The sequence below is a fragment of the Tursiops truncatus genome, chromosome 11 (assembly GCF_011762595.2).
Source record: "Tursiops truncatus isolate mTurTru1 chromosome 11, mTurTru1.mat.Y, whole genome shotgun sequence".
NCBI classification, from domain to species: domain Eukaryota; kingdom Metazoa; phylum Chordata; class Mammalia; order Artiodactyla; family Delphinidae; genus Tursiops; species Tursiops truncatus.
Window position 1 is genome coordinate 41935732 of NC_047044.1, and position 71795 is coordinate 42007526.

General features: G+C 39.4%; 2 protein-coding genes across 8 annotated transcripts; both read left to right on the plus strand.

Moving 5' to 3' along the window:
* Positions 1-6797: 6797 nt before the first annotated feature.
* NAP1L1 (nucleosome assembly protein 1 like 1) lies at positions 6798-39749 on the plus strand. 7 transcript variants are annotated; one of them, XM_019918454.3, is made up of 16 exons: positions 6799-6939; positions 17172-17208; positions 21486-21571; positions 23292-23394; positions 30507-30648; positions 30898-30978; positions 31713-31841; positions 33135-33206; positions 34040-34179; positions 34612-34757; positions 34851-34870; positions 36374-36496; positions 37256-37285; positions 37796-37846; positions 38860-38931; positions 39622-39749. In XM_019918454.3, the coding sequence occupies exons 2-15, from the start codon at positions 17192-17194 to the stop codon at positions 38893-38895; spliced, it is 1176 nt and encodes a 391-aa protein (XP_019774013.1). In that variant the 5' UTR covers positions 6799-6939; positions 17172-17191; the 3' UTR covers positions 38896-38931; positions 39622-39749. The 7 variants fall into 7 exon arrangements, 5 of the variants coding, with proteins under 5 accessions (XP_019774019.1, XP_019774013.1, XP_019774016.1 ...); XM_019918457.3 differs by lacking the exon at positions 6799-6939 and having other exon boundaries at positions 38860-38903; XM_019918460.3 differs by lacking the exons at positions 21486-21571; positions 23292-23394 and having other exon boundaries at positions 6798-6939.
* Positions 39750-39897: 148 nt separating this feature from the next.
* PHLDA1 (pleckstrin homology like domain family A member 1) lies at positions 39898-56963 on the plus strand. The gene is made up of 2 exons (XM_004324346.4): positions 39898-55471; positions 55914-56963. Exon 1 carries the CDS (start codon positions 54315-54317, stop codon positions 55443-55445), a length of 1131 nt encoding a protein of 376 aa, XP_004324394.1. The 5' UTR covers positions 39898-54314; the 3' UTR covers positions 55446-55471; positions 55914-56963.
* Positions 56964-71795: the final 14832 nt, after the last annotated feature.

Below are 71795 nucleotides of genomic sequence, written 5' to 3' on the forward strand. Positions count from 1 at the left end.
ACTAATATAGATTTTCTGGTGTACAGGTAAATTAGTTTTGAAATTCCTAATACTTAGCTCTATGAGAAACAGATTTACCAAACAGAGTACAAAGTTTTTGCCTTTAGCCTTATAATATCTAGTGAAAACACTGTTTTCCAAAGTCAGTTCCTTTTCTACCTACCCCTTCAATGAGGTTATAGTATATATTTATAATATAGTTAGATTAATTTGTCACAGCCTTCATTCCATCCCAGGATTTCTCATCATCTTGGTTGATTTGTTTTTAATTTGAATACAGCAAATGGATTTTGACAAATGCATCAAGTCTATAGGTATCCACTACCTGTAGAGTATAGAAGAGTTCCTACCCTAAAACATCCCCTCCCTCTGCAGTGCCTTTGGAGTCAACCCTTCACTCCTCCTGAATCCCTGGCAACCACTGGTATGTTTTCCATACCTATAATTTTGCCTTTTCCGTATGTCATATAAATGGAATTACATAATATATAGCCTTTTGAATCTGGCTCCTTTCACTTTAGCAAAAATGCATTTGAGATTCATACATGTTGTTGAGTAAATTAGTAACTGCTTCCTTTTTATTTCTGAGTAGTATTCGATTGTACCACTATTTATCCACTCACTTGTGGAACAATATCTTTGTTGCTTCTGGTTTTTGGCAATTACAAATAAAGTTGCTATAAATATTCCCCTCTAGGTTTGTGTGTGTTTCAACTCACGTGGGTAAATACCCAGATATGAGAAAGCTGGTTCTTTATGGTAAGTGTATATTTAACTTTATAAGAAACTGCTAAACTGACTTAATGACTGTACCATCCTGCATTCATACCAGCAATGAATGAAGGTTCCTATTGTTCCACATATACACCAGCATTTTGTACCATCAGTTATTTTTTTTTAATTTGAGCAGTTGTAATAGGTGTGTAATGATATCTAATTGTGGTTTTATTTATTTAATCTTATTTTATTTTATTTTTGACCATGATGTGCGGCTTGTGGGATTTTAGTTCCCCAACCAGGGATTGAACCCAGGCCCCTGGCAGTGAGGGCGTGGAGTCCTAACCACTGGACTGCCAGGGAATTCCCTGATTGTGGTTTTATTTTGCAAGCACTAAATTTTACAGATTCATCCCTGTTGCCATATTACATCCCATGTTCTGCTGTATAATTCTCTATGATGTGCATCTACCACATTTCACTATCAATTCTCCCAATAACAGACACTCCCACTGTCTCCAAATAATACCATGAAATTTATTTTCTTTATTCATTATGATCTCAGAGATTTCAGTATTTCTTTAGTTTCTTTTCATCATCAAGTTATTTCATACATGAGAGAAAATAATATCCAAACAGTCAAACAATATCCAAACCATATCTAAAAATCTTCTTGCATAGACTAGATCCTCAAATTTTCTCACGTAGACTCTATGATAAATATAGAATTGATGCAATTATTTTCAAAAAAGGATTATTTAGGGCTTCCCTGGTAGCGCAGTGGTTGAGAGTCCGCCTGCCGATGCAGGGGACGCGGGTTCGTGCCCCGGTCCGGGAGGATCCCACATGCCGCGGAGCGGCTGGGCCCGTGAGCCGTGGCCGCTGGGCCCGCGCGTCCGGAGCCTGTGCTCCGCAACGGGAGAGACCGCAGCAGTGAGAGGCCCGCGTACCGCAAAAAAAAAAAAAAAAAGAAAGAAAAAAAGGATTATTTAATAAAGCATTATGACTTCTGGTTTGTTTTCAATAACATTTCTTTCCTTTCTCCCTCCCTCTCTTGCTTTCCTCCTTGCTTCTTTCATTTCATCACTCAAAAAAATATTATTGAAGGTCTTTGCCTGTAGTAGTCATTGTTCAAGCCAAGGATATAAACAAAGAAGGACCCGACCCTGTAGTAGCTGACAATCTGGTGTAGTGTGTGTTGGGGGAGAAGGAAACATGGGAACATACATACAGACATACAGGAAAGAGTTGTTTAAAAACAGGCAAGGGAGTGCAGCCAGCTGTGCCCTGGTGAGATAGGGAAGGTTCTCCAGAAGAGATAAAGATTTGAACTAGTTGTTGAAGGATTAATAGAAGGGGAGAGGGACTTCCCTGGTGGCGCAGTGGTTAAGAATCTGCCTGCCAATGCAGGAGACACCGGTTCAAGTCCTGGTCCAGGAAGATCCCACATGCCATGGAGCAACTAAGCCCGAGTGCCACAACTACTGAGCCTGCGCTCTAGAGCTCACAAGCCACAACTACTGAAGCCCGCATGCTGCAACTACTGAAGCCTGCATGCCTAGAGCCCGAGCTCCACAATGAAGAGTAGCCCCTGCTTGCCGCAACTAGAGAAAGCCCGCGCGCAGCAACGAAGACCCAACGCAGCCAAGAAAAAGAAAAAGAAAAAAAAAAGGGGAGAACAGAGGGCATAAAAACACTTGTCATGTTGAAGGGCTGGTGAGTAGTTCAAAAATTATAAAATTTGGGGTCCATGAAAGTGGGTAGTGGGAAGTATGGCTAGAAAAATAGGATGGATTCTGATTGGGATGGGTTTTGCAAGTCTTATTTTGTCATGTAGACATCAAAGAGCCATTGAAGGTTTTATAACAAAGTAGAGTTTATTAGACTTGTATTTTAGAACCATAACTTTGGCATATAGGTCAGAGAGGAATGAGATTGGTAATAGGGAGACCAATTGCAAGTCTATTACAAATAGTTCACATAAGAAATATTGAACATAGGAATGGCTTGTTTTCTCCCTAAGTCGTCTATGTGTGAGAAACAAGGAAAAAAAGTAAAATCTGGGAAAGTAGAACTTTATTTGGCATGTAAGTTAGAAAAGAAAAAAAAACAACACAGCCATCAAAGAGCCACATAAGGGATCCTTGCAGTGAAGGAACTGTATCCTGCCTGACATGATGATACAGAAACTGACACGTGATAACATTGTAGAGAACTAAACACACAAACACACAAGAGGATTGAAGTAAGGGGAAATCTGAATAAGATTGTGGATTGTTGTCATCATTGTGGTAAACTGGGTAAAGTTTATGTGGATCTCTGCGTTATTTTATACAATCGTGTGTGAATCTACAATCATTTTAATAAAAATTTCAACTCAAAATGATAGCAAAATTAAGATATTTTCAAACCAAATATATATATTTTTATATATATATATATATATATATATATATATATATATATATAAATCTCCTTTTGGATGTAGAGGAAGAGATTTAAGGCAACTTTTCCACAATTCCTCACTGGAATTTTGATTGATTTTATGTTGCAGTCATATAATAATTTGGAAAAAAAATGGAAAAAAGAAAACCAACCAGATTCAAAACTAAGATAAGGTATTTAAATGTGTAGTTTTTTAGATGATAATTATGATTGGTTCCATATTTTACATATTGATTAATTGTGAGGGGAGAAAATAAACATTTATTTACTTACTTACTTTAAATACTTATTTACTTAAATGCAATCACTGCTCTGGGGGCTTACATATATTTTTCCATTTCATGCTGCTGAAAAGGCAAATTTTATTAGAATTATTAATGCACTTTTCAGACGGGGAAGCCTAAGTGTCAGAATGTGTAAGTACTTTTGCAAGGTCACAGTGTTAGGACTAAGCTAAGCCTGTCTGACTTTCAAGCCTATGTACCATGTAAGGTACATGTAAGGACAGTTTTCTTTCCTACCATGTAAGGACAGTTACAGACACAAGCATATTTAAGACAGCATCTCTGTCCCTGACTTCTCTGGTTGAGCTCTACAGTGTCTGTACCCAATACTAAGAAATGTGGAATATAGTACTTTTGTGGTTATCAGTGTGGATTATTTCAGCTCAGGAAAATATGTTTTCAAATTTGTGACAAGATAGCTTTGATAAAATATTTCGCAAAAAATAGAGTCAGATATAATTAGACTTCAGGGCAGTCCCTTCAACCTTTAAACAAAACAAAAACAAAAACAAAACCTCAGTAAGAGGGTTATAACATTTATTATGGAGTGTTTACTATCTGTCAGGTGCCAGGTTAAGCAACTTACGTGCTGTTTAACATCGCACAATGAAATAGGGATGAAACTTGGGCTATTAGACTTCAAGGCCACACTGCTAAACCACTGGGCTATAATGCTGTAAGCATCTACCAGATGAAATTAATGGGGAATGAAGAAAAACGGAACTCTAACGAAAAGTTTAGCATGATCCACGATCAGTGACCAGAGCCACCATTATTGTAAATTAATTACATGAGTTAACTACATTGTGTGATTTGGGGGCCTAAGGGGGTCTAAGCCATGAGAAAATCTCAATGCTATGCTCAGATTGGTCACCTTCTACCCCTTTATGTGATTTTATTTTCTCCACAGCTCTTTCACTTACTAATACCTAAGATTATTTCATTACTTGTCTATCACTTGCCCCACATCACCAGAACACAAGTTCAATAAAATTAAGAACCATGTCTTTCTTGTTCAATGCTGTATTTCCAGTGTGTCAAGTTGTTCCTGACATATAAATATTTGTTGAATTAATGCATAAATGATTGCCCTTCCTGGGTCTTAAATGGTAGAGGTTTAGATTTACAAACTGTGGTTCAAAAGATCACATTAAAAGGCATGCCTTATTAGCAATTTATTCGTGTTTCATTCCTTAAATTGGCTAGGATAATTGAAAGAAAGGGAGGAGGAAGCCGGAGGAAGGAGCTGGAGTAAAGGAAAGAGAGAATATAAACTGGTAACGATAAAGCCTTTAAATATGGCAGTGGGGGTTGAAGAAATTAGGAGCCTCGGATCAGTGCCTGAAATTGGTGGGGCACCCTGGAGTGGGATGGAAACCATCATGAATGCTAACTTCTCAATTTGGTCTCAGATGTTCAAACCACCAACGTGTATGGAAAGGAGGTGAAAGTTATTTACCTTTGATTAGACTGCGGTGCTCTTGAGGACTCCATTGAAATTAGTGCCAAGTGTACTGACATTTTGGGCACTGGTCTACCTAGTTTGTGTATTGTAGATTCTTCAGGAGGAGCCATTATTTTTTTTTAATTTTTAATTTTTTGCAGTACGCGGGCCTCTTACTGTTGTGGCCTCTCCCGTTGCGGAGCACAGGCTCCGGACGCGCAGGTTCAGCGGCCATGGCTCACGGGCCCAGCCGCTCCGCGGCATGTGGGATCCTCCCAGACCGGGGCATGAACCCGTGTCCCCTGCATCGGCAGGCAGACTCTCAACCACTGCGCCACCAGGGAAGCCCAAGGAGTCATTATTGATGTGATTATAATCCTTATTAGCCTTACATCATTGTCAAGTAGGATGTATATGAAGACAGAAAGTTGAGAAAAACAAAATAATCACATAAGAAAACCCAAAATGAATGGATAAACTCAGTAGCACAGAGTGGAAAAGGCAACTAATTTCAATGAGGTTGGGGAGTGCCGAGGGAAAAAACCATATCCTCTAAAATGGATTAGGGGTTGCTGCTAAACATGAGAATTACAAGAGATGACTCTAAGCAGTTAGAAGTTTCAAGGAATACAAGAGAGAATAGTTCTCAAACTTTTTAATCTCAGGACCCCTTTACATTCTTAAAAATTGAGGACTCCAAGAACTTTTATGTGTATTATAGATACCTATATTATCATATTTGAAATTAAAATTAAGAAATTTTAAGAGTAGTTATTCGTTATTTCATTTTAAACATTCGTTATTTCATTTCATTTTAACAGAAAAGAATCTTTCATATGAAACGTAACTACTTTTCAAAACAAAAAAAATTGAGTAGGTGGCATCGTTTCATGTTTTTGCAAATCTCTTTAACATCTGGTTGAACAGCAGATGACTGGATTCTAATATTTGCTTCTGTTTCCAGTGTTTCCATATCACATGTCATGTAGCCTCTGTAAAACTCCACTCTACACTTATGAGAGAATGAGAGTGCCAAGGCAAATAACATTTTAGTATTATTATGGAAATACTTTTGACTTTCCCTTTTAAAGAGTCTGGGGACCCTCAGACCACACTTCGAGAACCACTGTTTTAAGAGTTAATATTAGTCAATCCAGCTTCAACTGAAAAATAGCCATGAGGTTTCACAGGCCCTGAGGCTTTACATGGGATTTACTTTTTCAAAAAGATCAAACAACACTGTCCTCATTATAAAGCATCCAGACAATACACAAACATGCTATTTTCATCCATCGAAAGTCCTAAAGGATCGCAAGTCTGGTAGAAGGATGGAGAGGTAGTAATGAAGAGCATCCCCGGAAGCCACGGATACCCCTGAGTTAGGAGAAGCAAAACCAGCAGAAGACGCCGCCGAAGTGGTTAGAAGGAAAGAACTGTTGTTCTGAGGGGGAAAAATGGGCGGGGAGAGAAAATGGTTACCGGGGACCGGAGAGTTGCAGGAATTAGGCCGTGACAGCGTCGGGAACTAAGGAGCGCTCGCCGTTAGGATGCGGCAAGCCGGGACCCGGTGGCTGGCCCCCTGCCCTCACCCTTCCCAGTACCACGCAAGGGGGACGAGGTGAGCGGGGGGCGAGGCTGGCGGGTCTGGGCCCTTCCCGGGAACGGAAGGGGTTGCGAGTTCCTTTCCAGCGAAGCGGGAAGAAAAGAGATGGCTGGAGGCGTAGTAAGGGGCGGAGGCGGGAACCCGAGGAACCCAAGCTTGGCGCGGGAGGTTTGGAGGTCGCGGGGGGGAAAGAAGGACGGTTCTGTTGCTAGGCAACCCGTCCTGGACCCGCCTCCCGCTCGCGTTGCTAGGAGACGGCGAGGCCAGGGGGAGGGCGGTGGCGGGGGCCCTACGTGCTGACGCTAATTGTATATGAGCGCGAGCGGCGGGCTCTCGGGTCTTTTTTAGCGCCATCTGCTCGCCGCGCCGCCTTCTGCTCCTCCCGCCGCCGCCCTGAGTCACTGCCTGCGCAGCTCCGGCCGCCTGGCTCCCCGTGCTACCCACCGGTAACGGACGGGAACTCGAAGGGGAAGGGGGGACGTAGAGGCGGCCTGCGCGGAGGGAAGGGGTGAAGGGACGGGGAACCGCGAGCGGGGGCTGCTGGCCGCCCGGGCCTCCGGGGCCGTCCTGTGAGGCCAGAGCCCGAGCCGTTTGCGGAGTCTCGACCCCGCAGTCGGAGAGGGCCCTTGGGATCGGCCGGCGCTTCTCTGGGGAACCGATCAGGACACGCGGGGGGGTCGGTGCGGCCCGCGTGCTAGTCTGCACCGAGCTTTTGAGCTCCACCAGCTTCTCAGCGCGGACGGGAGCGAGGCCGCGGCGACGCCCGGGCGCCCGGAGGAGGCGGCGGCTGCGCCACTAGGGACCGGCAGGCGCCTGGGGTGCGGCCCGGGCCCAGGTCTGTAGCCCACCGCCGCCTCGACGCCCCCGCTCACTCAAAAATAATACTCGGAGGGAGGCCGCTGGGGGATGGAAAGAACCGCGGAGGCTGCGAATTCCGATGGGAGGGAGGGGCTGTGAGGGGACGAGGCCCCTGGGCGGGGAGGGGGCGGGGAGGCAGCGAGGCTCCTGGGCTCCCCGCCCACTGTAGGCGGCGATGGGTCTGGGAGGGGAAACCCCCGGCGGCTTCCCTCCGCACGTGGTCGCCGGCGGGGCCTGATTGGAGACCCCTGTCTGGTTGTCCCTACTTTACTGGAAGTTGTGGAGATGGTGGGACGTGAAAATGAATAGTGAGCCAATAAGTCCAGCCCTTGGGTTTCCAACTCTTCCCTGCTTCTCTTTGGTCTTAGTCTTTTTATTGGTACCGGAGGAAAGTGTGAACGTTAGGTGCTGAATGATGAAGCAGGACCTCCACTGCTAGGATTTTAAAGAATTAACACGTGTAAAGCGCTTACGTTAGCTGTTATTAACAAGAGATTCTTTTGGGTGTCTCAAGTACAAATTAGAATTAGGATGGGTATCTTGACCAGGGTTTTTTATTTGGGGAGAATTGATCCTAATCAGTCTAAGCCTGAACAGTTCTAAGGTGGAAGTAAAGGATTTGGCCTGCAATGTCTTTAATTTTTCTAGGACTTCTGTTGCTTTCTTACAAATTAGTTCCTTTGTTCACGTTCCCAGTCTAAGATAGTTAACCAGTTGTTTTGTTTTTAAGGTGAGTGGGGTTATGGTGGAGGAGGTATTACGGGGTGGAATGCGGCGTCAATGTAAACGTACTGAGCGAAGTGTGTAGTCTGCTGCCTTGTCAGTGCGCCCGCTTTGCCCTCAAAAAAAGAGGCAGGGCAGGGAGACGGGTAATGAGGTCCTTTAGGGGAGGGCTGGGTTTTCCGAGTACAAGAACCGGGCACATGATGTCCTCAAGGAGCCCCAATTTTATTCTCTCACTGTCTGATTATACTGTAAGGACTGCGCTTTAAAAGCTCACAACTTCAAACTGCTTGCCTGATTTCAGGAGAGCTGAGCTGGAAAACGAAATTTGCCAGTTTTGAAAATACGTAGCATCAAAATACCTTTGCAGAATAGTATTTAGTTCCTATTTTCTTGTCGGCTTTAATTAATCCTACTTCTATACGTACTTAGTAATACACCTTTGGCTAAGGGAAAAACCTTATATTTAGAAAAACTTATTTAAAGCTGACCGTTGGTAAATGAGGTTTACAGTGATCTTCTGGGGCTAAATCTCATGCTTCTTTCTAAGTTTTCTGAGTTCAAATTAACGGCACAAATCTAAAATGTGCCATTTACTTTTTAAGAAGACTGGTCCTTTTATATCACTCTGAAAACTTTGATAAAATGTATATGTTGCAAAGTACCTATTTTTGATATAGGACCTATTGACAGGGAAAATTACTAAGCTAATACTAAATGTGACACCCTTGTACTCTAGAGATTAAAAAAAAAAAACACACCCAACACTTGTACCAGAACTAATTTAATCCAGGTGCTATTTCTTTTATTACTTACTCAACTTGCCCATATTGCCTCGAGATGACTGATTCTAAACTCCCCAAAATGTATTCATACAGCATCCTTTTGCAGGAAAAGGGGCTAAAAAAGGTAGAATCTGATTGACTTAAAGGTATGAAGATGTCAACATACTGCTTTGCTTACTTTATTTTCTGCTTGATTGTAAATTTGAAATATTAATGAAAGGGGATGAACCCTGATCAATTTAGAAAACTAATGAACAATCTATTCATATTCTCAAGTCTAATCAAACCTGTAATTACTTGTGTTCTTAGTTGATTCTTTGAGTAAATATTTTAACTCCTGTTTGGACATACACCTTATTTCATGAGCCAAACAGGCAAATTGGTTGTCTAGATATAAAGTGTTGAGTTGTGATGAGTGCCCTGAAGAAAAAGAAAGTGGGGGAAGTGGGAGATAGTGTAGTATCTATAACCTTCTTTACATGAAGGAATTTGTTAAAACGGCAACATTAAGACCCATTTCATACTAATTTCATCTGAGTAAGTTCTCTCCCTGTTGGGCAGAGTAGGGGTTAGAAGGTGAGCACGGTTGCTTTCACTCATCCTTGTAAGTAAGTTGCTTAGTACTCTGACTGCAGCCCACTAGATCACATTACTGGGCTTGCCATGGAAAGTGGCCTCTACACTTCTGGTTACCAACTGTGCCTTTTACTGCTACATAGTTTGATGTATTTTTACTTGCTCAGAAGTTTTGTACATTGTGATTTTTTTTGGGAAAGGAGGCTATAATTTTGAAGAGTTTATTAATTTGAATTATTTTCTCAGGTAAAGAGGGTACATAAGAAGAGCACAACAGGCAGAAAATATTCTTGCATGATTATTCAGGCAATGTTTTACTCTGTGTGTATATTAACACATTTAATGCTCCTGGAGATAGCTGGTATCAACATTTTGATGAGGAAACTGAGGTACAGAGCAGTTAAAGAACTTATCCAAGGTTACATAATTGAACAATGATGATTTATAATAAGGATTTTATATTGGTTTAAAGGGAGTTCCCTTGACTTAAATTTACACTGTATACATCTGCTGGGAATTTAAAAGCACCCTGCTTGGGTTCCAATGGGCTTCAAGGGAAAGTTCAAGCACTTACAATCCTGAAGATTTCTTCCAACATATGTCTGATATGTGAATAAATTGTTTTAGTTTGTTATTGCTGAGTGAATTTTCAAGAAATATCAGTATGTTTCTCTGCTGTTGGGTCAGATGATCCCTTGAACAGAAGACAGTGTTCTCAAATAGGAGTTCATTTGGCTTGGGAGTGTAATACAAAAGTCACTTCTAGGTTGACTTTTGATATCCCTGAAGTGAAAAAAGCATAAAGAATGAGATGTGTTGTGCTGGAATCAAGTAAAGTACTGAGCCCCTGGACCACCGAAATTGTTAATAGAACAGCAATGTCCAAAATACAGATTTGTTTAAAATGCATTTGGAATGAGATATGAGGTCTGAAGTAAAGGGAAATGTTTTCCTTGGGATGTTACTGGCTCCCTTGGACTCTTTTGCTTTAAAACATTTGTAGTTCTTTTTTTTTTTAATTCTTTAAAAATTTTTATTTTTTAATTCTTATTTTCTTACTTTTATATTTTTGGCTGTGCCGCATGGCTTGTGGGATCTTAGTTCCCCAATCAGGGATCGAACCCACACCCCGGGCAGTAAAAGTGCGGAGTCGTAACCAACCACTGGACCGCCAGGGAATTCCTAAAACATTTGTAGTTTTTAATGATTGGCTGTTTCACCATGAAGTAGTCATTTTCTGTAAAGGAATATTACTATAGGTTACTGTATAATCTATGTAGCAGTAGGCTGATAGGGGAGGCCCCTTGGCTTTTGGAATAGTGGAATTGGCATGGGTATTGGAAGTCAGATTTTAATTCCTAGTTTTTTCACTTGTGTGTTGCTGAGCAAGTTGCTTACTAATCTGCAAATAAGAGGAAAGCATGTAATAATTTTCTACAGAGTAAGCTCCATGAATATTAGCTTTCTTTCCTTCTCATTGAAAGTAAGGAGAACAGAATCAGGTACACTGAAATGGTAGGTCATTTGATGTCTGGACATCTAGCTATTATAAGACCACAGAATAATCAAATGATGGTCTGATTGAATCACTTGTTTCCCCCTCTTTCTCCAATGGAAGATTTTCTTCATGTTCAAGTTCTTGGGTTAAGATTTGCCTTCAGTCATGTTATGAGCTGTCTTTCCATTGAGATCTTCTGTAACATATATTGTTTGGGTAGTGGGTTGAACCTTTTGTCGTAAACTTTAACCTCTTTAAACTTTAAAACAGTGATACCACCTTTTGGTTAAGGATTGTATTCTACTTTGAAGCTTTTTGTATTCTTACGTTGTAGATGTGTTTCTTGTAAGTGGGATGCAGTTGGATTTTGTTAAATCTAGTCTGACAGTTTTAAAAGGGAGCCTTTAGTTGATTTATGTAATCACTATGATTAGGTTTAAATCTGATTTTTGTGTGTGTGTACTTTTTATTTGTCCAAAACCTGTTTTTCTTTTAGGTTGATGTAAAAATAGGTATAATTTACTTGGTGTTCCTTGTACTTCGGAAGCTACATGTTCTCTTTCTGAAATTTTGGAGTCACCTTAGAAATTATAACATGCTTACTTAACATTAGAATAATCCATTTCCTCCCCCCCCTTATTCTCACCACTGACAGTGTTATGGTAGTTTAAATTTAACACTACACAGTGGTGATATTATGTCTTTTAAAATATTTGTTTAGGTATACGCTGATAGCCTTATTTCCTCTTATTTCTTCTTGTATCTTTAGATCTCGTGTTTGGGATCACTTGCCTTCTGCCTGAAGAATATACTTAATAGCATTTATTAATGAGAGTGCTGGAGATATTTTTGCCTGATATTTGTTTCACCTGCGTTCTTTTTTTAATTGAAGGAAACTTTTTACTTCTTATTTTTAAATTTATTTATTTTTGGCTGTGTTGGGTCTTCGTTGCTGCGCGCAGGCTTTCTCTAGTTGCGGCAAGCGGGGCTACTCTTCATTGTGGTGTGTGAGCTTCTCATTGCAGTGGCTTCTCTTGTTACGGAGCTTGGGCTCTAGGTGTGTGGGCTTCAGTAGTTGTGGCACATGGGCTCAGTAGTTGTGGCTTGTGGGCTCTAGAGCACAGGTTCAGTAATTTTGGCACACGGTCTTAGTTGCTTCTCAGCATGTGGGATCTTCCCGGATCAGGGCTTGAACCCGTGTCTCCTGAAATGGCAGGCGGATTCTGAACCACTGTGCCACCAGGGAAGTCCCTCACCTTCATTCTTAAAGGATGTTTTGGTTGGGTGTAATATTCTAAGATCCGTAGTTATTTTCAGCACATTGAGCACACAGTACGTTCTGTTGTCTTTTGGTGTCTATTGAAGAGAAAACAGTAGTCAGTCTTTTGTGCCTTTGAAGTTAATCTAAGTCTTTTCTCTGTGTGCTTTTTGAGGTGACTTCTGTCCCTATTGTCTTACATTTTCACTCATATATCTAAGTGTGGGTTTTTTATTTATTCTGATTGGAATTTGTAGGGCTTGTCTTTCATTACTTCTGGAAAATTCTTAGCTATTTATTTCTTCAAATATTCTGCCCATTCTGTCCTCTACTCCTAGAACTTGTATTAAATCTTTTTTAGACATTATTGTGTCCTAAAATGCTTTTTCAGTATTTTTTATCCTCTAGTCTCTGCCATACTTTGGAAGATTTCGTCTAAGCTCACTTCCAGCTCACTTAATTCTCTCTCCATCTGTGTTTGGTTTACTGTTAAACCTGCCCATTTAGTTTGATTTCTGTTATTTTTATTTCTAGAAGTTCTGTTTAGTTCTTTGCCAGATTTGCTCTATCACCTTTATTTAGTAAATGACTGTTTCTTGTAGGTACTGCTACAGACACTGTATTTTCAAACTTAATAAGCATGATTGTTTTTTCTGTGTGGTCTTTTTGACAATATTTAAGTCCATTCATAGGATGGGCTTCTGTTGTATTCTTTTCTGTTGCCCCTATTGTTCTCGAAAATTACTTTATGAATTATTTAAGGTCTAGGATGAAGGCACCTTTCATTTACATTTGGATACGCAGGTGCCTAGGAATGCTGAGATGGCTTTAAGCTCATAGCTTAAGGTTTTGGGTGCAGTGCAGATGAGGTGAATTTGGGCTTTTGAACAGGAGGACTTGTGTATTATCTCTGAGAATATAGCACTTTGAGGTTCCTGCTTAATTTGGGAGGTTTGCTATAAAGATTTCCTACCTTGAATAAGTCCAGGGCTTTTGGTTTCACCAGACAGTAGTTCAAATTTGATTGGCAGTTGCCCTCAGGGCAAAAGCAGCTTCCTTCTACTTATCCTTTTGCTTCCTGTTTTGCCTTCAGTTTTGTGTTAGTAATTTCTTACTATCTTATTAACATTTTCCCATGCTTTTAAGATTTTAACACATATTTTATTCTGTACTTTTAATTAGTTTTCATTGGTAGAGTTGGTCTGAATAATCTAACTTGTCACTACCAGGAGTGGAAATTCTTCAGAACTCTTAGAAAGCAATTTCATGTCTGATAAATAAAATTCTCATTGATTTTACTTAATGTTGTTGACTGCAATAAAAAAAAAATCAATGCAGGTGTTAACCTAAACTTGTGTTTTTCAGTGTGATCTGAATGTCTGAGGGCCACCTGCCTCAGAAGCTGGGTTTCTTATTTCAAATGCAGATTTTTGCGTCCACTCCTTGGTTTTGAATCTGGGTATGGGAATAGCTCCTTTATTTTTAGTTTTTTGATTTATTTGTAATTCTAGATTTACAGAAAAGTTGTAGTTCAGAGTTCCCGTATGCCCGTTACCCAGTTTCCCCTAATGTTAACATCTTATACTGCCATGGTGCATTTACTGGTCAGTCTGCATTTGTCAAAACTGAAAGAAGCTGTTTTTAGGCATCATTCTAGCTAATTATTTTGCAGGAACACTGACCCCATGTAAAGGGTAATTCAAAATGGACAGAATGAAAAACATTGTGTGTGTTTATTGAGTGTTAACTAGGTGTCAAACACGAATCTTTTACATGAATTTGCTTCTTAATAAGAGAAATCCAATGAGGGAAAAATTTTCTCCTGCTTTTTGAAGATGATGAAATAAGGCCAGAAGTTGTTTGCCTGAGCTAGATTGCTACAAAGCTGTTGTCAACCCAAATGATCTGACTGCAAAATTTGGCATACTTTTTTTTAAAACACAAAAGTGTATACAACCAAGAAACCTAATTTAGCCAGAATGCGCAGATTGGAGAAGGCATCTCTGAAGAAGTGAATGCCATCTTGTTGTATCTTGAATCCTCTGTAATAAAGAATCAAAAGAATTTCATTATAAGAGTTTGAATTCTAAATGTAATGCCACAAGGTGGACACTGAGGGTAGAAGTGTAACCATTTTTCTGTGAACATGTTAAAATGATATAAAAATTTGAATTTAGAAGTTTTGGGTGTTTTTTGTTTCATACTTTTGATAATTGCTGGATTTACTACACTGTATATTCAACCCGGCAAATTCTAAAATGTTATTAAATAAGTATCTGTATAGGAAAACCGAATAATGCAGAATGAAACGTAAGTTCTCATTTACTTCCAATCTTTTCTCTCTTATAGGTAGCTCCTGTTAGGTTTCTGGTGTATCTTTCCAGAAATGTCTTATTCACAAGAAAGTATGTACATGTATGAGTATGCACATTCATATATATCCAGATTGGATTTTGCCATACATCCTTTACCCCTGCTTTGGTGCTCTTTCCATATCAACTCAGATCTGCTTCATTTTTTTATTGCACAGCATTCCATTGTATGCACATTAATACTAAGGTTTTTTTTGTATACTGCTTTGTATACTTTCTATACTCCTCTGAAGGATATGATGCAGTGATTGGAAAAAGCAGATATAATACCTGTAATCATGAATTTTATGGCCTGGTCAGTTGTGGGGAGACAGACATTAGTCAAATAATCACAATAATTTATAATTACAAACTTGAGACATTGTATGATGGAAAGAAATGGAGCTTTATAGGAGTGTGTACAACCCAGAAATCTTACTTAGCCAGGATGTACAAGTTGGAGAAGGCATCTCTGAAGAAGTAAATGCCAGCCTGTCCTGTCTTGAAGAAGTAAATCTTTGAGCTGAGAGCCAAAGAATGTGTAGGACTGGGAAGAACCTATTAGGTGAGCATGAAACATTTACAGACCCTGAGACCCTTTAATTTTTTTCAAGGTAGGTTCTCATAAGCGAATAACCAAGGCTGGAGATGGACATATTTAAGGCTTTTGTTATTCCCATGGCCAAAGTGCTCTCCAGAAAGATAATGGTTTAAAGGAACACTAGCCATATTTAAGAATGCATATTCACCATAATTTTCCCTGCATTAAAAGAAAATCCTTACTCTGATTTCGTAGACAAGTTTGAATCCCGCTTGTGTTTCTTTGACTGATTGAATATTTTTCTTATTTTTGAATTAGTATCTTCATAATTTTTTGATAAATGTTTTGTTAATGCTAGCTAATTAACCAGCATCACTAGAGAAATTTATCAATGCTGTTAGAAATTATTTACAGCAAACAGAAAGTGTATAAAATAGAGTAGGATACATTAGGAAGAAATATTTCTAAATTGTCTAAAGGGTGGATGTTGGATCAGCAATACTATTCCAAATGAAAGCACTTCACTGCTAAAATCAGTAACTCTTAATTCTTTAAGTGAAAAGCATATTAAGCATGTTGGTACGAGGAATCACATCTTGTAGCATCTTGTGAGTTAAACTAAGGTTTTAATTTTTAAAAGATTAAAAATTGATTTTAATGTGGGATTCTAACCTTAATTTTTTAAAAAGTAATCTGTGCATTACCTATGGCATTCAGCCATTTTTCTGGCTCAGTGTAACACATTTTGTCTTAGTTTTGGCTTTCCTTTTTTTTTTAATTTTATTTTTTGTACAGCAGGTTTTTATTATCTATTTTATAAGGTTTTGGTTTTCTAAAAGCAGTATTCTCTAAATTAATACTAATCTTATAGTACAAAAGAACTTAGGACATGCTCTGATCAGTCCTAACAGTATTCAGGTCTGACAACCAAGAACATTATGGACAGTGTGCCAGCATATCCGGGGTAGGCTGGGAGTGTGGTGGTATTCAGTGATGTGACATGAGGTACATTCGCGGAGATGAGGAAGGTTTACTTGACATAGATTGGGACCAGAGCTTTTTATAACTGCCATTAAATAGTTTAAAGGGCTGACATTTGATAACAAGAATTATTAAACTAAAAAAAAAAAAAAGATCTCCAGGGGGAGCATAATGAGTACAGTACAGCATGTGGCAGATTTTAACTTTTTAACATGAATTTGATAAAAATTAATACTGTAAAAATCAAGTGGGTTTGAGAGAGGTAAAACAGTTGTCCACACAAAGACTTTTATACACAAATGCTCATAGCAGCTCTATTTATAATAGCCCCCTGCCAAAAGAAAACCCAGATGTCCATCAGCAGCTGAATATTTAAACGTACAATAGAATATATGTTTTCTATGGAATACCATTATACAATAAAAAGTAATGAATATTTGATAAATACTACAACATAGATGAATCTCAGAATAATTTTTCTGAATGAAAGAAGCCGGACTGGGGGGAAAAAAGTACATACTGTATGATGGCATTTCTATAAAATTCTAGAAAGTATGAACTAGAGTGACAGCAGAGCAACAGTTGCCTGGGGTGGGAAGCAGGAAGGGGAGAAGGGAAGTGTTCTAACAGGGCAGGGGAAAAACTTTGAGAGTGATGGATATGTTCATTATTTTGACTTTGATGATGGTTTCACGGGTGTATATATATGTGAAAACTTGTCAAAGTAAAAAAAAAATCAACTGGGTTTGATCTGTGAGGTACTAAGCAGCCCAGAAATTTAAGCAAAAATTGACCATTCATGGTTGTTAAAGGAATTTGAATAAAGACTCTTTGTATTGTTCCTTTCCTGTGATTCTAGCATACATTAGATTTTCACCAACAGTGCTATTGTAAAAACCCTTGCCCAATAGATTCTGAATGCCAAGTAGTAACTTGTAAGCAGCATCCTCTGAAAAATTACTTCAGTGACTAGTGTCTGTGTTCCGTGTTTTTTCTTGAAATAGTTTTAACGTGATATTCATTTAAAGGTTTTGGTTTCAAATGTTTTTATTGGTTATAAATAAGTCGTATGCTCTTTCTTTTTAACATTGATGTTTCTCTCCATAGATATTTGGCGTTCATACAACATGGCAGACATCGACAAGTAAGTGGCAGATAGTTGGTTCCTTTTTCAGATTTGGCATCACTTTGTACCGTGTGATGTAGTTAACAGCAGTACAAATTATGTACTATGAAAATGTATGGTAATGACATGCTTTAGTGCCTGCTATTTTAAAAGTTGGGTACAATGTATTCAAGACAAAATATAGTATACATAATCACTGTCATAAATATAGTAAACCGTTTGTCAGTATTTATTCTTAGGGAAGTGCTGAGCACAATAATGAGTCATAAATATTTGGAGAATTCATTTTTACCATTTCTCAAAGATTTTACTACTTGCGTTGTAAAGTATCGTACATATAAGATAAAAAGTGTGTGAAGCTTATGTGTAGAATTTAAAGAATAACAGTACACTTGTGTACAAGTTTTTAAAAATGGATCATTACTTTTAGAAGCCCTGTGTGCCCCTTCTCAATTGCATCCTCCTTTTCTCTCCAGAGGTGTCAGTACTATCTTGCCTTTTGTCTAATTCGCTTCTTTGTTTTTCTTTAGAGTTTTACAACCTACAAATTCTTAATCAGTGTTTACTTTTGAAAATCTGAATAGCAGTTACAAACTTAGCTGTGTAAAGAAAAAAGCAGTGTTAGTTGAAGGGTCCAAGGTAGGAAAATAAAAAGTAAAGGAGTATCTGGGTCATGGACTGGCTTCAGCTTTCCTGAGTCTTTACAAGGGCTTATTTTGGAGAAGTCATTGGGCAAGGTCATACATCCTGGAAACATAGGTTTATTGAAGTTGGCATCTGTCAGGGTTCTAGTGTGGATGGGTGTCTTGCAGAAGTATGGTGAAGGAGAATGAGGTGACCTGCACTGTTTGTTGCTGTTTGTAATTTCACAATAGTCTGCCAACTCAGGAATAGGTAAAACAGAACATTTCAGGATGAAGGGGTTATGATGTGATTATCCACAGCTGTTGTAGGCAGCAGAACATGGAGGTGGGAGGGCAGGAAACTTATATCATAAGGGCAACACATTCAAGTACTTACACGAATTTGGCCAATCCTCCCATGTATACTGTCTTCAGCATAAAAAGAAGAGTGGCAGCAGACATTTTAGTGATAATGGCTGTCAAAGTGATTGTCTCCTGAATCACACTGCTCCAGTGTGGATTGCTTGACCTTGGTTGCCAATTGTCATTGTGGATTTATTTTATCTTCCTGGGGTTTCCTTTTGTCTCTCCTCTCTTGGGTGCTGTTTGCTATATCCCATGTTTTCTTTTTTTGGTTCTTTGGTTTAGTACCTTGGAAGAGTACAAGGGAAGTAAATTCTTTTGAGATGGCATGACTGAAGATGACTATTTTACCCTTCTGCTTGATATTTGGGGTGTAGAATTGTAATTTAGGAATCACTTTTCTTTAGAATTTTGAAGGCATTGCTCCATTGTCACCTTGCTTCTAGTGTTGCTGTGTTGAAGTTCAAAATCATCATAATTCTTGATCATTTGTATGTAACACTTTTTAAAAAACGTAGACATGTGTGTCTATTTCTGGAAGCTACTCTGGCTTTGGAGTTCAGAAATTTTTACATTGTTAGGTCTTTTTTTTTTTAATCTCTTGTTAGGCATTCAGTGGTGGACTCTCAGTCTGGCAACTTGATAGCTGTCAGTTCTAGGGAATATTCTTGACTTATTTTGTTGATTGTCTTGTTCCCATTTTCTATTTCTGGAGCTTCTGTTATATGTTGGACTGGTTCTTGTGATTACCTTTTGTCCTAGTTTCCATCTTTGTCTCTTTGCTCTTCTTTCTGGGCAAAGCTGAAGAAACTTTATCTTTTAACTCTTGTATTGAGTTTCTAAATTTCTGTTTTAGTTTTCAAGCGTTCCTTTGCTCTCTGTTCCTATTTTTATAGCATCTTGTTCTTACTTCACTGATTGTAATATCTTTTCTCTGGATGTTCTTTCCCCTGTATAGTCTGTTTGGTCTTAAATTTTTCTTTCCTGTTTTGGTCTCCATGTAGGAGGCTTTCCTCAAATAGGAGGTAATACTTGTTTGCTCTTTAAGACTGGGTGGGGGAAATGCATAGTTGAAGGATGTTTTTTAAAACTTAATTGGCGAATTTGACTGTTGGGAGGGGGGGAGTGCTTTCAATTTAGGATTTTAATGTGGGCTCACCAGGGCAGACATTTGTTGTGAGACTCCCCACTGTCAGAATGGCATTTTTTTTGGGGCTGGTCACATACCCCAGTAAAGAGTGTTGGGGTAAAGATACGGCTTCCATACATTTGGGAACTAACTTGGGAGAAGGCAGCTGGGGAGGGGTCTCTGCATTCAGCATTCTATCAGTAGTATGTATATATCTGTGATCCTCTAGTCTGAGCTTCCAGTTCCCTTTCCAGAGAAGAAACTGTTCTGCTAGAGTGATAAAGAGGATCTAAGGATTTAACTGTTTATTAGTTTTTGCTTAGTTCTCCCTATTTTATCCACCTTCACCCCCAAGCCCTAGTTCTAGAAGTGTCCTTTTTAAGATTCTGTGTTTAGGCTCGTTCTCAGCTCTACCACTGCTGACTTAGATTTCAGTTGTCGGTGAATTTGCTGCTTTTTGTCTCCTTGTCCTTCAGTATTTGTTTAAAAACCCCTTTGTCATAATTTTAGTGGAGATTTTGGAAGGATTAAGATCAGATGAGTATGTGCAGTCTGTCATCTAACATTCATTTTGTCTTAAACTTCGATAAAAGAGTAAGTTGGTTGTGGTAGCTTGATTCTGCCCTATGCTTCCCACCCCATTATTTACTATTGGATGCCTGTGAGCTCTTAGGAGGGTAGGAGGAAGAGGAAGATCCTTGTTCTTTAAAGCAGGAGTCCGCAGACTTTTTCTTCAAAGGACCTGATCGTAAGTATTTCAGGCATTTTGGGCCATGAGTTTTCTGTTGCAGCTATTTCAGCTCTGCCGTTGTAGTGTGAAAGAAGCCAGAGACAATACATAAATTAATGTGGCTGTGTTCCAATAAAACTTTATTTACAAAAATAGGCCTGGGCTGGATTTGGCCATGTGACACAGTTTGTGGACTTCTGTTTTAAAGCTTTAAGTTTTAGATGTTCAATAAATGATTGAATGAGATGGCACTGGAGGAAGAGCTGTTCCATGTTGTCTTTATGCTTAACTTTATAGTGAATAAAAGATATGCCCAAAATAATCTGTATTGTTTCTGATGGGAAGGCTGTTTTTTTTTTCCCTTTGTTGACAGAAACAGATTTTTCTAGCAGAATACAGTTGACCTTTTTTATAGTTCCTATATGAAAAATTAATTTTTCAAATGCTATTTCTAGACTAACCAAATACCATACTAAAATGTAAAATAACACAAGGAATTGTATGATGATCTGTATGTTGAGTTAGATATCCTAATTCCCCATTTTAATGCTGATTGTAATCTCATGTTCAAAAACTAGATTTTTAAGATGAAATGGGAAGAATGTTATTACTTTTTACCTTCTCTTTCAATGGTCCATCCTCCTGGCTTTACTCTAAGCATGAAGTAGACTCAGGTCTTCTTAACTTTTACTGTTCTTCCCCATCTCCCCTATGAAGTGAAGAAAAAAGGAAGGTCCAAAGATAGTAAGTACAGGCTGACGTGGTTGTTCCACAGCCACCAGGGATCCAGGATCCTTCTGTTTTTCCAGACTCCTTAATTTATTCTTAGCTGGTGAGTTCTGTTCTCTAGGATGCCTCATGGTCCAACATGGCTGCTGGAGCTCTAGCCATCATATCCCTGTTCTAGGGAGGGAGCAATATCGAAAAGGGTTCCAGCTGTTTACCATTCTATTAAGGAGGCTTTATATATATATATATAAAATTCTACATTCCTCTTTTTTTACCTTACTGCCAAAAGATGGTTATATAGCCACATCTAGCTGAAAGGTAGGCTGGGATATGTAGACTTTTTAGCTTGGTTTATTACCATCTCATATAAAATCAGAGTGCTGTTACTAGGAAGAATGAAACCAATGGATTTGGGTAGAAAGCACATACTTTCTGACATTACATCCTCTGAATCACAACCTGTCAAACCACATTTTTAAAGCTTAGAGTATAAACTTTATATTAGACCATATGCTTTTAAATGAAATTTTAAGTATTTCCAATTTGTCCTTGTTTACATATGAAGTTAGAAAACTGAATCACCCTTTGGATTTCCTACTTCATATTTTTGAAAGAGGAATATTCACCTAGAAAATGAACTGAAGTTTTCTATAATTTTTTTTTTTTTTTTTTTTGGGTAATTGGTATATTTGAACCTTGGTGTGATACTATAATATTATAGCAAAGAACAGTCTGAACTTGATCAAGATTTGGATGATGTTGAAGAAGTAGAAGAAGAAGAAACTGGTGAAGAAACAAAAATCAAAGGTATTATTTTAAATTCCTTCAGGAGCCAGTGATTGCTGGCGCGTGTCTTCTGGAGGGTAGTAGTAAATATCATTCTCTTTTTGGATACTTGTCCACTTTACTGACTAGCCAAACCTGCAGTAACAGTTTTGTGTGTAAATGTATGTTTGGGATGGGGAGGGGGGAGGGAGGGAGGGAGGAAGGGAGGGGCAGAGGGAGCTGGAGATGGAGAGGAGTGGTAGTAAGCGAGGAGGGAATGGATGTAGTGACCTAGCAGAAGTCACTGTGTGTACGCTCTACTGCTGGAGTGATGTCATAGCTTGTCAAACAGTTGCCTGTGAGATATGTCTCAATTTAGGTACGTTATAGGTGGTGGTAGGAGTTGTTTCTAGTGGTGCTTCTAAATAACACTAGCTTAGACTTATTTGAAAATGTTTAGTATTTAATATGTAGAAAATACGTAGTGTGTATGTCTGTTTTTAATCCATTCCAACCGATCAAAAAGAGACATTTATTAAATGTAGACAAAATCATTTCAAAATTTTCTTCAGCAAATTATTTTTAAAGGGGGTAATAATGGTAGTGGGGAATTATACTGCTTTAGGATATGCCCTGTAGCTTAGGAGCCAAGAATATCAACGTACCAGATGACTCAACTTCTCAATTTTTTTTTTTTTTTTTTTGCGGTACTCGGGCCTCTCACCGCTGCAGCCTCTCCCGTTGCGGAGCACAGGCTCCAGACGTGCAGGCTCAGCGGCCTTGGCTCACGGACCGAGCCACTCCGCGGCATGTGGGATCCTCCCGGACTGGGGCACGAACCCGTGTCCCCTGCATCGGCAGGCGGACCCCCAACCACTGCGCCACCAGGGAAGCCCCTCAACTTCTCATTTTTAAGACAGAATGAGGTTTATTCTGAAAAGACTGCTGAACTTCTATCTTCAGCTTTCATTGTGCAGCGTTTTTTTAAAAGATACAGAACTGTATCTTTAGTGGCCAGTATTGGTATTTCTGAAAGCATGTTGGTTATCACAGCTGTACTCATCCAATAATAAAATCAGTATTAGAAGTAAATTGATGTTTAAAAACAAATTGGGAAAATTAATCGTAATTTTTTGGTGAAGTCTGTATTGATGGAGGAAATAAGATAGCAAAATAATTTGTTTTGCATAAATCTAGGTTATTTTTAGATTTAATATAATTTTTAGATGCCATTAATAACCAAATTTTGTTTGGCTTTAGTTACAACTTTTGACTATCTCAGTTGTTAACTTTCTCTGTTCAGATACCCACAAGCACATTATACAAGCATCAACGAAACGTTCAGATTCATTTGACCATCTTTGTCCCAGGCTTGAAACTGTCACTGTATTTGCAGTTTTCTTGTATGTGTTGTTTGACTTCAAAGGGTTATCAAGGATCATAGATAGGCATCTGGATGAATCTTTGAGCTTCCCAAAACACAAGGTGGGTAAAACAAGGTAGTAGGAAAAGAAAGGATAATGTTCATAGTAGTTGTGGCAGTGGCCTTGAGAAATGGTGTACGTTAGACATCATTAGAATCTGAACTTTTCCTGTACACTGGGTTTTCCTAGAGTGAATTTTCTTTAGCTTGCTGCTCGTCTCTACTCATACCAGCGATTTATGAGCTAGTCAGGAAAGTTTCATGATTGGATTGTCCTATTCAAATAGCATGATACATTTTCATAAAATCCTTCTTTCAATGCCCTTTTTTTTTTCAAAGCGCGTCAGCTGACTGTTCAGATGATGCAAAATCCTCAGATTCTTGCAGCCCTTCAAGAAAGACTTGATGGTCTGGTAGAAACACCAACAGGATACATTGAAAGGTACAAGTTCTTCTTTTTCATAGTCCTTATTTATCTTTCTATAATCAACATTGCAGGTGTATATTTTTAAGGCCATCTGGGACTTAATGTATGTCACAATGGAAAGCTAGTGTTCATTAGTATCTAGTATAGGATTATTGGGAGTTTAAAATTTTGCTGAGTACAGGTTTAGAGTTGGTCTTTTAAAGTTTATTTTGGTTCATCTCCGTAGGGAGTATACTGATCTTAAATCATTTCTGAGATTTGTTAGAAATGCACAGAATTAAAAGAAATACAGATTTCTTATTTATTTCATTGGTGATATAAATCACTAATAATAGCCCAAATATCTTATTCTGCTTATAATTTTTTACATAACTTTATAATTCTAAGATCTCTCCACATTGCTGTCTATATGTATCTCTCGTCATTAGTTTCTAGCTTCTAAATGTTTCCTGGTACTCTGTGATGTGTGTCCACCATGCTTTATTATATGCTTTTTCCTTGATGGTCATCCAGTTTGTCTCCAAGCTTCATCAACACGAATTCAGTTGTGATGTTGTTCACGCTTGTGTATGTCCTCTTAAGGAGCTGTGTAGGAATTTCTTGGGATATGTACTTATCAGTGCAATTGTTAATTATGGGATATGTAGACCTTCAGTACTTCCAGGTGCTTTCTGCAATGCCTATATCCAGTATGTGAAGGTCGCTTTACCCTTGTGTCCTTGCCAACAATTGACATCATTCAGCTTTATAGTTTTTCTGTTTTTACCAATCTAAGAGGTGCAGGCTCATTTTGTTTTACTTGTATTTTCTGATTTCTAATGGGTTGAGCTTGCTTTCATAAATGATTGCGAGTGAGCCTTTTAGGTTGCTCATTTTGTACCCTTTTGCCCATTCACATTTTGGGGTTTACTATCTTTTTTTAAAAATTAATTTATTTTTGGCTGCGTTGGGTCTTTGTTGCTGCACGTGGGCTTACTTTAGTTGCGGTGAGCAGGGGCTTCTCTTTGTTGCCATGCACGGGCTTCTCATTGTTGTGGCTTCTCTTGTTGTGGAGCACGGGCTCTAGGCGTGTGGGCTTCAGTAGTTGTGGCACTCGTGCTCAGTACTTGTGACTCACGTGCCCAGTACTTGTGGCTCATGGGCTCTAGAGCACAGGCTCAGTAGTTGTGGCGCATGGGCTTAGTTGCTTCACAGCATGTGGGATCTTCCTGGACCAGGGTTCGAACCTGTGTCCCCTGCATTGGCAGGTGCATTCTTTTTTTTTTTTTTTTTTTTTTTTTGCGGTTTGCGGGCCTCTCAGTGTTGTGACCTCTCCCGTTGCGGAGCACAGGCTCCGGACGCGCAGGCTCAGCGGCCATGGCTCACGTGCCCAGCCGCTCCGCGGCATGTGGGATCTTCCCGGACCGGGGCACGAACCCTTTTCCCCTGCATCGGCAGGCGGACTCTCAACCACTGCGCCACCAGGGAAGCCCGGCAGGTGCATTCTTAACCACTGTGCCACCAGGGAAGCCCTGGTTTACTGTCTTTTTCTTGTTTTGTAGGAGTCCTTGTGTATTCTAGGTTTTAATCCCTTATCAGTTTTAGACTTTGTAAATAATCTATTGTCATTTCTATTAATTTTGTCCACGGTGTCCTCTATTAAATCCTTAATTTTTATGTTTGTTAAATTTTTTGACATACGGCTTGTTCTTCTGAAGATAAGTCTTTCCTTACTCCTTCTACATTTCCTATTGACTAGTTTTACCTTTTACCTTTAGGTCTTTAATCCCTTTAGAGATCACCTTTGTATTTCATATTCAATAGGCATCTTTCTTTCCTTTCTTTTTTGGTGAGCTAGTCTTTATAATGCTTCACTAAACAGTTCATGCTTCCCCCCATTTATTTGTGTTACCACCTTTATTGTATATCAAATTCTTACAAACACCTTTGTCTCTGAGCAGCACTCTTCTTCATTGGTTTTTTGCTTGTTCTTTTGTCATTGTCCCACTTAATTACTCTGGCTTTATAGTATGTCTTAATATCTGGCAGGGTGAGTTGCTTTCTTCTACCACCCCTCATCCACCATGGAACACACTTTTAAGGTTGATCTTACCATCTGTAGCCCTTTATCCCATGTATGGTTGAGAGTAAGTTTATCAGGGTTCTCTTAAAAAAACAAAAACCCTCAAAATAACAAAAAACTAGAATTTTCTTAAGAATTCCAATATCTTTTTAGTATTAGATTGTCTCATCCATATCCTTGTATTTATTCAGATCATATTCTGTATCTTTTATTACAAAGTTTTCTTCTTGGTTAATTCCTCTATATTTGTGTTGCTGTTGTGAATAGTATTTTTTATTATATTTTCTGGTTGGCTGTTCTTGATAAAGGAGTACTACTGATTATTATTTTTTTAAAGTTGATCTTGTGTCCAGAAACCTTGCTACTCTTATTGTATAGTAATTTGTTCTGTTATTTCTCACATAGCCCCAAAGATCTTATCTGCAAGTGGCAGTTTTAACTCTAATCTTCCACATTACACCACACTGCGTGTTTATTTTTCTTTCTTTGTAACATTAGCCAGGACTTTCAATACTGTGTTAAACGTTAGCATTAAAAATGGGCATCCTTGTCTTATTTCTTATCTTAACCAGGAATGAGTATGTAATCTCTTCATTAATGTGTCTGTTTGTGATTTATTATGACCTTTTTTCCTTTATCAATTCAGATGGTCTTTTGACTTTTTCTTTGAATCTACTAATTGTATATTAAATATGGTTTTGGAAACCTCAGTTGGGCAGTTAATATTTTATTTAGGGTCCTTATTTATTAGTGAAAAGAGCTTGTGTGTGCCTGTACACACACACACACACACGCACACACACACTTTATTTAGGGTCCTTATTTATTAGTGAAAAGAGCTTGTGTGTGCCTGTACACACACACACACACTCTCTCTCTCACTTTATTTAGGAAACTTATTTATTAGTGAAAAGAGCTTGTGTGTGCCTGTACACACACACACAAACACACACTCACTCACTCACTCACTCACTCACTCACTCTATCCCTGATTTTAGAGTCAAGATTTCAACTGCCTAGAAATGAACAAGATTGCTTTTACTTTTTTCTTTGTTTTCTGGAACAACTTGTATAAGATAGGAATTCCTTGAACAGTTGGTGGAACTCTTCTAAAAATTGACTTCGGCCTTTGGGATTTGGCAACTAGAGGTCCTGGGGAATTTATCCTTTTTCTTTTTTTTTTTCTTTTTTAATAACATACTAACTGACCTCTTCAATTTCTCTTGTGCCAATTGTGGAGTTTTATGTTCTTCTAAAACTGTATGTGTTTTATCTAGGTTTCAAATTGATTAGTGTATAATTCATATTTTTAAAAATCTGATTTTTCCCTTTCATATTCTGTATTTTGTATCTGCATTAGTTTTGCCAGTTGTCTCAATCTTAATGTTTTGATTTTCCATTTGCATTTTTTTTTGTTATTGCTTTTTTTTTCTGGCTTTAATGTTATTTCCTTATGTGGGTTTGCTCTATTTCCTTCCCAGTTTCTTAATTGCCTGCTTAGTTCATTTAATTTAAAAAAATTAATGTGTCTCTTTTACGGCCATACAACTGTTTTTATAAATGCTGTGTGAATAAGTATGAAAATTTATATGCCGAAATCAATAGCTTAGGCATATTAGTTGTATTGTTCAGATTCTCTTTATTTTTGCGTATTGATTGACTGCTTGATCTAACAGTTTTTGGGATGAAGGTATAAAAAAATCTTCTTAATTTATCTTTCTCATCCTATAATTCTGTCAGTTGTGGATTGTGTCATAGATTTTGTTTTGTCTGATACTAAGATAGCTGCTCCAGCTTTGTTATGGTTTTTATTTATCTGGCGTGTCTTTTTCCATCCTTGTATCTTACTCTAGTATGATCGTGTTCTTCTTTATTAGTAATTTCAAACTTTACATTTCTTAGAAGTGGTATTGTTTTGGAGTTAATTGCTCTTCTCTTTTCTTATTATCTAATTTATGGTACTTTTTTCTCCTTTTCTGTTTTCCATTGAAAAGATCAAGTTGTCTTCTGCTGGTTTCAAAGTTAATGCATTTTGTTTTTTGTTATTATGGTAAAATGGATCATAACCTAATACCTCAGTTTATTTACCCCTATTGATCTGTTAAATTCACCAATAATATACTTCCTCTAGGCCTCTTTTTTTTTCTTTCAAGGCAACAATAAAATTTATCAAGATATTTTTGATTCACCCATATGTTATATAGCATCTGGGTTTTTTTTTTACTTCCTCAAAATTATTTTTCAAAATTATTTTTCGTGAATATAATATCTGTGGCATACTTCCTAAAGCCTCATATACTTTATACAGTTTTTATTTTGCCTTCATATCTGAAAATTTTAAGTTCAAAGTTCTTAAATATCTTAAAAATTCAGTTTTTCTTGTCTACAGTGTTCACTTTGAAACCCAATATCCCTCTGATACCTTTTCCTTTGTAGGTTGTTTGCTTTTTCATTGGATATCTTTAGAATTTTCTTTTTTCTTTGATAGTCATCAATCTCATTAACGTGTCTAGTGGTTCGAATAAGGGCTTTCATGTTTCTGTAACTGAGAAATTCATTACCCTCATTTCCTCAGATATCCACCTCCCTTCTCTTTTTCAGCTATTGTTTCATTTGGCACCAGTGCCTCCATGTCTCATAGCTTTTCTGTCTGTCTTTCCTGCTGCCTTTCTGAAGAGGTTTTAAACCTCATGGATTTTTTCTTCAGTTGAACATACCTTGTTTGTCCAACTTTTGGTTACTTTAGTTAACTGTATTTTTCATACTTAATATTCCCACCTTGTTTTAGCTTTCTTGGTCTTGTTTCAGAGTTAAGATGTATCTTTCTTCAACGCTTTAAATGTATTTACATTCTTGTTTAAATCCTTTGTTTAATAATGCTTCAGATGCTAAATATTTCATTCTTTCATAGTACTCTTCAAGTGTCTAGTTATTTTGGCCTTATACCTCCAGCACACTGGGCGATATCAGTTGCTCTAGTAATAAGTATTAAGGGAGGAATGGAGATTAGACTTCCGTCTGTAACAGTCTCATGGCGAAAGAGAAAGGGGACTGGTTGAGCCTAAGGAGAGCTCCAGTCACCTCAGACTCAGACTTGGCTGACAATTACAGGCAGTTTTCTTGGCTGCTTTGGGAGGAGCCAGTCTCCTTTGGTTGTAATCCATTGTTCCGGGATTGGAGGAGGTGGAAGAGTGAGTGCTTATGGGCTCTGAGCCAGTCCAGCTTTCATCAACTCTTCATGTTATCCTAGGAGCAATGGCACCGGGCTCTGTGAAGGGTGAAGGGGACAGGCAGTGAGTGTTGAAGGCAAGTGTAGAACTTTAAAGCTTTTCTGCAAAAAGCTTTCTTCCACCTTGTCCTCACTGCTGCCCCCTCTGGTCACCACCACCCACCTACCCCCATCCCTGCCTTCCAAGTTGCAGCTCACCCTGTCTGTACCAGTGAAAGACAACCTTCAGTCTTACTCAGAAATTGCTCATGGTGTGATGGTGTGTGTGAGTGTGTGAGAAATAGTTGTTTGCTTCATGGTTCTAAAGTTTCCAGGGTTGATTTTTTTTTTTTTTGAGATGTGGAGTTGCAGGGAGGCTAGCTGACCAAGCTATTTCACCACCTTGACAACATCTTAATTTTAATTGTAAGAAATAAGAGTTTGTATTTTAGGTTTTTGTTTTTGTTTGTTTGTTTTTACTTCTGATTACCTTAACTAAAGTGGTTAAGTAGAGAATTAATTTGCTTTGCACTAATCTGTGTATGGCAGGAAATTCTAACCTGGATTTTGGATCTGTTGTACAGATTCCCTGAACTTACGGAACTTTTGAGTGTGAACATTTTGGGGTGGTAGAGGGATTCATAATTTTAGTCATTTTTTGAGGGGCTCATAAACTAGGTGTGTATGACCTTTAAAAAAAAATCTATGCCCTATAGTGAATTGTGTATGAATTATATCTTAGAAAAGCTGTTATTTTAAAAATCTACATCCCCTCTTCATAAAATTTTACATACTTATTTAATGTAATTTCAAATTCCAAATTAAATACTGAGACTAAAAAGAAAATAACGGTGTAGGATACCATTCTTTTTCCAAAAACACATATGCTCCCCTTCTTTCCCCTAATAATTGACACAGGTGAATATGCAGTTGACCCTTGAATAACACAGGAGTTAATCAGTAGTCATCCCCCTGTGTCTGCGATTCCTCCATCCATGGATTCAGTCAAGCACAGACTGTGTAGTACTCTAGTATTTACTATTGAAAAATACCTGCATATAAGTGGACCCATGCAGTTCAAACTTGTGTTTCAAGTGTCAGCTGTACATATTTTATTAATTTATTTATTTAATTTGGCTGTGCTGTGCTACTTGTGGGATTTTAGTTCTCTGACCAAGGATTGAAGCTGTGCCCCCTGTAATGGGAGCTCGGAGTCCTGACAGCTGGCCCTCCAGGGAATTCCCTCAATTGTACATATTTTAAAAAATTATTCAGGTTATTGTTAGGATGGTTAGTCCATGACTTTTTTTTTTTTTTTTTTTGGCGGTACGCGGGCCTCTCACTGTTGTGGCCTCTCCCGTTGCGGAGCGCAGGCTCCGGATGCGCAGGCTCAGCGGCCATGGCTCACGGGCCCAGCCTCTCCGCAGCATGTGGGTTCTTCCCAGACTGGGGCACGAACCCGTGTCCCCTGCATCGGCAGGCGGACTCTCAACCACTGCGCCACCAGGGAAGCCCAGTCCGTGACTTTTTAACTTTTAGACTGCATTTTACAACTGAGATGCCGGCACTGACGAGCCCAGTGCTGAACTTAATTACGATGAAAGATTTAGGGTTGGTGATACGGTTTACATTTTCTTACCAATTTACTGTACCTGGTTAAATTTCCTCTTTTGAAATGTTTTATGGTCAAGAGGTCTGTGTATTTATATCTCTTGAATTTTAATTACTTCGAATGTACCTTTTGCTTCAAATAGGAAAGCTGTTACTAACTTTTATGCTTCAATTTCAGTATGCTAAAAGAAGTGTTACTTGGGTTTTACTGTGGTGCTACATAACTGGTGCTTTCTAACCTTTCAGCTTGCCTAGGGTAGTTAAAAGACGCGTGAATGCTCTCAAAAACCTTCAAGTTAAATGTGCACAGATAGAAGCCAAGTTCTATGAGGAAGTTCATGATCTTGAAAGAAAGTATGCTGTTCTCTATCAACCTCTATTTGATAAGGTAATGCTTTCTAATACTTTGTTTTTTTAATGTAAAATTCAAGAAGATAATAAAGCTCTGGAAATATAAACAAACTTTTGTTAGAACTGTCAGCAAAATGGTTATTAGAGGAATTTGGGAGAACTATCGATAATAGCAATTCAAGTTGTATGAATTAATTAAATCTTTAAGCATTCTTAATGAGGGACATCTAGTTTTTAGCTTCGATGCCAGTGTTTTTATGCAAGTTTTTGTTTTTAATCATTTTAGCGATTTGAGATCATTAATGCCATTTATGAACCTACAGAAGAAGAATGTGAATGGAAACCAGATGAGGAAGATGAAATTTCGGTTGGTATTAACTTAAATTTAGTGTGTTTTTATACCTTGGAAATAATTATCTTTATTGTGAGATGGATAGTGAGTGCAGATGATCCACTGTTAGCCCAACTCCACCTGTACCCAAATTCACCTTTTCCTTGCATTTTTATAGCATTTAAAGTTTATAGATTCATATAAACTTTTCGTTTGAACTTCATGATGACATACAAAAGGATTGTTCCCATTTTTAAAGTGCAAATGGAGGTCTCTAAATGTCCTGCCCACAACTTACAGATGGCAGAGCTGTGATACAAATCCAGTGCTCTGTTACATGACCTGTTTCTCCAGCATTGATGTTTTAACATTGGTGATTAAGAGAATATATTTTGATTAAGAGCACCAATGGGTGAGGCAATGGACAGGGTTTATATTTCTTTTGCTTTTCCTCTTTACTGTGCTTAAGTCTTATTTTTTTTTCCTCTTCTCTCCCATGAAGCTGAATTTTTTTTCCTACAGCTCATGGTCCTAGTGACTTTCTTTTTGGAAGGGGTATGGTAGTAGAAATATTATGGAAGTAAGGTCTGGTATGGGTAACAGCAGTGTTTACACAATTAGACTAGAACTTCTTTGGCTAAATGTTAAAATTAGTCATTGAGGGTTTGTTGGGTTCTCTGCCACTGCATGCAAGTTAAGGGGATGTGAAAAATTTTATCAAGATGTCTAATCTGGGTATCCAGTAATGATGAATGCTGTCTTTTATTAAGGAGGAGCTAAAAGAAAAGGCCAAGATTGAAGATGAGAAAAAGGATGAAGAAAAAGAAGACCCCAAAGGAATTCCTGAATTTTGGTTGACCGTTTTTAAGAATGTTGACTTGCTCAGTGATATGGTTCAGGTAATTTTATTCATAAAAAACCCAGTTTACCTCAAAGGGTAAACCTTTGAAGTTTAAATGGCTCTGATGACTAGTCTCTTTATTATTGATTTTTATAGAATGATTGCTTTCTTCTTCTTTTTTTTTTTTTTTTTGGAGAGGGCCCATGCCACGCCATGCGGCTTGTGGGATCTTAGTTCCCCAATCAGGGATCGAACCCGGGCCCTTGGTAGTGAAAGCGAGGAGTCCTAACCACTGGATCACAAGGGAATTCCCATGATTGCTTTGTTTTGAAAGAGCTGTTATTGGTAGAAGGAAAATTGCAGCTCTGATTAATGTAATCAAATAAATTATAATTTGTTTTCAAAAATTAGATAATGAAATAGTCCCTTTGGTAATTGCTTATCTCACTGTATGATGCTTTCTCATATATCCCTGTGCCTTCTGTTTTTAGATGTGGAGTGTGGTGGTAGGATGGGGGAGTTTCAGTTGTCCTACCCCAGAGACCTTTTCAGTCTGAAACAACTACTCCAAGGGACATTTGTATTTTAAAAGAATACTGTAAAAATATTTACCTATTTTAACAATTGTCATTTTTCCCTGGGAAACTGACACAGATGTCACCTTCTCTGGGAAACTTTGCCTCTCCTAATCTGAATCATTTCTTGAGCCGCTATCATCTGCATTGTAGTACTTGTTACCTTGTATTGTGATCGTTGGACGTTAATGTCAAGAAAAAGAAACTGTCTCAGAACAATGACTGCTTACTGCATTTCTACTTTTTAGCAAAGTAGAAAAGGAACAAGCAGCTGGAAAAGGCAGCAATTAATGATTGGGGAAACTTTTTTTAAAAAATATTTTTGGCTGCACCACACGACATGTGTGGTATATGCATCTTTAGTTCCCCAACCAGGGATCGAACCCGTGCCCCCTCCAGTGGAAGCGCAGAGTCTTAGCCACTGGACCGCCAGGGAAGTCCAGATCTGGAAACATTTTTAAAGCAAACATGAATTATTTAGACTTGATTTTGAACTTTTCAGCCCATTCAGTCTGTATAATGATGTAGTTCTCTATTTAGTCACCTTTTTTCAGCCAATGGTGATAGAAAGTAGAACTAAGTAAACTAGCTTCAGTATAAGGCATAACCTGGAGAATTAAGTCTTTATGGTTCATAATAGTACATAAAACTGAACAATAAAATGTCTGTCAGTTAAGTGCTTATTGTCTAATAACAGAACACTAGTATGCCATTCAGATACTCATTTTAATTTTTTTTCTTATTTTTATCAAATTAATTTTTTTTTTAATTTGAAGGAACATGATGAACCTATTCTGAAGCACTTGAAAGATATTAAAGTGAAGTTCTCAGATGCTGGTCAGCCTATGGTAAAAATTTTGAAATATTTTCAATTTTGTAGCATTAGCTGTTTACAAGTAGATAAATGGAACTTTCTAAAGAAAGGTGACATTCAAGGGTTAGACATGGGAGTGGGAAGAAATTAAAACTGTTACTTAATTGATGGTAGGAAATAAATGTTTGGATGTTGACAGTTGTGATGCAGTATTTATTCCTTTTCCTCCCTCTGTAAACTATTTTTGAAATATAGTCAATTTTTGATCCTAGATTAAAATGTATATAAAAATAATAGCAAAGGAACATGAATAAGAAAATGCTTATTCTGTATTAAAAGACATGTGTCTGGGAATTAAATAAAACAAAAATGTTAGAGGGCTCCCACTTACCCATTATGAAAGATCAGCCAACGGCTTCTCTCCAAAACCATCAATATTATGTAAAGCATGGGCAAAGGCTCTGTAGGCTATTAGTTCTTATATTACATGTGATACAGTTGGGCTTTTTCTCTGTCAAGCGAGGTTCTAGTCTAAGGTTTAAAGCCCTCTCTGTGGAGATGGGGGGGTGGGGGGTTGGTCAGTTTATTCAGCTCTACCTAACCTATGTCATAAACATGTTACTAAATAGTAGTGTTAGCTGAACTAAGTTTTATCAGTTTATTTTGTGCCACATTTTGCTTTTAAGATACTTCGGGATTTATCTGACCCTTTCTTTCCCAGAGTAGGACTTTGTCACTTAAGATTTTATATGTTTATAAAAATCATAGATTAAGCTTTATTTACTGAAGCATTGAAATTTATCATGTAGGAATTTAATTACTTTTTATGATTTTTCTTTTTTTTTCTTTCTTTTTTTTTTTTTTAAGAGTTTTGTCTTAGAATTTCACTTTGAACCCAATGAATATTTCACAAATGAAGTATTGACAAAGACATATAGGATGAGGTCAGAACCAGATGATTCTGATCCTTTTTCTTTTGATGGACCAGAAATTATGGGTTGTACAGGGTAAGTTTAATTTTATTACTTTAACAGAGTGTTATATCTGTTTTTGCTTTACTTATGATTTGTGATATTTGGTATCTTCTAGTGTGTCTGCTTAGTACATACATACATTTTTATCTCCAAACATTTCAGTAAAACGTTTGCTGAGAAGGGCTTATTCATTTTCCTAGAATTCTCCATAGACCATTACAGATATTTTTCCAAAGGAGTGTACATTTAAATTTATTGTGAGTTTGTGGTAATTGTAAATATATTTATTGAAAAAGTTTGTTTAGAAATAAAAATTTTCTCTTTGTACTGCTACAAAAAGCTGCACAAATTTCCCCTCTAAATTTGAAATTAAATAGAAATTTAATTAGAAAAATCTCAGCTTTCCTAGCAATTGAAAGTAATGTGTTAATTGTGATAGACCATCTCTCCCCTTTGTTTTGGAAGGTGCCAGATAGATTGGAAAAAAGGGAAGAATGTCACTTTGAAAACCATTAAGAAGAAGCAGAAACACAAGGGACGTGGGACAGTTCGTACTGTGACCAAAACAGTTTCTAATGACTCTTTCTTTAATTTTTTTGCCCCTCCTGAAGGTAAATAGTGTTTTACTTTGGATATTTATGGTTGTTTTATTGTAAGCTTTGTTTACTTTTTATTCATTTGAATTTCTTTTCTCAATTTTGCAGTTCCTGAGAGTGGAGATCTGGTAAGCTGAATTGTTATTTATTTGTTGAATTGTTTACTAAATATGAAATTAAAGGACTGGTTCTTAAATGTAGGGAGTAGAATAGTTGCTACTAGTATTTTGTTCTGAGGCTTGCAATGCATAGAGGAAGACCTTTACGCATGTGAAAAATTACTCCATTTAAAATGCTTTTGAGGCTTCCCTGGTGGCGCAGTGGTCGAGAGTCTGCCTGCCGATGCAGGGGACACGGGTTCGTGTCCCGGTCCGGGAGGATCCCACATGCCGCGGAGCGGCTGGGCCCGTGAGCCATGGCCGCTGAGCCTGCGCGTCCGGAGCCTGTGCTCCGCAATGGGAGAGGCCACAACAGCGAGAGGCCCGCGTACCGCAAAAAAAAAAAAAAAAAAATAGCTTTTGGTGCTTCTACTGAGAAATGGTGAAAGGCTAAAGAGAGTCCTTTCTTCTGAGACTTGCAAATACTGCTGTGAGGGATTCAAGTTTTCAAGACTAGTTTTCTTCCTTATTGAAAATAGAATGTATTAAATCATTTATACTATTTACTAAACACTAACCAGATTGTACTTAGAGTTCTTTGTGTGGTTATTATTCCGATGGAAATTTGGTTTTATATATGTGGTCATATAGCCGAAAACTGAAATGTGCCTAGCACACAGCCAGGAATGAGGAACAGCCTTAAAGAAATCTACACAGGCAAGGTAGGCTAGTTCAGTTTTGAATTTGGCTTAAGCCTGTTGCGAAATATTGATGGTACCAACACAATCTTGAGTTATGGATAGAACACCTCTGCCTGTGATTAGAATTCTTTCCTTCAAAGTCTTCCCCCACGACCCTTTGGTGTTTTATTGTTGTTGTTAGAGTGGATTATGTTGATGAATCAAAATAAACATTCAGGAATTCACAGAATAGTTACTCAGTGTTTAGTATCACAGAACTAGAACTTTAGTATCATGGAATGATTTTAATTTTGAATAATATCAACAGCATTTCTGTGCTGTACTTTGCCATTAAGTAGAAATCCTAGATTGACTTAGTCTTTATCAAGTAGGACAGTATCTCACTTGGCATTACACAGACGCTTGGATGCTGTCTTTTAGGAAGTGTGAAATGATCTTCTCTGGTCTTACGTGCCATATACATAATGTTATTTGGAAAAGCCTGAGATTCTTTCTTGCTGTTATTCCGGTTGGTGTTTTCAGTAATTAATATTTTAAAAAGAAAGTTGTAGTCATATAGCAAAGTTGCTTTTGTAACTTTTAAGCTAGAGAAAACTTAAGCGATAACCAGTATGTATACTGGCCTGCTTATTTTTATTAAACTTATTTTTATTAAAAACCTGTAAACCTAGGGCATATGTAGAGACTATTTGATCATGCACATGTAAGATAATTTTAAAAGTTTAAAGTTAAAAGTGAAGTTGAGAGTTTCTGCATATGATTTAAATCCAAGTCTCGCATATGCCAAATTAAATAAGTTATTAAATCCTGTGCTTTTATTTTTCTTTAACAGGATGACGATGCTGAAGCTATCCTTGCTGCGGACTTTGAAATTGGTCACTTTTTACGTGAGCGCATAATCCCAAGATCAGTGTTATACTTTACTGGAGAAGCTATTGAAGATGATGATGATGATGTGAGTGAATTTGAATCCAGCAGTGAAATCGTTTGATGAGGGTGTGATAGTCAGAATCGGTGAGAGGTTTAATGAATAGATGCAATTGTTAAAAAGCAAGACAGAATAATTCAAAATTAGGCTGATTACTTATGTCCTTTTAGATAACCTCCTTGAATTAAGTAGGTCCTTTTAGGATCTTTGGGTTCATTTATTGTAGTTTTTATTTTCCTGCTATTAGGAAGGCTACTTTCTCTGAAGTAGTAAAACTTTACTTTGTTGGGTTAGTGTTGTAAATCCATTACACATCTTTGACCAAACAAAACGTAACCTTGTACATTTTCTACTACTGATAAAAATCTTTATTAGGAAGCATGGAATTTTTATCCATAGGAATATTAAGTAACGATTAAGGTAAAATTAGGCTGCTCTCAAATATTTTGTATATCTTTCTTGTTAAATGACAATCATTCACATAGCCTTTAGGTCCTTTTTGTACAGGCAAGTAATATTTACGGTCATAGTTATCTGAGCATACTTCATCCGTGATTGTACTGTGTTCTTTATTTTAATTTTTTAAAGTGTCAGGTTTAGATAATGGCACTGAGCTGGGTGATTCCTGAAGCTATTGTCCGTGTTTTAATTTATAATCAGTCACTATAGGGAATGTATTTTTTCCTCTCTTTAGATATTAGGGGATACAATGGTGGATATTAACTAAATGCTACTTTCAGATGTTTGTTAGTGTCATTCAAATGTCTCCTTTTTTCCCTTTTTTAGTATGATGAAGAAGGTGAAGAAGCGGATGAGGTAATGTTTACCAAATGAGCAAATAATTCTGTTTAACACATTGAGAAGCAAATTGAGTGACTTATGTATTCCTTTGCTATAAATCATTACTCTGTGATATGGGATAAAAAAGTTTTTGGAAAAAAATATGGTTTTAGAATTCTACAGCCAAACAATGTATGTATGAGGTTTCAATAAATAAATTGCAAAACTCAGAACATTTTTTTTATTTCAAATAATTCTGTTCTGCTGCAGGGTTATCAGCTCTTTGAAGAAGTCAAAAGCTGCAGTAAACTTTTTCAACGTTGGCTGCAGTAAATCTTTTCAATAAAACCTGTCTGGATGTCTCAAGTTGTGTTGGGAAATCTTTCATATTAGAAGCTTTCAAATTAAATTGCATTGTCACCAAACTCTGTAATCATGAAAATCTGTTGACTTATAGAGTAACTTGTATTAAATTCTCCCTACATTATGAGCCGTTTCTTCCTATTATGTACCTACTTCATGGATGCATTTTGAACTTTAATATAGGAAGGGGAAGAAGAAGGAGATGAGGAAAATGATCCAGACTATGACCCAAAGGTGAGCAAAATTAGTGCTGCTTTCTGTTAAATTTAAGGCAGGTTAAATATGAGTTAGTGTTTCTTAATGTAAAGTTTATTTTAGTCTATTAAAGTCTTTAATAAATCTCTCCTCACTGGCATTTCAATAGTACATGTAATTTCAATGCACCTTTCCTAAGAAACGTTTATTTTTGGTTCTGACCTTTATTTTTCCTAGTTTCAGGCGAAATAACCCTAGGTTCTATTTTAATGGCACATTATCTTGGGCATTTTTTTTAAATGTTTTTTTTAGAAGCACTTAAAATTACTTATTGCTTGTGTTCTTTAGGTTGTTTTCTCCCCAAAGGAAAGCTTATAATAAACATAGGTCAGTTTTTAAATCATCTGAATGCAGGAGTGCACAGGAATAGGGGAGCAATACTCCTAGGTTCTCCCAGTCATCTCTTTGCTCCATATCTGAGAGTCCCAGTTTCTTATTCCTGGGAAGTTGTCATGTGGACTTTATCTCCCACAGAATGCTTAGTATGTTATCAGAATTCATTTGGAACTTCTGGTTTCTCTTTAATGTATTTATTCATTTGCTTGTGCTGTAAAAATATCCAGAAGATACTTTAACCTAGTGAGCAGGTAACAGAGGGTAGTTAAAAAAAATCAAATATTCTAATAGGCATGAATTGGGGTTAACAGCTAAATATGAATGGAATTAGTATTTTAGAATAACTGATCTATTAAAAGGCAAAAATAATTGGTAATATGACTTAACAAATTGCTTGGCTATTTTAAGATGATAGCTTAATGTTTTCACTTTATGGAGTTCATTCTACAATGTAAAATTGGGGCTTTTATTTTTTAGCATTTTTGTGACTTGGTAATATTTGAATAAATAATTTGCCATCATTTAGTTTTTTAAATTTGGCAGAAATTTTGACAGAACAGTGAGATAATGTGATAATTAAGATAGTTAACTACTATTGAAAAATAAATTGAAGCAGGTAGAAAAAGATAGATTGACTTGTTGTTTTCCTTTAACAGAAGGATCAAAACCCAGCAGAGTGCAAGCAGCAGTGAAGCAGGATGTATGTGGCCTTGAGGATAACCTGCACTGTAATAGCCTAAACACAACTATTATTTACTTACAGCCTTATGTTTTTGTATTTTCTTGGTAGACTCAAGTTTTTTTTTTAAAGGAAAGGAACTGATATTTTAAAGACCAAATTTGTTCTACTTAGCATTTTAACTAGTTTTTCTGCCAGATACATTGAATGCACAAATTCTCTCACGCATGTTTGTTCATTGCTACATATTTGGTTCTTCCTGGAGTATTTTTATCTTGTAACTACTAGATTACAGTTATGAAAATGAACAGAACTGTGAAATGAACCAGATTTTTTGTCTTGCTAATTTTTTTCCTGAAGAACCAAAGTATTTTTTCAGCGGGTAGTTGAATGGGTTTAAGTTCGCTTGCACTAGCTGTGCCTTTCATTACTTTGTTACAGAAATACGGTGACTTATACTAAGACAATTCATCATTTAAAAAACAATACTTGTCAAGACAAGTATATGGTTAAGAATTTCCAGTAAGACCACACCTGATAACTTAGATTGTTAATGGATTTTTGTATTTCAGGTGACAGTTACTATAAAGAAATCTTATTAACTAATAGTATGGTTATTGGTTACCACAGGGAGGTGAATAAAACCTAGTATTTTCAGAAGTTAAGTCTCATTATTTTTATTTTAACTGTACTTTTAAAATTTAACCTCCATTAACTAAGCATCTTTTCTTTGTGGTAGGGTCTACCTTCTGCTTCCCTGGAAAGGATGAATTTACATCATTTGACAAGCCTATTTCAAGTTTTTTGTTGTTTGTTTGCTCGTTTTTGTTTTTGCAGCCTAAAATAAAAATGTCAAATATAATTTTAGTTCTCCAGAGATAATGTCTTAATTTTGTACTAATTCAGGTAGAAGCAGAGGCCTAGCTTAAATTATGTACCCAGTTTACCGCATTATTGAAAAGGGTGCCAACTTTGGAAGAGGTACTACATCTACTAATGAGAGAGTATTAAAAAAGAAAACAAAATCTTAAATGATTTAATGTTTTTAATAGAAAGATTAAAAGGGTAAATTTTATTTCCTTTGGTCAGAACTAGACAAAAGGCCCCAAGCCTCTACAGTTGATTCCAATTCTTATTCCTTAAAGTATGAGTGTGTCATTTACCCACGCCTTTTGTTTTACTATCTATTAAAATGGGTAGTACTGTTTACTTAACTACCTCACAGATGTGTTAAGGCATATTAAGTTAAATTTTATGAAATGTTTCTCAGTCTCATCAAAAGCTCAAAAGTTTGGACCTATTTGTACCACAAGTATGTGATATTCAGCATTTTATTTATACCAAGGTCTGATAGTTAAACTGGAAAACAAAGATTAAGGACCTTTATTCTGGATCCGGTCAGGCAACCCTTGCAGATCTTTGTGTGGCTCCTATTTTAATAGAAGTGGATGGATGAGCAACTGTTTGAAAAGGTCCAAGAATTTTTTTTCCAGCTCTTTTAATTATGACCATATTGTAGTAAATACTGCAGATATCATGGGACTAAAGTAGAAATAAGACCATTTTTAGAGGGGGGGAAATGCCATTAAATTAGAGACTGTAGAGCCACGTTTAAAATACCTCAGGCTAATTACTGTTACTTTTGCGGATGAACTTTAAAGCTTTGACAGTGAGGATGGACTAATTGGGTTGTAATTATAGGAAGGCCTTAGAGTTCCTTCTATATTATTAACTACTGGAAATCCTTAACCAATTGCAGTAGCTTATGGGGGGGAAAGGGGAAAATGCCATGAAAACACCTGTTTTTCCTCTTTATTTTCAAAATGATTTTGGTTGTTTTGATTAGACATTCTGTGACTTTTTTTTTCTTTTGTACCCATAGCTCACCTGAACACAGCTTTTTCTGAACTTAAAATTTTTAATCTAAAGATAGAATCCCATTTTTAATGAACTTAAAGAAGTAGCAAAATCACTATTTTTTTTTTTATTCCTTTAGGAAATAGCTGTTGCCAAAGTGAAGAGGTAGATACTATTTCATTTTGTTATATAAGGGGGAATATGGTTTGCAGAGGAATTGTTTTTTTAAATAAAGTTGGAGTTTCAAGGGATATCAGTGTTCATCTATGCCATCTTTCCAGTTTCAAAATGGTTCTATTCCATTCTAGAAATTAGACATATGTAATTTGAAATCCTTAATAAAACTGCATTTAATTTTATAAAATGTACTGGTGATATTTTGGGTGGTTTTTAAAAAAGAATGAGTATATACTTTTTTTTTTTTTGAAAGAGTGGAGAGTAGAGATGTTTTGAGTAGGCTATTCAATGCTTAGGCCATGATGGCCTGTAAAATGTGTCATTTTAAGAGCAACCTCCCAAGCTCTGCTAAATCATGTTTGTTATTGGAAGACTAGACAGAAAGGAATTCCCTAGTTCTACAGATTATACTCTGAGTTAACTATAGATGTTTTTGAGGCCCTTCGAATTTTGTCTTTACATTTTCAGTTTATAGTATTCTCTAGCCCAGGCAGTGACTACCAAGAAATTCTCTATTTCTCTCTAGAAATGGTAAAATCCCATATGATCACCTGTAAAGTAATGCTTAAATTTTTTTTTTTATTCAAATATGGTTATAAGCAGAGAACAACAGTTCCATAAATTGATTGGTTTTTAGATTAACATGGATCTCTGAACGTTATTTTATCTAGTTCATTGAAGCTGTATTAGTATTTATGTGACATAAAAATGTCTTAATTGTGTGGAATTGGCTTACAGAGTAGTGCTTTAAAACGTGGGATTCTACCTCTGTTTCCTTTTTAACACATTTAATAACAACACGTAAACTTTAAAAGGACACATTAGCTTTGATAGAAACATTTTAATTATTCTGTGAACGGGTTAATGGTATTCATTGGTGTATTTGATAAGGCCCTTAAGATAACTGAATTAACTGTATATTTCTGCTGCTTGTAAGACAGTGAATTTGTGGGTTATCTGAGTTGTAGGCCATTCCCATCATTGAAAATAAAAACAAAACTGAATCATTGTAAAAACCTTATTGTACCATGCAGAAATATTAAACTATTTAATATTCAAATATTCTTTGCTTGGTTTTAGGGCTTGGTTTAGAATTTGAGTCCTTTTTTATGAGTTAGTCTTATAAAAATTTTAGCCTTTATATTTTTGACTATTTAAGTCAAGCCAAATGTTATTTAAATGTACAGAATTAATGGATAGTTTTGAAGAAGCATACATTCTTTATAGGAACCTTAGGAAAGAGAAATCAGATGCTAACATAGATTTTAATCTTCTGCACTGTATATATACTTGGTAATTGTGAACTGGATTTTGTTTTGAAAATCCGTGTTTATAATTTAGGTAGTTTGCTACTTAAAGCACTAAGTTGCTAATAGCTGAAAAATAAATGTAAATGATAATGGTGAAATTAACTGAGATTAATTTATATAGTGGTGATTTTTGTATACTGGTTTAAAAATCCAGATGCTAAAATTATAACTTGGAGAAAGAGCCAAGTTTTTGGATTAATTAAGGATTACTTCAGAGAAATGGGAACATCTTTGTTGGAGTGTAGAATTATTTAAGGATAAATGTTTATTAGAAAACTTAAATTGTATTCAGTTAATTTTATTTTCAAAAAATACAATATACGCGCTATCTTGTGTTTCTTCCATTTGACATTATATACCATACTTTTTCAGTTTTTTTAAAAAATTGAGGTATTGACTAAGTGTAAAGTAAACGAGAAACGGAGCACAACAATTTAGAAATAATGAATTGCCAGCAGGAAACAAGTTAATCAAATTGCTTACTTTTCATGTTGAGAGTTTATAGCTTTTGTAGATCTCTTATTTTGAGTTTTATTATTCTGAAACTCGGGGATGTGTTAGTTAAAAGCAGTACTTTTTAGTTCTTCATCTGTGTGGGTGTTTTTTGTTTTTAAAGAGAAGTCTGTGTCTTCATTGGCCGGCAGGCTATTTGAGGCGGATGGAGCGGGAGGGGTGGGTGGCCACGTGCTGCACGGGCTGGCTCTTAGGTGATTGAGAACTCGCCTCGGTAGTGCCCAATCATCGCAGGCTTGATTTCCACCTGGTTGAAGGTCTTGCCGTTGTAGACGCCCACCATGCTGCCCGTCACGTTGGGCTGGATGATCACATTGCGCAGGTGCGTTGACCACCTCGGGCTTCTCCTTGGGCGGTGCCGCTTACTTGACCTTGCGCAGGCACTTCGGCAGCCATTGCTGTTTCCTCCGCAGCGGTGCGGCCGCCGCCACTGCCTCGCGCGCCATGAAGCTGCCTTAGCTGCTCCTAGGATATGTCCAGCGGTCGGTCGAGGTCCAGGCCACAGTAGGTGAACTCGTGGAAGGTCTGCTGCTTTCCACTTCTGCTGTCTTGTCGGTTCTTCAGAAAGGCTAGGTCTTCATGTAGTTTACGTTTGAAAATAAGGAACTGGGGGATGTGTTGAAAAATGCAAATCCCAGAAGTGGACAGATTTCATAGTATTAATATTCATTTTTCTTTCGTAATGAAGTTAAGCAGTTGTTGCTCGGAAATTTTCATGGAGTGGTAAAAGTTTCTGCCAGAATACTCAAATCTTATGTAAGAGCTTTTAGCTGGGAATTCACGGATGAGTAGGAGTTTGTGTAGCGAGGATGGAGCCTCCGAGCAGAGAGCAGTTCAGGTGAAGGTTTTAGAGGAGACACACCATGAGGGTCCTGAAGTAGGACAATCCATGGATGACATAAGGGGCGAAGCCATGGAAGGCTTAGCTGTAGAAGTCCTTTCAAAGGGGTTTTCAAGTGATGATGACCTTTCCATGAAGATAACTTTAAAGTAAGACATGATTAAGACTAAGAGGCAACCATTCGTAGGTAAGCACATTGGGGCTGGTTAGAGGCTGGGTCTAAAAGTAGGGTAGAATGTCAAAGTAAGGGATGAAGGTTTTTGGGTTTTTTTGCTTTTTAAATAATAGATTCAAGGTTATCTGCAATGAATCCTCTTAAATTCCAGATTGCTTTTTGCAAGGAAGCCCTTATGGATATTGCAACTTTTCTCTAACTCTAAAATTACAATAGTTGAAAGAATTCCTGTACATCCTTTGCTCAGAATCACCATTTATTGTTTTTGCTACATGATTCTATATTCATGCATATATCTTTTTTCTATAGTACTTGACAGAGTTGGAGACATTGTGCCCTTTTAGCCTCTAAATGCTGTGTTTTTTCATTAGGAAGACATTCTTACAGAATCACAGTATGATTAATCAAAGTCAGGAAGTTTTACTGTGTAATCATAGTTCATTTTGATGCTTCAGTCATCTCAGATTTGATCAATGGTATCCTTTTACAATTGGTTCCTGTGTGCTTTTGGTGTGTCCTGCATCATTTGAGCTCTTGCATACTTTATAGCTCAGAAAGATTTTCTGGGATCATCTTAGGCTTTTTTTGTACCAGCTCTGAAACTGGCTATTTCCCCAAGGATCCCTGGTTCCCTTTAATGGGCAGTGGTACTTAGAAATCAAGTCTGGGTGATGGGTTTGCTTGTTCTTGGGGTGTTATTATTTCTAGGTCTTTTCAGGTGACAGACTTAGGAAATATATTAAAAACTGAGTACACACTGAATATTTCAAAGTTTATCCAACACAATAGGATTTTTTTTCCAGCCTTACCCCAGGACATATTTGTAACTACCTTCAAACAGGTGGGGTTAGTAGTAGCTGATCCAACTGAGAATTGTAGGTGAGGTTGCTCTATAGGAATAAGAAACCATGAATAAAAGTGGAAAAGATTTTAGACTGAAACTTTGGCAGCCCTAGACAAACGACCCTTACCATCTGTTTTTAATGAATATGGGAATAAAATAGTTGATACATTGGGTAGTAGAATGGTTAAATATAAGCTTTGGAGTTAATCTACCACTTGTTCTTTTAGCTTCATTATTTTGATGTCTTGTGAAAGATGGTAGTGGGCACTGATGAGAGAACACATTAGTTCTTGAAGTAGTTGAGGAGTACTTAGAACCTGATATATATAATGAGCAATTAGTAAACATGCTTCCTAAACATAAGAAAGCCTAGAATTTGTGGTTGGGATCACCTTTTATAATAGATTCTGGCAGTTAATTTCAGAATTAGTTGGGGGTTTTTTGTTCTGTTTTTGTTGTTGATTCTAAAGGCAAAATGGCTCCTGGCTAAGAGGTGTCCCTACTTGGTGTACAAAAGAACCCTGAGACTAAAACTGGATAATAAATATAAACCTATGCCCCCATTTTGAAGGTTTTTGATGTTTTTTATAAAGAGATAAGAAAAATAGAAGAAAAGAATAATGGATCCCCCTTACCTAAAATCAGTCTTTAAAATCTGGTTTCATTTTTTTAAAATGCTGACTTATTTCCTTTTGTGAAGTCCAGAAATCATCTAGGGTAAAACTAAATGAAGTTTGACTGTATTTAGATACCTCATGCTCCAAAACTTCCAAGTTGTCATTACTTAGCCCATCCCTTTCCATCCCAAACATTTATTAACCTGGATCCCTGGACATTGTGGGTGGACCGTCTAGGGGTGGACAGTGAGACGTGTCAGTCTTCAGGCCAGATGTGGGTTTAGACCTGGATTAGGCTAGTTGTCCTTTTGCTGTTGAGTTGGCTTGGTGAGTGGACCCAGAACCTTTAGAGCAACTTGCACATCTACAACCTGCCCTGTTTAACCTACATTTGTACTGTTTCAGTTATGCTTGGCTGTCTTTTCTTTCACTTCCTTCTCCTGGGTCTTTTGTGCACATACCTTATTAGCTCAAGTCTCTTTTTCATTGAATTAACACGTACTTTTTTTTGGTTCTTTAGTTCTGAACTGGTATTGCCAGTTCAAGAAGGACTCTAGGAATGTTCGTTCACTGCTGGATTCTCTGATTTCCAGTGTGGAGCCAGGAAGATGGTAGCTATACAGGAAATTTTTATACAGCCAATGCGTAGATGGGGTAGGGTTTATCTGGACTCTTTCCAATTTACCAGCCATAATACTGTACGGGGCCATGTAACAAGTGACTGATTCTCATTATTTCAATCTAAGTCAACCAGGATGCTCCAAGTTCCTTTGTAGTTGTCACATTTCTGCATACTGAGTTGCTTATTTTGGGAAAACCAATAAAACCACAAAACTGGACCGTGTATATTGTTCTGTGAACTCAGTGGGGCTATGAGAATGTGGAGAGTTGAATCAATTGTTGCAGTTACCTAATATTGCATAAAAAAGCCACTCCCCACACTTAAAGCATCAACAAGATTTATTTTTGCCGACTGTGCTTGGGTAGTTCATTTCTGCTCTACTGAGCAGCATCAGGGGCAGCTTTGAAGGATGGGGCCTAGAATCATCTGAAGGCTCTTTACGCACAGGTGGTCAGTGCTGGATGAGACTTCAGCTGGGCTGTGGCTAGAGGGCCACCTAGACTTTGTTTCACAGCATGGTGGCTGGGTTCCAAGAATTAGGCAAAGTTTTATCCTACCCTGGGAAGTCATCACTTCTGTACTTTGTTAGTTATAGTCAAAGCCACCAGGGTTTAATGGGAGAGGACTCTGCATCTTGCTGGAGGAATGATAAAGTTTGGGGAAGGTGAGAGGAACTGGAATCTTGTAGTGGCCACAGTTTGTCTTTGGAAAATACAGTTAGCTATAATAGTATTGATAAAACAAAGGCTACAATAGTTTCCCAAAATGAAACGTCAGGAAAGGTTAAATTATATATTGTATGCCTGTTTATGGAGAAAGAATGTTTTACTTTATCATACTGGAATCTTACCATTTGAATTTGTCTGGACAATTGAGATTACCAAATGTACACCTAATTGGCTCACTCTGGTCGTTAAAATGTCAGGCTTGCTTAGTAAAAGAGCCTTAAATGGTAAGTATACAATGACCATTAAGTACATATTTCTTTTCAAAGGTTGGGTGTATTACATAGTTTGGGGTTCAGAAGAAAGCTTCATTGCTGTACTGTTTGTATTTCAGACTAGGTGGGACTTTGCATTATAAATCTTAATCAGCATTAAAGAAAAACACCCAAATGTGTATTCAGCCATTTAAGGTAATAGAAATAATGTTTTATTTAATCTTAATACTTGTTTGAAAATGGTAATTATTCCCTCTCGTCATGTAAGGGTAAAAGGTAAATAACAGGGCTGCCCAGCTGATCTTTGTTGGAGTCAAGTGTTTGATGTCAGCTGTTTTGGCCTCTGTCAGTGCTCGCACCTGCTCTGAGAGCTTCATCCTCTGCTTTGTTTTCCTTGACATATGGCTTCCACCTTTAAAGTTGCTTTATTGTCTGAAATGGCTGCTGCCACTCTTACCCATTATTTGCAGGTTTTAGGCAGCAGGTGGGGCTGAAGGACGCAAAAGACTCCTGGCATCCAACCATCTTTAGAGATGGGCTTACGATTTGTGCTTTCAGCACAAAAGTGGGGCCGCTTAATATAGTAGACCCTGGGTAGAACAAAGGCTGGGATCACAGCCACATCAGCCATGCATGCTGAAGAACTTCAGGTTTAGAAAAGGGTTTAGGATATCCTGGAAAACGGGAGGCAAACAGCTGCATTTCAGAAATAAGTAAACCAGTTCCAGAAAGGTGATTTAGGAATACAACCTGAAGATGAATTCTGATTGGAGTCTTATCCATCTTCTGGGTTTTTCGCTTTTCCTTACATGATAATCTTTCCCAGAGCCCCTGCATACACAAGTGAAGTTGAGACAATGACTTAAGCAAAAGTGTAAATAGAATCTCATTAGAAGCAAGAACTGCTAAATGTTCCAGTTTCTGATCTGTTAAAGGGTGCCGATTGTTGAATAGCTTGTAGTCATGAGTTGTGTGGCGATTTTGTTGCCTCTAACCTGGGGCCTTGCTTTTCCTGATAGGTTTAGTGGCAGTGTGGAAGCTTGCCATAAAAAGGTTTCCTGGGTTCTATCTTTGGTAAGAAGTGTTCCTCCATCTTTCTGGGCCTGGCCACCCTACAGAATTCTTTTATTCCATCTCTTTTATTCCTTGGTTCTCTGTCAGCTGTCATCTGTGATGCACCCTCCACCTTGCAATCTTGGTCTTTGAAACCTGAGTTCCTCTTCTTAAGTAACCTTGCCATTTACAGCAGCACCCAAGCAAGTTTATCATACCACCTGTTTTCCTGTATCCTTGAATTTTTGGAAGGAATTCTCTATACTTACTGCTTTTACTTTTCCTCCTCTACCACCTAAAAGCCTTTGCTTATTTACTGATTTATTCATTTTTTTGCAGGTGTCAATGATCAAACTGAAGTCTGTTCTCAGACTGTGTGCTATGTTGTAAAAGAAGACTGCAAAAGAGGGAGTTTCCCCATGTATTCTAGTCCATTAAAAGGAGAGATTTGCCCACTGGCTATCCGTCAGATACTTGAGTTGCAAGCAACAGGAGCATTTACCTAGTTTGAGTAGAAGTAGATTTAGGATATTAGGTGTTTATGGGCTCTTACTGGAAGGCAGAGGCTTGGATGCTAATCTGCCAGGGCAGTGCTCAAAGTAAACCTGCAAACAAGTTTACCAGTGCTTCCACTGTCAGTCACTGAAGTACCTGGTGTTTCTCTACTGCCATCCCTGAAGGCCTGGAAGTCAGAGTATCAGTACAGTGTTGCCTGCTCAAATGTTACTGAGGTTTAGGAAAAGCAAAAACAGCACAAAGTAGATAAGTGACGAGCTCACTTAGGGTTGAGTGGAAGGAGCGTCTAAATTGCAAGGGCAGGTAGGGCTTTACATTTCTGTGGAGGGCTTTTCATGCTAGAGTAAGGAGTTGAGATGTTCTCTTATGTGAATAGGAGGAAACCGAAAATTTTCTGTCATAATTTAGGAATGGAAGTGGTAGCAGTGCAGTGTATTAGTGTGGATTCAAGTGGTTGGGCTGTTACAAGAGCATGAATGAGAGAAATGAGAACCTAAAGTTAGGCTGTTGGCACAGTAGAAAGGACAGAGACAGCTGATTGACAGTGTTTGATCTGTAAACGGGTTGTAATAGCCGTGTTTTGAGCACTTCTCAATTCTCAGTTGCTCTAAGCTGTGTTATACAAATTGGTCACTAGGAGGCACAGTTCATCAACTTCAGGCGAAAAGGAAGGCAGCTAGAGGGACGCATCTATGAAGAAAAATAGTTCTGTATTCAGTTGAAGAGTTGTTAACCATTTCAACTCAGCATTTTGGAAATAAGAATCTTTATAAAATATTTCTACTGAATAGAATTTTTAAAAATGAAGAGATGAATGGCTAAGAAGTCTAAATTGCAGTCTGAACACAGACCTTTATGCACTAATGAAGGTGACCTGACTTGTATTTTCATGATTACTTGGCTTTTAACTATTTCTTTAAAGACATTTGAACTTTATCCAAATCTTTAATAATGATATTTTTCATGAGTTTCTACTTTATATTGCAAATTAGGAAGTTTATAGATTAAAAGTTTTATAATCTTGTAATCAAGTTGTAAATGAAAGTAAACACTTTATAACTTTCTAACTTCTGTTAAATGTCTTTAAGCCAGTATTAACGAACTTCTAAGCAGGTATCTGCCAACTAAGAAAATTCTATCAATTCAGTTCCATTACTGTGTTGTTTTTTTTTTTGATTACTCTTACTAGCAAGCAATAGGATGATGTATAAATACCTTTCAATATTAAGCTGCATGCTGCTCAGGAAAAGGAAGGTTTGTAGGACGTATTTTTAGATAGCATTTATAGACTATAGTAGCATTTAAAGTTCAGAGAGGCCTAGCATGTATAGTTGTTAATTCAATTTTTTGAAACTATCACCAGGGCTTCCCTGGTGGCGCAGTGGTTGGGAATCCGCCTGCCAATGCAGGGGACACGGGTTTGAGCCCTGGGCTGGGAAGATCCCACATGCCTCAGAGCAGCTGGGCCCGTGTGCCACAGCTGCTGAGCTTGCACTCTGGAGCCTGCAAGCCACGGCAACTGAGCCCCTAGTGCCATGGCTGCTGAAACCCGTGCTCCTAGAGCCCATGCTCGCAACAGGAGAAGCCACCTCAGTGGGAGGCCCACACACCGCGGCAACGGACCCAACACAGCCAAAAGTAAACTTATTAAAAAAAAAAACAACTATTACCAAATACATGTATTGGTATGGCAAGTTTTAGAAGTCTTTTCATAAATTCTTATTACAGTTTGAAAACTTTAAAAAGTAGGATGCATTATGAAAAATCTGTCGAGCATTTGAAGACATTGATTTTCTTTTTATGACAGATGTGGGCTTTTGAGTCTTAAAATTTCTACATATGTTGAGCTCTTCCTGTGTGCCAAGAAATGTATTAGGTGATCAGGACACATCAAAACTGATTTTTGACCTCTTGGAAGAACTGACATACTCTAGTAATGGGAACAGAAATAAGCAATAGGAATTATAAATTATTCAGTTATGTTAGGAGGTAATACATGCTATGGGAAAAATTAAGGGAAATTGGGTGGTTGCAGTTTTAGAGTGATTAGGAAAGCCCTCATTGAGATGACATTTGAGCAGAGACTTGAAGAAAGTGATTGGGATGTCTTAAATAGATTATAATATAGATGATAAGACAACAAGGGTAGAATCAGGGAGGCAAAGTTCGGAGGCCATGGCAGTATTTCAGGGGAGAGATTATCAGGGTGGTGATGAAGAGAGAAATGGACAGAATATAGATACGGTTTGAAGGCATAACCGTTGGGATTTCTTGACTCAATTTGTGGATTGGGTACTGGAAAGCGAGTAAAGGATTTTTGCAAGGCAGGCATGCTTCTAAACATTTGCCGTCCTGGGGTAGGAGTGCAATGGAGACGCCAGTGATTAAATATTTTAAAGTTTTGTTCAATGAAGATACGTCCCACACTACTATCCTGCCAAATACACCTTCACAAGTACCTGGAGGTCCAGGTTTGAAATTCAGATCCTTAAAACTCCTGTGCCAGAAGCTTCCTTGTGAGGAAGCTGATCCTCTGCCTGTGTCCCACTTTCCTTGTCTTCCCATTCCTGCCTCTGAATTGGCCTCCTGCACGTTTGTGTGGACATTCCTAGCCTGTATGTTCAAAATCTGTCCACCTGCCTTACACACCAGTGCACACGATGGTCATGTAATACTCTGAAATACCCAAGGTCATTTAGGCAGGGTATTTGGAGTGAGTACCTGGGGTATAGTCTAGAACAAGTATGAGTTCCAGATAGGCATGTAGTACTGGCTCTTCAAAGCACAGGGCTCCTTTTGTCTTGTTCTAAGGGCAGTACTGCTGCAAGGGTTTTGGCCTGAACAACTGTACAGATAGAATTGCCATCACCTGAGAGGGGGATTGCAGGTAAGTAGAACAGGTCAGGGTGAGGAGGTAAGTTTGGGAGTGCATATATTCTGGTTCTCTAATAGACACCCCAATAGTACTGTAGAGAAAGGGAAAAGGAAAAAATTCAATTTACAGTAACAGTGTCCTGGAATATATAAAAACTGAAGGGTATTTTTCATTACAGCCATTCTAACCAGCTAAGGCTCTTTAACAAACCATGAACTTTGACTTCAGACCCTTACTGAACCAGTTCTACCCAGGCATTTGTTTTAACCAGTCATATATAAGCCTATGGACTCCATCCTATCCAGCATGCTATTTTTTATTCGCAAAAGCTCCATGAACCCTGCTTTCTATGATCGAAAATCCCCTCAGACTTCTCCCTCTAGCGAACTACTCAGTGCATGTCTTCACCAGTATGTGTTCCCTTGCCTGGGGGTGTTATTATTTTTTAACTTTGGTAGTCTGTTTTATTCTTTGGCAACAAGCAGTTGGATATAAATTTGGGAGTCTTGGGCATATAGATCTTATTGAAAATAATAAGACTGGATGAGGTCAAGGGAGTGAGTGTAGATAAAAACCGAGGGCTGAGCTTTGGGGCACTCAAAAGATTGGAAAGAGGAGGAACCTGTAGAGGAGACAGACAATGACCAGGGAGGTGGAAGGAAAGCTAAGTGGTGTCCTCGAAGCCAGTGAAGAACTGTCCTAGAGCAGAAGATGATCAACTCTCAGATGCTGCTGATAGACAACTTGATGCAGCTGGCCATAATATACACTTTGACTTAAGCCTTGTTAGTGACTTGTTAGCTAGCTTTCTAAACTTTAGTAATTTTTAAGTGACATTCGTAGGTTTTCATTATCTACAACTGAAGTTGTGGGGTTTTTTTTGGGGGGGGGCAGTTATTTCCTGTAATTCATTTTCTGCGAATTTGTCTTAAAAATGGTAATATGGCCATTTTTGTGAGTTGGTGGTGACTGGTGAAATTAAAAGCAAAGTTGTCACCTATCTACAAGATTCCTATATTATACTACTGAGATTTCCAATAATCAGTTGCACTATGGTTGGAGAAGGCAAACTGTATACTTCTGAGCTGTTCACAAAGTCACTTAAGTTGTGAAATACCCAACTGGAAATTCTGAGTTTTTAAGTCTCTAATTATAACAAGTGCTTTTGAAAATCGTGCTGCTGGTTGTTCAGACATTGTGAAGTAGCTTAGATAGAATGCATTTGTTGCGTCCTGATAAACTGCAGAAGGATAGAAACACCAAATGTTGCGTTTCTCAAGAAAATGGCTTGGGCTTCCAGAATACATCTTAATGTTTTACCCAGTTTGGTTTGTATAGTATCAATTTTCCATATGAAATGTCTTTCCCAACTACACCTGCCCTCAGAGACTCTGAATTACACATTTAAAGGAAGTATCCTTTCTAAATGAGCTGAAGAATGGCATTCTGTTAAAAAGATGAACAGCTGGTCATGTGGAAATTCTCTGGAATGCTCACTTGTCCTGCAAAGGCAGGGGAAAAACTGAGACGTTAGGTGCAGTGTTTGTCATTCATTGGTATACAGAATTTTTTAAAAAGTCACCTTCTTAAAATGTAATCATGTAAAGAAATCTTTACATGACTTTGCCTTTCTCCTTAAAAGACTAATCCATCAACAATGTGAAGGCCCTGAGAGCCCACTAAGTGCAATTCAGTGGGTCTCAGGATTGTGCTGGAATTGTCCCATTTGCTGAAACATTGTTCCTTATATTAAGATTCAGGACCCTCCCGTGTTTAAAAGTTATCCTTTGTTCTCGATTACCTTGGGATAAACCTGGAATTTCTTAAGCGTGACACACAAAGAATTTGAATCTTGCTCCGCTCTCCAAGCTCGTCTCTCACTTCTTCCCCTTTGAATTCTTTGTACCAGCCTGATGAAACTACAGATGAGCTAAGCTCTCCCTTCTTCCTTCTTGAGTTCAAGTAGCAGCCTTTCCTCTTACCTTGGCCAACTCTGACTTATCCACCCCTGCTTTATTTCTTCTTAGTGTAATTCTTCGTATTTTCAGGGTCGGTACATAGTTGGGGTTCTCTGTTTACTTAATACATTTCCCCCAAGAGATTTGGTCTCGGCTTAGGCTCTTTATTCTGCCTTGTTTCCCAGAATTTCTGTAGAAATTGTTTAAATGGAGTAGGAGGGAGCTAGGGGCGAGTACCGCATTAGTTTCCCCAGGTTACAGATAAATGAGATTCCAAGAGATCTGACCTGTTTGGCGTTTGCAAAGAGAGGGACCCGCGGAGGCTAGCCTGCCGTTTGGAAGGCTAAACTGCCTTAAAGTGTTGGGACCGGGCATTACCTGAATTTGTCGTTAGAGTTGAATTACTGTTGTGAGCTATTGCGGGCTGTACGGATGGGTCAAGAAGGAAGCTAGAGCGCTCGTGTCACGGGTAAAGATAGGCAGTGCCTGCGCTCCTGGCTCGAGAAAAGGAAGGCGAGATGCCATCCGAAGTGGTCCTCTTCCTCTATCCCTTCCAAACGGGACAGACGGTAGCGCTGTTGCTTTAACAATCGCCCCTTCGGCTCCAAGAAGAGCTAGTTAGTGACCGTAAGCGAATGTGAGTGTAAAGACACCGTGTCCTCTCGGCCTTTGTGGACTAAGATGTTTACGTAGTGTCCGGGGGAGGCACGCTTCCACGGGACTCCGCGGCTCGCGAGCCTCACCCCCAGGCTCCTTGCTCGCCCAGGCAGCGCGAATCCCCAGGGCTGGGTTCCCGAGGGCAGAGGGTCAGCTTGGCGTACCAGGCACTGTCTGGTAGCTGTACCCGTCCTCGCAGCCCCATCCTCATTTTCTGAGGCTGTTAGCAGAAAGCCCCACCGGTAGGAGAGGCGGGACGGCTGGGGATGGCCTCTCAGCGCCCTCTGCGCCTCGGCATCCTTTGCTGGCCATCTCGGGCGCCCTCGGCTGTGGCGCCCGGCGGAGGAGAGGAGTTTCCGGGGCTCGGGTCCCTGCAGCCATCCCGGGGAAGGAGCGCGGAAGCGAGTGGGCGGCGAGAGGCGGAGCAAGGGACGCGGGGGGCGTGGACGCGGCCGGCTTTGGAAAGGCCCCAAGTTAATGAGGCGTGCGCCGGCGGCAGAGTGCCTTTCGGAGCTGGGCTTTCCCCCGCGGCGCGGGCGCCAGGAGCCGCCTTTTCCGCTGGGTGTCACTCGGGGGTGGGGGGGATGGCCCATTCAAAAGCGCCGCGAGAGGGCCCGGCCAGAGCCCTTCAGTGAGCGCTCGCAAGAGGACGGCAGAGGCCCGGCGGCTCGCAGCTCCCGGACCTTGTGGCGCATCAGGACGCGGCTGCCCTGCTGCTCGGACCCCGAGGAACCGCCGCAGCCGCCGCCGCCGCTCTGCTTCCTGCGCGTTAGCCTCTTCTGCGCGCTCCGGGCGGGCGGCCGCGGGAGCCGTTGGGGCGAGGACGGCGCGCGGCTGCTGCTGCCCCGCCGGGCCCGGGCGGCTGGAAGAGGAGAGGCCGAGCCGAGCGGCGGGCCCCCCTATGCCGGGAGGATGTTGGAGAGCAGCGGCTGCAAGGCGCTGAAGGAGGGTGTGTTGGAGAAGCGCAGCGACGGGTTGCTGCAGCTCTGGAAGAAAAAGTGCTGTATCCTCACTGAGGAGGGGCTGCTGCTCATCCCGCCCAAACAGCTGCAACACCAGCAGCAGCCCGGGCAGGGGCCGGTCGAGCCATCCCAACCCGGAGGCCCCGCTGTGGGCAGCCTCGAGCCGCCCGTCAAGCTGAAGGAATTGCACTTTTCCAACATGAAGACCGTGGACTGCGTGGAGCGCAAAGGCAAGTATATGTACTTCACTGTGGTGATGGCCGAGGGCAAGGAAATCGACTTTCGGTGCCCGCAGGACCAGGGCTGGAACGCGGAGATCACGCTTCAGATGGTGCAGTACAAGAATCGTCAGGCCATCCTGGCGGTCAAGTCCACGCGGCAGAAGCAGCAGCACCTGGTCCAGCAGCAGCCGCCGCAGCCGCAGCTTCAGCCCCAGTCCCACCCCCAAGCCCCGCCGCAGCCGCAGCCCCAACCCAAGCCCCAGCCGCAGCCGCAGCCCCAACCCAAGCCCCAGCCGCAGCCGCAGCCGCTCCATCCGTATCCGCATCCGCACTTGCGTTCGCACCCACATCCGCACCCGCACCCACTACCGCTCTCGCAGCCGCACGGCCACCGGCTTCTCCGTAGCACCTCGAACTCTGCCTGAAGAGGGCAGCACCCGAGCCAGACGAGGTAAGGTCCCGGCAGCTCGGCTCCCGAGGGAGGTTCCGAGGAGTGGGGCTGGGGGTGGTAGCAGTAGGAAGCCTTTTCCCTGGTTCGGATCTTGGGTGGAAAAATTAGAAATTAATGCAGGTTTCTGGGAGGCGGAAATAAGGGAACAAGCTGGAGCCAGGAGAGGCGGGGCAGAGAGGGGAGGGTGCGGGGTTCGGGCCGCGCAAGAAGTTCTCCTGATCGCCCGCCCGCCCGCCCACGCTGACCCACGCGTGTTCACTGGTGCGCTCCCCAGCGACGCCGCAGCTTCTCTCCTTGTCACCAGCGCCACTTGAGTGTGTCTGGGGACTCGAGGGAGCGACCCTGGTGTCCTTCTGAGCTCGCTTTGTCCACGGGACAGGCCCGAAGAGAACTGGGTCTTGTAGGAGTCCGAGCCACTTCAATCCTTGTCATTTCTTTCCAGGTTGTGAGGACTTGAGGAAGTGGGACAAGCACCTTTCTATTGTCTTCACTTGGATCGAAAACAAAACAGTCGCCCCGCCCGCACCAGACCAAGTAGTTTGGACAGGATACGACCGATAACTTGGCGATTCCTCTTAGTTTTTCTGCATACTCTTCATCACAATGCAGGAAATGATTTCGAGTCCAGAAGGCTTTATTTATGAACCTTTGAGAGGATCTTCCAGTATGGTGGACCTTTTAGGAGCGATGATGTACTGTAATGTTATTTTAATGTATTTTGATTTATGATTATTTATTAGTTTTTTTTAAATGCTTGTTCTGAGACATTTCTGAATGTAGGCCATTTTCCAAAAAAGAAACTTTATTTTCAAAAACCTATTCCCTAGTAAGTTCTAATCTTGGGAAAGAAGAAAGTAAAAGGGCGGTGAAGGGGAACACATCAAGAATTCATTTTCAGAAGGTCTGATACTTAAATGTTATACCAGGTGGTTGAAATTAAACTCTGTGATACTACGTGGAGTTTTCTTTCTTTTTTTTTCTTTTGAGTTTTTTTTTCCTTCGACATATATTTTGTGTAGAATGGAAGTTTAAAGAAGCTAAACGTTCAGAATTGTGTAATTATAAAAATCGAATTGCTTTTTCTAAAAGGAAATCAGTAGTAATGATAGCTGATTCAGAGTATTTCAAACATAACCCAACTGATGGCAAGATGATCATATCCTGAATATACAAAGGAGGGCTGGGTCTGCTGTAGGAAAAGGCTTTCTTAGATTATCTATGTGTGAAGGGTTTAATAAGGAGTTTTCTGTGATTTCTGAGTATGAATGCATTAGGTGTTTCATTTCAAAAAACATAGTGGGGGAAAAGAATTATTCCACTTGTTTGAGAGAACATTTGTGCTCTTAGCCACAATAGAGATTACCCTTCTCCAAGAGCTTTGCACACTTGATGTGAACCACATTTTCTGGCCCTTTTACTTTGTTCTAGAATCATATTCTATCTAGAATCTCATAGTTTAAATAAAATACAGTTTGTAAATATTTCAAAGGACTAGGAGTCATAGCTTTTTGTTTTCATTCTGAGAATAATGTTGATCAGAGACACCAGCTGTTTTGCTTTTTATTGCTCTGTGAGAAATCCAAGGGTTATATGTTTTGTTGTTAGGTTAGCTAAACTCAGAAATTGAAAAAGGAAGGACTGGATAAACACTGGATTTGCAGTAAGAAAACAACCCCAGTCTTGTTTTAGCAGCGACTTGTTCAGGAGTCTGGGGGGTTGTTGGTGGGGCGGGGGGAGGTGGGGGAAGAGCATGTGCTTTTAAAGGTAGAACAAACCCTCTTCTGTGTTAAATGAAAAGGATGGTCAAAGTCCACGAGGGCAGATGCTACTTAAGTTTAAAAAGAGCCCATAGATGCTACGAAATCCTCTTACGGCTGAAAATCACTTCCTATCTGCCTAGCTTTACTAACGGGTCTCTGTTTTCCATCATCTTTTCTGCAAAGTCTTGATCAGTATTTTTCCAGCTTCCAAATTGGAATGGTCAGTATTGGGCCACTGCTAAGTTCTGTAGTCAAGAAATGAAAATAGAATTTCATGCTAGAGATATCTTTATTCTCCCTCCATCTGAAAAGGAGTTTCAAGGTCAAATTACTTCTCAGTGCAATATTTAAATGATGAAAATTTGAGATCATAACTCAAATCCAAAAAGTGGTGGGGGAAATAAAAGTCAACCAAATGGCAAGCAGAATTTAAGTGGACTCCCACTTGCAGAGGCTAAGTTGCAGTTGTGAAAAAATGTATATATGATGGGCATCTCAGAGAGCAGATCTCAAGAGTTCTTAAGTCAAGTTCGGTTTGATTTCTTTGGAACCACTGCTGTGCTTTTTAATAATGCCTCATTGTACTGTCATTTTAATACATGCAGATCATGTAACCCCAATTAACCCACAGCTTTTTTTTTCCAGATGGTAGGATTTTTCTTTCAAATTCTCATGCTATAAAAAAATTAAAATCCATACCAAATACTTTTAAAATTAAGATTCTTGTAGACTTTTAAAGGCACTTGTATTGTTGTTAGCTTACATACCGGCTAGGTAGTGTTGTCCAAAAAAAGTATGCCCAGGCTCCCTCGTGGCTGCTAGAATTTTTTTCTTTCTCACAATGGCTCTGGTTTGTAATGTGGCCACCGGAATCATGGTTCCTTGTATTATCTTTCCACAGCCCTTAGTCCTTGCTCTGCTGTGATATTTATACTGAGTTGACCCTCTTAGTGACTCTCTAGTCTGAACCCCTCTTAGCATTTAACTGTGAAACCTCAGAAATTAGAAAGGAGAGGAGTAGGATGGGATTTTGTTTTTATTTAACACTTATTATGGCTTAATAATTTTTCCAGCACAACAACAACAAAAAACGAGCATACTTAACAATACTCAGCAAAACAAAATACAAATGCAAATCATTTAATGTGTTGGTGGCTCTATTTTACCTGTAAGAAAATGATACAAACCACCTAGGGTATTCTGAGGCCTGACAAATCACCTCATGGAGAAAGGTGATTCTTCTTTCAACCCAAGAAAGGGAAGAAGGAGAGGAGAGGTCCAGTAGAAAACCCACCCCTTAAATAAACATAAAATGTAAAAAGTTGGACAATTAAAAGGAATGTCCCATCTGGAAACTGAACTTTTTGTCTTTGAACTTGTGTTGGCACCAAGCCTCTTACACAGTGAGTTCAATGACTATCTGTTGGGACAAATGAAAGAAGGAAAAAATGTCTAACTCCCCAGCACCCAGGAGGGTGATTTCTGTGGCCTCACACAGTGCTTCCTTCTTTACTTGCTCTCATGCCATTCCCTGAGGACAGCTACCACTGGGACCGGCTGTGCATCATGACGGAACTCCTTGGACATACTTTCTTAGTGGAGATCCACATGGATCTGCGTATGCCCTACGGGGAGTGCTGAGGTCAGAGAGCAAATGGCTATAAAGGGCCCTTTCAAAATGAACATTTCCCTCAGAGGAAGGGGGATTCTCTCATCATGTAGAAATCAAACCAACTTTATAACTTCATTTCACGTATTTTTTTCAATGGAGGTTAAAAAAAAAGAACGAAGCCCAGTTGTTGCTTAGAAGAGCTCCTCTTAACACATTAGCACCGTTAGGAAGTCTGGCTTGAGCTGAGACGCCCGTTTTAATGCTGTATTGCTCTCATATTCTAAACACTATTTCTCTTAAAGACTCTTCATTTAAGTCTGACACTATATGAGTTGTTGCCAGTGTGTGGGTTCAAACACATCACTTGTTTTCTGTCCCCAGGGAGAGTGCTTTGGTTTTAGCTTGGCTCCAAGTGTGTACAGTGTCATGTTCAGTGGCAGGTTTACAAGAGGGATCTAAGACTTGAATGAAACTGGAGCAATCTCTAGAAAATAGAGCTTTGTAGGATGACGATGGGCCTGTGAACATTCGTTTTCCTGTTTTTTTTTGTAAATGTCAAACTAATTCGTTTTTGCTTTACCAGTAAAATGCCCTCAGTAGAATAAAATTTAAACTTGGGAATTATAGAGCTCGATGAATCCATCAGTGATTCTTTCAAGAGAAATACACCTATTTACCTAAAACAACCTAAGATGTATTAATTGTGGAATTGGGTTGGATGGGTTTTTAAGAACTATTTTCTAAATTCTTGACACAGTTTAAAGGGTGATTTTTTTTCCCCCTTTTTTTTGCGGTACGCGGGCCTCTCTGCTGCGGCCTCTCCCGTTGCTGAGCACAGGCTCCGGACGCGCAGGTCCAGCGGCCATGGCCCACGGGCCCAGCCGCTCCGCGGCATGTGGGATCTTCCCAGACCGGGGCACGAACACGTGTCCCCTGCATTGGCAGGCGGACCCTCAACCACTGCGCCACCAGGGAAGCCCTTAAGGGTGAATTTTGATCTGCGGTGCCGAACAGCCAATCCAGATTTACATAAGGTTGGATGACAAAGTGATCTGTGACTTTGTTGGCAGGACTCCATCCGTCAGATGGAGTAAAGGATCCAACAGGGTTTCCTAGAAAGGTCATTATTGTCCAATGAAGGAAGCAGAAAGGCCCTGGACCATTAGATGCAGCTGCATAAAAACTACCTGTTCTGAAGCTGGCCTGCTGGTGATCAGCTGGGTGGTGGGGAAGCAGATTTTAACAACAGGTGGTCCTTCCAGACCATTGTATTTATTTTGAGAAGAAAGATAAAACAATTGTCTGTTACATTCCCCTGTCAACCTTCTGCTTAAAATTTCAGAATATGCAAATACGAGCTTTGAAAAGCAAGCGTCACCATGTACCAAATGCTTTCAAACTATCACATTTGTGAACTTAAGTGGTCGTCATTTGTGTAAATATGTCCCTTAAATGATTTTGGAGAGATGTGATTTATTTTTCGTATTTTCAAAATGCATTCCATTTCAAATAAAGTATCTGTCAAGATGACTGACCTGTGGACCTTTTGAAGGCCTTGTTCACCAGTCAAGTGCGCTGCGTGTACCTGTGGGAGCAATGTTCTAAAGGGCTTGGGCATTGTAAAGGCCGTGACCACTCTGGGAAGAAAAAGATGATCTTTTGAGGTTGGAAATTTATTTTAAAAATTACCTGGTCATTTTGAATATAGGGTATAGAATTTCACTCAGGTTATTCGGTGAATTAATTATTGCTTTTTGAATGCTAATGAATTTGAGTTGAATTTTTCCATAGGGCCCAGAGGAAAAGAAATGGCCCCTAGTGAATTAGGTTGGAGGCAATTCCTTCTTGAGTTCCAGAGAGATTTGAGTCCTCCTAGGTCCATTGAGAGGGTGAGGCCTTGACTCTAGGAGAATCATCTTTCAAGCGGATATCTATAAAGCTTCCTGTTTTGCGTTGAGAGCAGGAGACTCGATTCTTTTTTCTTTTTAAAAAATATTTATTTATTTAGGATGCGCCACGTCTTAGTTGCAGCACGCGGGACCTTTAGTTGTTGTGGCATGCAGACTCTTAGTTGCTGCATGCACGCAGGATCTAATTCCCCTGTCAAGGGAATGAACCCGGGCCCCCTGCATTGGGAGCGCGAACACAGAGTCTCACCCGCTGGACCACCGGGTAAGTCCCGAGACTCGATTCTTTAAAGGAATATGCCATATCTTTACTTACAATTTCCATTGACATCTAAAAGTGTTTAAATCTTCAAAGACTTTAAAATAGGAAATTTGAAGGCATTTTTTTATCTCTTAACATAGTCTTACATTGAGAGCTTTATTACTTTACTGTTTTCGTTTGGTTTTGTTTTCTTTTTTCATTTGTCCTACTTGGTTGTGTGGAGGTTTTCTTGCCCTTTCGGAAGTCTGAGGTCTTCTGCCAGCGTTCAGCAGATGTTCTGTGCGTATCATTCCACTTGTAGATGTATTTTTTATGTATTTGTGGGAGGGGGTGAACTTCATGTCCTACTCCTCCGCCATCTTGATTCCTCCCCTGTTTGGTTTTGTTTTTAAAGAAGAAATGAAATCTGAGAAGACAAATTACTGCCGTTGTGAGGGAATTTCAGGGGAACAATGTGAAATAAACGTGTGAAGCAGGCGGTAAAGCAGGGTTGGTAAGAGTCAGGATTTGTGAGTACATGGGTTCAAGTCCCAGTTCCACCACTTACAGGCCATGTAGAGCCTGAGTTACTTAACTTCTTAGAAACTCAATTTCCTTCTCTGTAAAATGGAGTTAATAAAGGTTCCCACCTTCTGGTTATAGAGAAGATTTAATAAGTTAGTAAAAGTGCTTAGAACAGTGCCTGGTGTGGCTATGAAAGGAAGCTCCCGGTGTTTTAGGGCACATAAGCAGGTTTGGGGATCATTATAACCATGTGAATATATAATATATGGTGTTTTAAAGCTATGAATTGTATTTTCTGATACCTCAGCACTTCTTTTAAATTGTAAGAACAGTATGATGGCAACATTCTTGTTTTCAACTTTGAAAAAAGACAAAAAAGGCATTATTTATAGTACTACTATTTTCATTTGCTTATCACTTTACAGTCTCCGTTCACATGCTTATGTATTTTAAGTGAGTTACAATGAAACAATCAGAATACTCATATATGCGTCTGGAGAGGATGCTGTGGTGTTCCACCCAGATTGCCACCTGAGGACAGAGAGGGTACTCAGTCCCCAGATATGAGACTGTTGATGGCTGTCATGATGTCAGTTAGCCCTTTCCCTAGAATTGTCCTCAGCCTTGTCTCAGGGAGAGCTACCTTGCCCTAGGACATACCCCCTCCTTGGGTGCGATTTGTCTATGGGGAGTGGCTAAAGACCAGGCCCTGTTGTCTCAAGTCCGACAACTGTAAAGGGCCGTCCCAGCTCCAGTGCTCCCTGGAGAAGTGGCTGAGGCCTGTCTCAACAAGGAGGTGGCCTTGTAGTTCAACTCTCCCTCTGCCCAATCCTCTTTCCCTTGCTCCTTCACAGGTGAGGCTCTCAGGAACACCCCCCAAAACCTCCTGCAGTCAAACATCAGAGTGTCAAGAACCTGTTTCTCAGGGGATCTTGTCTATGACTGTGTGTGTGTGTGTGTGTGTGTGTGTGTGTGTGTGTGTGTGTATTTCCACCACCATGCTTCTGTAGGAAGGTTGGTGGTGTTGGAAGGGGGTCTACGGCATAATGATTAACCTTATGCTGTAGAGTAGTTGCTCTCAACCTGGAGCGATTTTCTCCCCCAGGAGACTTTGACAATGTTTGGAGACATTATTGGTTTTCATAACTGGTGGTAGAGGTCAGGTATGCTGTTAAATATCCAACAATGCTCAGGACAGTCCTCATAACAAAGAATTATGCAACCCAAAATGTTAGTAGTGCCAAGCTTGAGAAACCCTGCTTTAAAATCAAAAAGTCTTGATTTTATTAGCTGAATTCCCTTGGGCGAGTGATGTAATTTAGCCTCAGTTTTCATGAGTAAAATGAAGACAGTGATTGTACCTGTCTCATGGAGTTGTGAATCCAAAATTAGGTAGTTAGCATAATGAGCTGTCACTGTTCCTGTCACAAAGTAAGCATTCAATACATGGTAGCTATCACCCTCATTATTATTTCAAGTGGTAATTTTAATGACAGCATAATATCCCATTGAGTCGACGTATTATTTCAGTCATTTGCCTGTTGTCATCTAGTGAGTTTCTGTTTTCATGCTGTTTTCAACACTCCTGCAATAAATATCTTCATGCACTCATCATATTGAGAAGAATGTGGACTTGGATTCTAGTTCTGACTTTGTTTAGTCTTTTGACATTAATCTCCGAGCCTAGTCTATTCATTTGTAAGTGAGAATAACAGCCTTGCCCTTGGGGAGCTGTTATGGACATACAGTGAAGTGGCAGTGAAATCTACATGAGTTCAAGTCCTAGAGCCACCATTTAACCACCTCACTCACAGTGAAGCATTATGTAAATGAAAATACTATTATCCGGATACCATTTTAAGAGGGGTTAGATACGATATCTATATTATTTATTATACTTACATATCTAGATATAGATATTGTATGTGTGTATAAAACACATACGTGTATTCCAATCCAAATAATTTGGATTTAAGAAATAGGATGTTATCACAACTAGAAAAATAGCATCCAGTAATCCCTAGTTTTTTGTAGAACTTGAGCCAAATTTATATTTGTATTTAAGTGGAAGGAATCATATGAATACAACGTTACAACTGTCTAGAATTATTGACACAGAAAACCCTGAGTAATGAACTCACTGGCCGCATGAATCTATTTAGCAAGGTGTTCTTCCTTGCTTTGTTTCTTTCTCAAAGACCTTGTTGGAAACCTTCACCACATAGAAAGGCAATGAATGCCGTGGCATGAGTGCTTTGACCCCTGGCCTTACCTGCCTACAAAGTGAGTCAGGTTATCAAAGACGGCACAGGTGGGGCAAGAGGGCTTTGAAGATTTAGATGCTCTAGGGTGGGCTATAGATGTAGGCAGGTCTCCTTGGTCTGAAGGTTGTTCTAAATCCGATTTTATTTTGAAGGGATTGTTAGGACCTGAGGACAGAAAGGACCGCTTTGTCACCCCTTGATGCAGAGTCACAACTGACTGCTCTGAGATAGGGTCCATGTGGGAGTCACTTGCTCCCTGCCCCGGGCATTCATCTGAAGCATTGGATGGTTAGTTAGATGCCAGAAATGAACACTTGAAAACATAGTCGACGTGGTTACTTGCATGCTCTCAAATCCTGCCAAATTCATTTCTAACAGAGTGGGCAAACATACTCCATAGTCCTTTAAGACCTGACAGCCTGTGCTTCTGAAGTAACTGATAAATGAGTATTCAACTACTGTACAGAAAGCAACAGGAAATGACTCTTGAGGAGTTTCAAAGTTTTAATTAAGTCGCTGTCCTCCTTTGGCTTTCTCCTGAAGCTGAGAGTTCATCCAGTTCAGTTCCTATTGAAGCTGACAGTTCAGTTATGTTGCAAGTATTTTGAACTTTGCTGTAACAGATTCTACCGAGTGGTGTGGCTTACCCTGTCAGGGCTGACTCATCACCTCAGAAGAGCAAACCGGCTTTGTGAGTCATCACAGTCAAAGAGGCCAAACTTGTAATAGTTTTAGGCATATTCTCTTTCTAGTTTTTAGCTGCTGGAGAGATGTTCATTTTTACAAAGCTTGGTTCCAGTTTTTAAACACATACCTGTCTTTAATGATCCTTCCAAGTAATTCCCAGTATCTATACATTTGTGGGTATGTACATCTATGTATGTATGTGTGTGTGTGTGTGTGTGTGTGTGTGTGTATTTGTACATACACATACACTTTTCTCGCTAGTAATGTTCATGGCCCGTGAAGGTGGGATGGTCAGTTTTTTTTGTTGTGGAACTTGACATCTGAAGGATTTGAAACTGTCCTGAGCAGAGCTGGCTTCCTCAGAGCTTGGAGCATCCTGCTCTGAGGGTTAGCCCCACCCTGCCTAAACCACTATTACAAAGCAGTGGTCTGTGGTGGTGCCAGATCCCCTTTGTAATTTCCTGTTGCCGTGTTTCGACACCACCACTGGAGGGAATGACGGGTCTCTGTGGGAGACGATTCGGTGACTTAGTCTTAGTTTCTTACAGCAGAGGAGATCCTTAAGGTAGACAACAGTGTGAGTTGTGTTTGCAGGCGTGAGAGTGAATCTTATCCTTGCCACAATGCACTGGCTCACTATAGAATAATTGTAATTATTGCCTAGGGTTCTAGTTAAAATCCCTGATGCCTGTAAAAAGTGCCGCATAGCTACCACAAGACCTGAGCTGCATGGCTGTCTTGACAGCTTGTGGACCCTGGTTTGTATTTGCTTTCTATACAGTGGTAAGCAGTAATACCTCTTCTCTACCTGTATAAATGGTAAGTTGAGATCAGAGCTGAAAACAGAATTTTAGGAGTTTTGATAAAGTCTCATTCATCTCTCCCCTTTCTGCAGAGGAAAAAAATGAAGCTAAGAGGGCCAGTGACCTGCCCCTGGTCACACAGCCAATTAAACTCAAAGACAGGATTAGAACCCAAATCCGGCTCCCTTGATCCTTAATTAACGCTCTTTCCACTGTGGCACTACTTTGTAAGGCTTGGAAGATAGTTTATGTAAATTCAAGGTGTTATTCTTGCAAATAATCACTCGAAGTATTCAGACATCACATCTCTTCCCCCCCAAAATATAAATTTTTACTTAAATTATATAAACTGTCTTAAGGGGTTTATAGATATTGAAAATAAGCTGTTTAATTCTACTGTTATTTTTTTAAATAAATTATTGTATTTATTTATTTTTGGCTGTGTTGGGTCTTCGTTGCTGCGTGTGGGCTTTCTCTAGTTGTGGCGAGCGGGGGCTGCTCTTCGTTGTGGTGCGCGGACTTCTCATTGTAGTGGCTTCTTGTTGCGGAGCATGGGCTCTAGGCATGGGGGCTTCAGTAGTTGTGGTGCGCAGGCTCAGTAGTTGTGGCATACGGGCTTAGTTGCTCTGCGGCATGTAGGGATCTTCCCGGACCGGGGCTTGAACCCGTGTCTCCTGCATTGGCAGACGGATTCTTAACCACTGCGCCACCAGGGAAGCCCAATTCTGCTGTTTTAAAACGTGCTTTGTGACTTAGTCTTTCCAAATATAATCCATGTAGGTTAAAAGAAACCTTAAGCAGGAAAAAAGTCACAAAAGAAAGCAATATTTTGAAATGGGCATGTTTTAAAATACAGTTGTTAGAATATATTCTTTTTCAAAAATTTTTTGAAAATCATTTATTTAGAACCTGGGCTAAAAAACTGCTTGCAGTTTATTTTATCACCTGGCTCCTAAAATATTCATGGAATGTTTCTGGTGTTACTAGTCACCTCCACATACCCCCCAGGCCTTGAAATTATCTCTGGAGCTGAGAAGTTGAAACGATTTGAATGTTTATACGGGTACTTGAGGAAATAGCTCACTGGCTTTTCTAGCTTCTCTGTGTAGGTGTCAGGAGAAATATTCCTTGAAAAATGTTTATGGAGGGTAATAGATCCGTAGGTATCCATGAAATGCTAATAGGTCGGGTGGTAACACTTGTTGCTGCCCTTCCAGGGAATTAGGTGAATGTAATTCACATAGCCCAGACTTCAATCATAAATAACAGTTTATGACCTACCCAGGACACGAAATACCCCAAACTAGACAACTTGGACAAGATTTCAGAATTTGTAACCTTTAATGAGATGACAGGGGAGAAAAAAAGGGGAGGGATCCCTGATAAGTGTATGTACTCCAGAATCCAGTGAACAGGTTTTTAATTCAAAATTATGTATGCACCCCGGGTGACGCCATTATTTCCTCTTACGTAAAATGACCTTTTACAGGACTTCATTCATAGCACTTGGCTCCGGAGTCACAGCATTTGTCACAAGGCAGCGGGTTGCCTGCTTGGTCTTATGCAAGTGATGACTGGGACGGCTTGATAGAGGGTGATGCTGACAGCCTCTCTCTGACGGCAGATTGTCAGCATTCCTGACCCGGGCACTCCAAGAGCCTGGGAAAACACGTTGATTTCAACGTGGCTTTAAAAAAACAATATCCAGTTGAATCAAATGACTGCATAAAATAGGTACACAGAGCAGATTTTTTTTTTTTTTTTTTGCGGTACGCGGGCCTCCCACTGTTGTGGCCTCTCCCGTTGCGGAGCGCAGGCTCAGCGGCCATGGCTCACGGGCCCAGCCGCTCTGTGGCATGTGGGATCTTCCCGGACCGGGCCACGAACCGGTGTCCCCTGCATCGGCAGGCTGACTCCCAACCACTGCGCCACGAGGGAAGCCCCCACAGAGTAGCTTTTGTGGGATTAGCTGGTTCTTGGTGCCCCTAAGCAAATTCATGATGATGTTGGTATCATAATCAGGGTACCCTCTTATTTATATGCATTTATTTAACTTGACATATAAAATCAAAACTCTTACTTCAAACTTATTGCACAGAAATTGATCAACAGAACAGGAATGAAAGACAAAGAGTGTTTGTGAATTCGAAATATGGAAAGAATCAGATCTGAAATGGGAGGGTGTGAGTTATAAAGGTTGGCAAGAGGATTCCACCCTCCTGATAAGCAAGGCAGGGGGACCCAGGCAGGCCTGGGAAGTGAAGAGATCTTGCAGGAAAATGGAGGGGAAAGGAAGACCATTTTCTAAAAAACTTCTTCAATTCTTGCTTTCCCCAAGTAGCAATGAATGTCTCTGTTTTTCTCAGGATGTAAAGTTCTTATGGACCTTTGATTAAGAACACTACGTTTTAAAAAATGAAAATATTTTAGAGGAAAAGGCGAGTGAACAATTAAGCTTTCTTCTCGCTTTTGAAGACTTTGTTTCTTCTGTAAGTGGGTCTCTGAAAAAGGAAATTAACACAGAATAAAGTGAAACTTCTGCGAGTTTTCTATAGGCTCAAAGCTCTTAAGAAACATTTTCTGTAATTTGATTTGAGTTTGAAAATATAACAGTCATTAGACTATTTCCTTCTAGATCCTAACCTTACAATAAGGAGTGTAGTGTACGGCAGTAATCATACCTCTCCCACAGGATTGATACGAGCAATTAATTCAGGCAAGGTACCTAAGTGCTTTATCCTAGTGCCAAGTTCATAGCAAGTGCTCCATAGAGAATGGCTACAATAACAATGAGTGCGAGGTGTGTGATGGGGCGTGTAAGACAGTTTTTGGGGCCAGAGGCCAGACTTTCCATGGTTTTTTTGCACTTTTTTTTTTTGTAAAAAAAGATAATGTTTTATTAATAACACACTTTAACAAAACTGGTTGCTAATTCAGATATAAATAAAATATGTACTTTAAAATAATTAGGAAATACAGACACCTATATAAAAATTGGAACTATTTCTTCAGGTTTTATCATATTAATAAGCCTGATTCTACTCAGCAGATTTAACTGAAAAATAAACTTAAAATTACTTTTTCTGTAAGTAGAAGGTGCTTTAAAAAAAAATTATGTGCAGGGCACAGTGGCAGGCCTACAGGGATACAAATAAGAGTAAGTTGTAAGGTTTGCTCTCCAGGAACTTACATCTGAAGCAAAGGGAAGATGAGACATAATCCTATCAGTGGTGTAGTACTAATCATGGTACTTCATAGAGTATTAGTAATAGAAGTAGCAGCAACTAACATTAATTGGGTACTTACTAAATGCCAGGTCCTATCCCACATGTTTCATATGGATTATTTTATTTATTTATTATAAAGATCAGAATTGGATTTGATTTGTATAACAGGTGATTCCAAATAAGTGTACTAAGATAAAGATTTACTTCTCTTTTATCTGAAAGACGTCTGGAGGTGGGTTGTCCAGAACTGGTATGGTGACTTTTTGGACCCAGGCTCCTTTTATGTTTCTCGTCCACCACCCTTGGTGTACAGGGCTTGTATCCTCACAGTCCAAGATGGCTGCTGGAGTTCCACACACTGTATCTGAGTGCTAGACAGGAAAAAAGAGGAACTGGGAGTAGAGCAGAAGGGAACACCTTGGAGATAAAGAATTCTTTTTAGAGAAATTTTGGAGCCCCCATACGATGACTTCCAATTACAGCTTATTTTCTGTCCAAAGTTGCAAGGAAGGCTGGAAATGTATTCCTTCAGCTGGGCACATTGCCATCCCAGACAAAATCAGGGTTCTGTGAGCAAAGAAGAAGAGGAGAATGGTTATTGGGAAGGAAACTAGCAGTCTCTGCCATAATTCTTATCACCTTCCAGTTAGTAGATAAGAAATTGAGGATTGAGAGTTGCAGAAATTTACCAGCAAATGGTGGGACCAGGATTGTCATCCAGGAGTCTAATTCCACTGCCTTTGTGTTTGACCCCGATGCAAACTGTGCCCATGTGCTGGCATGAAAATGCAAATAGACCTCTCACAGAGATGGGAAGATGCTTAGAAATATTAGCTTAAAGTCTTTTACATACTTTCACCATTCTTACTAAGGTCTTAACATTTTCCTTTCAAATATGGTACTGTTGTAATGATGTTCAATTGGTTCTTTCTTTTTTTTTTTTCCACTTGGTTCTCTTTTACATTTGAACAATTTAAATAGAACACAACTGATTTTTTTTTTTTTTTTTTTTTTGCGGTACGCGGGCCTCTCACTGCTGTGGCCTCTCCCGTTGTGGAGCACAGGCTCCGGACGCACAGGCTCAGCGGCCATGGCTCACGGGCCCAGCCACTCCGCGGCATGTGGGATCTTCCCGGACCGGGGCACGAACCCGCGTCCCCTGCATCGGCAGGCGGACTCTCAACCACTGCGCCACCAGGGAAGCCCACAGCTGATTTTTAAAACAGAAATACGTAGTTGCTTTCTGTGTCTTCATGTCGGAGTCATATTGACATTGGAGAGAGAGAAGAAAGATCTAAGGTTCTAGGAATCTGGAGCTCTAAAGCTAGTCTCCATCAGTGGTGCTTTTCCAGCAGCCAGCTCTGTCTATCACCGTTCATAGATTCCATGACAAGATCCAAATCAGGGAAACAGAAGAAGAAATGCATACTTTTTATTCATGCTAAATAGGAGGAGTACCTTAGTGTTTTCTACCCTGAGAGTTTCTTATTCTTTAGGGAGTTCCTTCAAGGGTCAGCAAAGAGTAGAAAGAATCCTGGATTCTAGGCCTGGCTTGGCTGCTAACAAGTCGTGAGAGCCTAATTAGATGATTTTTGCCTCTCTGGATGTCAGTGTTTGGTTTTGTTTTGTTTTGTTTTTTTAAATTGAAGTATCGTTGATTTACAATGTTGAAAGAATGTATATATTCTTTTTCATATTCTTTTCCATTATGGTTTATTACAGGATATTGAATATAATTCCCTGTGCTATATAGTAGGCCCTTGTTGTTTATTTTATATATAGTAAGGACTTTAGTTTCCTCATCTTTCAAGTAAAGATGTCTCAAGTGCTCCCTTTCAACTATAATATTTATAATCCTTAGATATTTTTAGCCTCAGTTGCCTTTGGAAAAGAGTACGGACTTTGCATTTGGAGGACATGAGTTTGACTCTTAGTTTAGCCCCTCATAAACTGTGTGACTTTGCACAAGTCACCTAGCGTTTTTGAACTTCAGCTTCTTCACCTGCCATATGGGAATAATGAAACCTGTCCCATAGAGCTATTGTGAGGGTTGGAATAAATAATATACGTGAAAGCACTTTTCACAGTAGCAGATGATCGCTTAATGTGCTCAATAAATATGTCATTAAAAAAATAAATAAATAAATATGTCATTAACACATACTAGCTCTTCCTTTTTAGTGCTTAATGCTCAATATCTACTTTATACCAAAATAAAGAAGAGAGAGACAGAGTTTTTATGTCCTCTCTGCATTGGGAGAGACAAGAAAGGAAGGGGTTTACAGTTTGTACCCATAGATCAAAAACTGTTTCTTTTCAGTTCATCTAGTGAGTTTAGATACAACACCAAAGACCTCTTTCCCCACTGGGAAGCCTGTGTCTATTCAGGCGAAACATCTAGGAAGAGTTTGTCTCCAGTGTCTGCTAAAGAGCATCCCTGTCTCATGACCTCTTCATTTCAGTCCCTGGAACCACAGACAGCAAAAATCTCTAACAACTTACAAAACCATCTGTCTTTATTCTGTGCTTTATCCCGCTCCTTCCTTTGGGAAAAAGAGAACTACAACAAGGCATGCTACTCTGGGGGGTTTTGGTTTTGGTTTTGTTGTTTTGACAGCCCAATGTGCCTTCAACTCAACCTCTTCCGACTCCTATCCAATGAAAACCCAATGGTACAACGAGATCTGCTGATCAGAGTGATGACAGATACTAAATGATCCAACTACCTGATTACACTCTAAGGTTGGAATGTATTCTCACATGATCTAGAATTATTTTCTTCTCCATGGCCTGAAATGAAAATGGGTGCTTCTGAATGACTTGATGTAGGCAGAAAATGTGTTTAAGCTGAATCTTCTATTACTTTGAACACACTAATGAGCTGCATTTTACTTCAGTAATGTAACCAGGGAGAATAACGATTGAGGGAGTAACACAAATTGAACAATAATAGTTGCTATTTTCCGAGCATTTATTTTATGACAGGTTCTTTATCATAACAGTGCTATGAGGTGTAGGTAATTATCTCCCTTTTACTGATAAGAAAACAGAAGCTGAGGGAAGTTAAGTAAATCCCCAAGATCAGAAGACAATGATACGGGACTACCCTGGTAGCGCAGTGGTTGGGAGTCCGCCTGCCAGTGCGGGGGATAAGGGTTCAAGTCCTGGTCCGGGAAGATCCCACATGCAGTGGGGCAGCTGGGCCCATGCGCCACAGCTACTGAGGCTGTGCTCTAGAGCCCGTGAGCCACAACTACTGAGTCCGTGTGCCACAACTGCTGAAGCCCGTGTGCCTAGA

Excerpts from the sequence above, each read along its gene's own strand:
- NAP1L1 (XM_019918454.3), top strand. Across the intron at positions 30,979-31,712 it reads ATGAGGAAGATGAAATTTCG|GAGGAGCTAAAAGAAAAGGC; the intron begins GTTGGTATTAAC and ends TCTTTTATTAAG. Across the intron at positions 36,497-37,255 it reads TTGAAGATGATGATGATGAT|TATGATGAAGAAGGTGAAGA; the intron begins GTGAGTGAATTT and ends TCCCTTTTTTAG.
- PHLDA1 (XM_004324346.4), top strand. The coding sequence starts at position 54,315 with ATGAGGCGTGCGCCGGCGGCAGAGTGCCTTTCGGAGCTGGGCTTTCCC.